The sequence below is a fragment of the Rhinopithecus roxellana genome, chromosome 12, assembly GCF_007565055.1.
Source record: "Rhinopithecus roxellana isolate Shanxi Qingling chromosome 12, ASM756505v1, whole genome shotgun sequence".
Lineage (NCBI taxonomy): Eukaryota > Metazoa > Chordata > Mammalia > Primates > Cercopithecidae > Rhinopithecus > Rhinopithecus roxellana.
The window spans coordinates 5,727,447-5,799,173 of record NC_044560.1 but is presented as its reverse complement, the minus strand read 5'-3'; the positions used below and the strand labels follow the sequence as shown (position 1 = coordinate 5,799,173).

Sequence of the window (71,727 nt, the reverse complement as noted above, 5' to 3'; positions counted from 1 at the left end):
CAAAGTGCTGGGATTACAGGCATGAGCCACTGCGCCCGGCCAGGGCTGACTCCATTTCTAGTGAGGGAAGGACCATCGCTGACTAGTTCATCCCTGCACCTATCATAGTACCTGCAAATTACAGGTGCTCTGAATATTTGTTGAATGAGTGAATTAATAATTTCTGGGAACTCTTCGTCTTTTCTGAGAAGCCAAAAATAGCCCTGAGTTGGTTCATCTTCTCTTTGGGCCTGGTAACCACCTGGAATCTTCTCTTCTCCGTAGACAGGAAGACATATATTAGCACACTGGACATGGCTGGTCCCTGGAACTATTGTCTTGGTGTCCTGGATAGAGGTGGTGTCCCAAGAGGGATACTGATCCCCTGTGGCTGCGAGATGAAGCATATGAAGTACCTGCTTTGGTGCTGGGCCATGGTGAACACAAGCAGGTATCACAGTGATGACGAGGAGGAGGAGGACAAAGGCATGCTGACGACTCCCTGGCTTAATGTTTCGGTTCCTCCCCAACCTCTTTTTGAGAAAGCATTAAGCCACTTCCTTCTCACACTTTCACATTTTCTCCTCCCCAGGATCAGGAATAAGGGCTTGGTTACTATCAGCAAGTGATGACCAATTAGCACAGACAGTTACAGAAGCCAGGCGGTGAATCACCTGGCAGATGGGAAGAAAATTCCCCGAGGAAGAACAGCATTCATGTTGCTTTTGTTTGTTTGTTTTAAACTTGCAAGTCTCTGCAGTTAGAAAATATCTCTTATCTGTTTGTCTCTAGAGGCAGGAAACTAATATTCTTCTTTTTTTTTTTTTTTTTTTTTTTTTTTGAGATGGAGTCTCGTCCTGTCACCCATGCTTGAGTGCAATGGAGCGATCTTGGCTCACTGCAACCTCTGCCTCCTGGGTTCAAGACCTCCTGGGTTCAAGAGATTCTCCTGCCTCAGCTTCCCGCGTAGCTGGGATTACAGGCATACCCCACCGAGCCCGGCTAATTTTTTATATTTTTAGTAGAGACGAGGTTTCACTATGTTGGCCAGGCTGGTCTTGAACCCCTGACCTCATGATCTGCCTGCCTCAGCCTCCCAACATGCTGGGATTACAGGCATGAGCCACTGTGCCTGGCCAGGAAACGAATATTCTTGAGGTGCTGGGTGACTACAACCAAGTCTAGGAAGAATCTTCCAAGTTGGATCCATGCTATGGTGATAATCGGATGTTTCTTTCCCAAAATCATTTATTGTGTCATAAAATCTTCCAGATCTGATTAAATTATAGAAACATCAATCTTTCATCTAATTAGAGAAAATTGTAAGAAAGGAAAAAACCTTCCTCTACATTCTTATATTATGTTCCTGGGTCACGTGAATTAGATTGACAAAAGACAGATGAACAGGAGAAAAAGCATCCAAATTTTATTTATGTTTATTTTTTGAGACAGGGTCTCACTCTATCACCCAGGCTGGAGTGCAGTGACATAATCTCAACTCACTACAACCTCCACTTGCCGGGTTCAAGTGATTCTCCGGCCTCAGCCTCCTGAGTAGCTGGGATAACAGGTATGTGCCACCACACCTGGCTAATTTTTTATATTTTTAGTAGAGATGGGGTTTCACCATGTTGGCCAGGCTGGTCTCAAACTCCCAACCTCAAGTGATCCACCTGCCTCAGCCTCCCAAAGTCCTGGGATTACAGGTGTGAGCCACCACACCTGGCCTGCTGAATTTCATTTGATGTTAATATTTTCATTTTTTTCATGCCCAGAGGCCTTCATGGAAAAGAAATGAAGACTCAAAGAGGTGGTTAAATGTGGGGAGCTTCTGTAGCATTTTAGCAAAGAGTGATAAGATGAGGAGAAGTGACAGGACAGGAAAAGAAGTATGGGCCTGGAGGGGCTGTAAACTGTGGGAATATGGGGGAAGCGATGAAAGGTAAGGGGTATTTAGTAAGGTCTGTTTATGTCGACTCATCTCAGTGCCATCTCCATGACAAAGGGGGTTCTCCCTTCCTGGTACAATAGCGAGGGGGCAGCTTCCCAGGGAACATGTACACTCTGCTTTTAGGCAGATAGGGACGGGCAGGGAGCTCTTCCTGTGTCTGCTTTTCCTCCACGGCCTTCAGCTAAAAATACTCCTTATGTCAAAATGGCACATTTTAGGGTGGACATATTCTTTTTTTTTTTTTTTTTTTTTTTGAGACGAGGTCTTGCTCTGTCGCCCAGGCTGGAGTGCAGTGGCGTGATCTCCACTCACTGCAAGCTCTGCCGCCAGGGTTCAAGCCATTCTCCTGCCTCAGCCTCCCAAGTAACTGGGACTACAGGTGCCCGCCACCACGCCCGGCTAATTTTTTGTATTTGTAGTAGAGATGGAGTTTCACTGTGTTAGCCAGGGTGGTCTCAGTCTCCTGACCTTGTGATCCACCTGCCTCAGCCTCCCAAAGTGCTGGGATTACAGGCGTGAGCCACCACACCTGGGCCTGTTTTGTTTTGTTTTTTGAGACAGAGTCTTGCTCTGTCACCTAGGCTGGAGTGCAATGGTACAATCTTGGCTCACTGCAACCTCTGCCTCCAGGGTTCAAGTGATTCACCTGCCTCAGCCTCCCAAGTAGCTGGGATTATGGCTAATTTCTGTATTTTTGTAGAGATGGGGTTTCACCACGTTTCCAGGCTGATCTTGAACTCCTGACCTCAGGTGGGCCACCCACCTCGGCCTCCCAAACTGCTGGGATTACAGGTGTGAGCCACCGCACCCGGGCCTGTTTTGTTTTGTTTTTTGAGACGGAGTTTTGCTCTGTCACCCAGGCTGGAGTGCAGTGGTACAATCTTGGCTCACTGCAACCTCTGCCTCCAGGGTTCAAGTGATTCTCCTGAGTCAGCCTCCCAAGTAGCTGGGATTACAGGCACCTGCCATCATGCCCGGCTAATTTCTGTATTTTTGTAGAGACGGGGTTTCAACGCATTGGCCAGGCTGGTCTTGAGCTCCTAATCTCAGGTGGGCCACCCACCTCGGCCTCCCAAAGTCCTGGGATTACAGGCATGAGCCACCATGCCCAGCCAGGGTGGCATATGCTGATCCCCTTTGATTTTTAGAAGAAAGTGAGTTATAGCAGAGGTCCCCAACCTTTTTGGCACCCAAGACCAGTTTTGTGGAAGACAATTTTTCCACGACCGGGGGCGGGGGGATTGGTTTCAGGATGAATCTGTTCTGCCTCAGACCATCAGGCATTAGATGCTCATAAGGAGCGTGCAACCTAGATCCCTTGTGCGCACAGTTCATAATAAGGTTCATGCTCCTATGAGAATCTGAAGCCGCCGCTGATCTGACAGAAGGCGGAGCTCAGGCGGTAACGCAAGAGATGGGGAGAAGCTGTAAATACAGATGAAGCTGCACTCAGTCCCCGCCCTGGACCCCCCACCCCCACCCCCGCCACCAGCTCATCTCCTGCTGTGCGGCCTGGTTCCTAACAGGCCACGGACCAGTCTATGGCCCAAGATCTGGGGACCCCTGAGTTTAGGAAACCTAGAAACAGATATTCTTTTTTTTACCTAAACTCCTTAAGTTATAGTACCCTTAAAACTGGATAGAAACCCATAGTAGAAGAAAATAGACTCTTGCACCCTAGAGACTCTGGCAGATTTATTTAGGGAACAAAGAAGGATCATTTAAATCAGTATTAAATTACTGATACACAAATGAGGGCTTCTAAAATTACGAAAAACATGTTTTTCTCTTATATAAATTAAATGTTTTCCCTCTCATTGTTCTTGCTTGGTGAAACTTTTTTTACAACATGAATGTACTAATTATTACATATGTCCAACTAGTGAGGTTGAAATAAATTATAGTTGATGTGATTGTCATTATCCGTAAGTGGGTAAATCATTTAAGAGAAAGACTTTTGACCGGGCACAGTGGCTCAGGCCTGTAACCCCAGCACTTTGGGAGGCTGAGGCGGGTGGAACACCTGAGGTCAGGAGTTTGGGACCAGCCTGACCAACATGGAGAAACCCCATCTCTACTAAAAATACAAAATTAGCCAGGCATGGTGGCGCGTGTCTGTAATCCCAGCTACTCAGGCGGCTGAGGCAGGAGAATAAGACAATCACTTGAACCTGGGAGGCAGAGGTTGTGGTGAGCCGAGATTGTGCCATTGCACTCCAGCCTAGGCAACAAGAGTGAAACTCCGTCTCAAAAAAAAAAAAAAAAAAGAAAAGAAAGAAACACTTTCTTATTTCTAGTAGGGCACCGTGGTTCATGCCTGTAATCCCAGCACTTTGGCAGGGTGAGGCGGGCAGATCACTTGAGGTCAGGAGTTTGAGATCAGGATGGCCAACATGGTGAAATCCCGTCTCTACTAAAAATACGAAAATAAGCCAGGCCCATTGGTGTGCAGCTGTAGTCCCAGCTACTCGGGAGGCTGAGGCACGAGGATCACTTGAACCAGGAGGCAGAGCCTGCAGTGAGCCGAGATTGTGCCACTGCACTCCAGCCTGGGTGACAGAGCCAGACTTTGTCTGAAGAAAAAAAAAAAAAAAAAGATCTGTTTCTAGGTTTCCTAAAAAGCTTGGTCCTAGAATAGCGTGAACGGAGGGGATGGGGCTCCCTGGCCTTCTACGAGCTTTTTCCTCCTCCCACCTCCATGCCTGTGCTCAGCCATCTCCGTCACAGGAACTCAGCCCCAGCTGTCCCCAGATTGTTTTGGTACTAATGCCTGGACCACCACCTCCTCTTGAACTGTCCAAAACACACAAGGCAAAGGAGTGCAGCTTTGGGCAGAGACTGTGAAGTCCAGACCTGGCCAACCTTCTGCCATCCAGGTGTTCATCAATTTTAGCGGATGCTAAGACTGACCCTCATTCATGTCTAGGAACACAATGAGTGACACTTATTGAAAAATGTCTCCTTCAAGGCTGGGCACGGGGCTTATGCTTGTGATCCTAGCACTCTGGGAGGTGGAGGCAGGAGGATAGCTTGAGTCCAGGAGTTCGAGGCTGCAGTTAGCTGAGAATGCACCACTGCGCTGCAGCCTGGGCGACGGAGTGAGACCCTGTCTTTAAATAAATAAACAAACAAATACATAAATAAATAACCTGAAACTCAAATCTGATTTTGGCTGGGTGTTTCTCCTGCCCTATTTAGGGGGGGGTCACTGTCCTAGATAATGACCCAGTGCCCAGTACAGTGGGAAGGGTTTCAGCAAGCATTCAGGAGACTGAAGCCACCACTCTCTTCCCATGGGGTGGAAATTCAGGCAAGAAGATGAAATACCCGAGGTTCGCCACCAGCCAGCAGTGAGTGGACTGCAGGGCAGAAGTTGCATCAGTGGTGTCTAGGCTGAGGGTGATCTTGGCAGGAGCTCTCCTGGCCCCCAGAGTAGGCCAATTTAGGTGGTCAGTATTTTCTGCTACAGCTCTTTTTTTTTGAGACAGGGTCTGGCTCTGTTGCCCAGGCCAGAGTGCAGTAGTGCATTCATGGTTCACTGCAGCCTCAAACTCCTGGGCTCAAGCAATCCTCCTGCCTCAGCGTCCTGAGTGGCTGGGACTACAGACGTGCACTAACATGCCGGCTAATTTTTTTATTTTTCCTAGAGACAGGGTCTCACTATGTTTCCCAAGCTGATCTCAAGCTCCTGGGCTCAAATGATCCTCTCGCCTCAGCCTCCCAAAGTGCTGGGATTTCAGGCGTGAGCCACCACACCGAGCCTCAACTCTCTTGTAATGTTTCTTCTGCCCTTTGCGTCCTCCTGAGGCCGCGTCCACCCATCTACCTGAAAACAAAACAGGCGCAGAACACCCCTAGTTGCTTGTGTGGTTGTGGGGCCCCAACGAGTCACCCAATGCTGCAGAATCTCAGCCTCACACTGTGGGTCTGTGATCCATCCACTTCCACCCACAGACACATTTGCTGGAAAGAGTAAAGCAACATTAAACAAAAGAGCATGATTTTATGTTTCTTTCTTTTAAACTCAACTGCTGGGCAAATGGAGTTTTACAGTCTAGAGCTGAATGAGGGATGGCTTCAACCAAATCCAAGTTTCTTTCTCTTTTTTTCTTCCTTTCTTCCTTCCTTCCCTCCCTTCCTCCCTCCCTTCTTTCTTTCCTTCCTTCCTTCCTTCCTTCCTTCCTTCCTTCCTTCCTTCCTTCCTTCCTTCCTTCCCTCCCTCCCTCCCTCCCTCCCTCCCCTCCCTCCCTCCCTCCTTCCCTTCCTTCCTTCCTTCCTTCCTTCCTTCCTTCCTTCCTTCCTTCTTTCTTGCTTTCTTTCCCTCCCTCCCTCTCTCTCTCTTTCTTTCTTTCTTTTTTTTTTTTTTTTTTTTTTTTTTTTTTTTTTTTTTTGAGGCGGAGTCTCGCTCTGTCGCCCGGACTGGAGTGCAGTGGCCGGATCTCAGCTCACTGCAAGCTCCGCCTCCCGGGTTCACGCCATTCTCCTGCCTCAGCCTCCCGAGTAGCTGGGACTACAGGCGCCCGCCACCTCGCCCGGCTAGTTTTTTGTATTTTTTTTAGTAGAGACGGGGTTTCACTGTGTTAGCCAGGATGGTCTCGATCTCCTGACCTCGTGATCCGCCTGTCTCAGCCTCCCAAAGTGCTGGGATTACAGGCTTGAGCCACCGTGCCTGGCCTCTTTCTTTCTCTTTCTTTCTTTCTTTCTTTCTTTCTTTCTTTCTTTCTTTCTTTCTTTCTTTCTTTCTTTCTTTCTTTCTTTCTTTCCTTCCTTCCTTCCTTCCTTCCTTCCTTCCTTCCTTCCTTCCTTCCTTCCTTCCTTCCTCCCTTCCTTCCTTCCTTCTTTCTTTTTTTCTTTGAGACAAAGTCTTGCTCTGCAGGAGATCAGCAGTGGCACCATCTTGGCTCACTGCAACCTCCGCCTCCCAGTTCAAGCAATCCTTCTGCCTCAGCCTCCCTAGTAGCTGGGATTACAGGTGCGTGCCACCACGTCCAGCAAATTTTTGTAATTTTAGTAGAGACAGGCTTTAGCCATTTTGGCCAGGCTGGTCTTGAACTCCTGACCTCAGGTGATCACCCTCGTCAGTCTCCCAAAGTGCTGGGATTACAGGTGTGAGCCACCAAGTGGGGCCAAATCCAAGTTTTTTTCAAAATAAATGTAAAATAAATTCAAAAGGCCCTGACTCATCAGAGATCATGGAGAATCCAGCTGTTCCAGGCAAATGTGAAAGAACTGGGATGGGCTTCCTTCAGCACTGTGGAGAACCCCAAAGATTCTCTTTAAAGGCTCCCCAGGCCAAGGCCCGTTCATGTCCAAGTCCAGAGTTTTTGCCAGAATTGTCTACCGGGACTGTAAGTCCACACCCTTGCTGGGCAATGCTGGGAAATTTCTGTAAGTCATCACGATTAATACACGGGAGGTGGCCAGCTTTGGGCAGCTTGGAAACCCATTTCTTTTTAAATTTTATTATATTTATAAAGATAGGATTATATAGCTATACCTATCTATATCTATAGATATATCTGTCTATATCTACATCTATTTATCTGTATATGTATATCTATGTCTCTAGATATATACAACGAGAGGCGGGGTCTCACTATGTCGTTCAGGCTGGTCTGGAACTCCTGGCCTCAAATGGTCTGCTCACCTTGGCCTCCCAAATTGCTGGGATTACAGGCATGAGCCACTGTGTCCAGCCTTGAAGCCCATTTCTTTATGTCCCACTTTGCGTGTGTGTGTGCGTGTGTGTGTGTGTGCGCGTGTGTGTGCATGTGTGTGTGTTTAAACATTCCTAAAGTGGCTTTCCAGCCAGGCATATGGTTCATGCCTGTAGTCCCAGCTACTGGGAAGCTGAGGTGGGAAGACCGCTTGAGCCCAGCAGGTTGAGGCTGCAGTGAGCCAAGATTGTGTCACTGCAGTCTAGCCTATACAACAGAGTGAGACCCTGTCTCAAAAAATAACAATAAAGGGCTTTCCCTTTGCTGAGAGCATATACCATCAGATGTCAGGGTGGAAGGAGAGGAAGCAGGTCCCTCAGGGCATGTGATGAAACTCCTCTGTGGCACCTGCTGTCTCTGCCAAGCAGGGTTCCATGTCACCCTATGGAACTCCGAAAAGACGCACAAGTTTCAGAGGATGTGGGTGTCTGACCTTCAGAGTGATGCAAAAACCAAGTCATCATTTTCCTCAAAAGTCTAATGTGGTATCTCTGACCACAGAGGGAAATGGCCATCTAGGAGCAGATGACAGTGGTCGAGGTGAGGATTCCAAAGTTCCGTTTTCCATAAATCCAGGTGTCTTTCTTGAAAATGACTGTAGGAAACATGGCTAGACAGGGCCCAGGGGACAGGGAGGCTGCAGGAGTGATGTGGACCTTCCTCCTTTGTGGAATTTGGGTGGGCTCCCCCACTGGGGGCTGGGCCACATTTCATGTGAAGCATGGAAATCCTTGTGGGCTAACACCCATGTTTTACATCTCCAGGTCTTGGCAGCCCCAAATGTGGCTTCACCCCAAAGATTGGGCTCTCAGCCTCCGGTCCAGTCCCAGAGGCAAGCTGAGTGGGTCTCCCCACTCCCTCCAAAGACAAGGCAACTGGTGTCCGAGTCATCCTCTGAGTGTAAACCTATTTCCTAAGCAAAAGCCCCTCCGTCATGGAAAACCATCCACGAGCTATGGTCCTCCCCAGGCTGCCTGTGGGACCCAGGAAGGCCTGCATGAAGTCAGGATTGGAGCTTGTTGGGAGCCTGCTACTTATCAACTCCTGTGCTCCAGCCTGGGCGACAGAGCAAGACTCTGTCTTGAAAATAAATAAGTAAATAAATAAATAACCTGCTCCTGTCTTTATCTAGACTTTAAAAAATCTCTTGCTCATGTTGACTTGTCTGCAGTAATTTGTATTTTTAAAAACACTGCACTAAAATATTATTTATGTTGAGTACTGTTTTTTTTTTTTTTTTTTTTTTTTTTTTTTGACACCCCTCCTTAAATTTTGCACACACAGCCTCACCCTAGTCCCTGGCCTGAGCCATATCCGCTTTCCACCGGTCTCCCATTTTATTTTGAGACAAGGGCTCACTGTCACCCAGGCTGGCGTTCAGTGGCATGATCATGGCTCACTGCAGCCTCAACCCACTGGGCTCAAGTGATCCTCCTGCCTCAGCTTCCCAAGTAGCTGGGACTACAGGCATGTACCACCGCGACTAGCTTTGTTTTTTAATTGTAGAGATAGGGTCTCTCTGTGTTGCTCAGGCTGGTTTCCAACTCCTGGTCTCAAGCGATCCTCCTGCCTCGGCCTCCCAAAGTGCTGGGATTACAGGCTCGAGCCACCACTCCCGGTCCTGGATACTTTTAATTTTGCAGCTGGAGAAGGGGACACAAGGGGAAGGAGGATTTGTTGAAATTAAAGTGCACTGCGAGAAAGAATGTGTCACTAGCATCCTCCTTTTGCCTGCGCGGGGGCCTCTGGCAGCACCCCCTCCCTCGCCAAGCCCAGCCTCTGCACAGGCTCCAGGAGACGCTGCTCCGGGTCCTGCGGTGGACCCCGGGCTGCACCCCCGTCGGTCGCCGCACAGATGCGCACTTGGAGCAGGTTCTGGTTCTGGGGCTGGGGAAGCATAAATCGGGGCTCCAAACCCTACTGTAAGGCTCTTTAGGGCGCCAGCTCCGCAGAGGCAGGAGCCGCCGCACACGTGCGCGCCCGAAAATGCTAAAGCTCACTCGCGAGCTTGACTGCCGCGCCCTGGCGGCCGCTCCCCACGAGCTGACCTGGCTGACCCAGTGCCGCCGCTGCGCCTTCAAAGGGCGGCCGCATCCTGTGGCCCCGGGGCGGCCTTCCTCGTCACGGGGCGGACGTCCCCGCCGTCACCTCCTTTGCCCTCGGTCGGGAGGGCGCCCCCCCTCCACTGCACTACCGGGCCGAGCTGGGCAGACCTCCATCCTTCCACCTGGGGGCTCCTCGTTCTGCTCCCTGGTCTCCCTCTGCTCTCCGCCGCTTCCCCTCGCCCTCATCTCTGGGACAATTGTTTCAGCCCTGAAGTGTGCCCGAGCACGAGCACCTTCTCCTCCTCCCTGTTCCCCATATTTGAAAAAAAAAAAAAAAAAAAGTCCCATCCTAGCAGGGTCTGTGGTCTCAGCTACTCCAGAGGCTGCTGCGGGAGGATCGCTGGAGCCTGGGAGGGGAAGGCCGCTGCAGTGAGCCGTGATTGCACCACTGCACTCCAGCCTGGGCGACAGAGCAAGACCCTGTCTCAATCAATCAATCAATCCATCCATCCATCCCATCTTAGCCGGCTCTGTAGTCTCAACTACTCGGGAGGCTGCAACTTACTGGTCACAGGAATGACCCAAGGCACTAGATAAAAATTCAGATTCCTGCGGACTCTGACTCCGAAGGTCTGAGTGGTGGTGTTGGGGGAGAGGTGACGGCGCCCCAGGAGTCTGCATAATTGACAAGCAGAGATTCTAATGGAGAAACTGGGCTAGAATCAGTCACTGACTGTCCTTGCTTGAGCCCCGGAGGTTGAAGTTGCAGGGTGCTGTGATCGTAACACTGCACTCCAGCCTAGGCGGCAGAGCAAGACCCTGTCTCCAAAAAAAAAAAAAAAAAAAAAAAGAGGAAAGTCTGGGCACAGTGACTCATGCCTGTAATCCCAGCACTTTGGGAAGCCGGGGTGGATGGATCACGAGGTCATGTGATGACATGAGGTCCAGACCAGCCTGGCCAACATGGTAAAACCGAGTCTCTACTGAAAACGCAAAAATTAGCCAGGCGTGGTGGTGCACGCCTGTGATCCCAGCTACTCAGGAGGCTGAAACAGGTGAATTGCTTGAACCTGAGAGGCAGAGGTTGCAGTGAGCCAAGATCAGGCCACTGCACTCCAGCCTGGATGACAAAGCAAGACTCCGTCTCAAAACAAAAAGAAAGAAAAAGAAAAAAAGAGGAAAAAAAATCCCTTCCTTTCAAGGATCGCTGCCTCCTTTTCCTTCCCTTCACTGTCAAACTGCTCTCCAAGCTTTGTCCAGGCTGGCTGACCCGCCATCATCAAAACTCTCCAAGTACTCTTTCTAAACCAAGGGAATTTTTGTGTTTCTATAATTTCAAACTTTAAGACATTGCAAGAATATGACCAAGAACTCCTACAAACCCTGTGCCTAGTTTCTCCATGGGGGTGCCTTTTGCCACACTGGCTTTATCACTGTCTCCAAATAGATAAGGATTTTTTTCTAAACCATTTATGCAAGTAAATTGCAGAGGTCATGTCTCCTATCTCTAAATACTTGGTCATGTCTTTACTGAGGACAAGGACATTCATGGCACAGTTAGCGAAAGAAAAAGACTTTTAAGGACCCCCAGTGACTCTGAACTGCCCAACCCAAGGGCCTTTCTGCCCCTTGGTCTCTGGGTCTCTGTCCCCCTGTCTCTGTCTGTGTCTCTGTCTCTCTGTCTCCCCTGATTCTCCCATTCCATGGGCTCCTCTCTGCCTGCCCCTGCAAGGTGGGTTTCTCCAGGTCTTGTTTTCTGTGTTGTTTTACAGTCCCTCCCTGGAGCAGGCCAGGGACCCCCAGGATATCAGCTGTCATCCATGCTCAAGCAGCATCAGATCTTCAGCCTCAGCCTCCTTCCCCTTTCTACCTGAATTTCCATGGCTTTCCAGGAAGCTCTCCTTGAATTCCTCACAGTTCTACCCATTGTAAACTGGAAATGGCCCAGGTACATTGTCCCTGTACCCCCGATTTGTTTTTCTAAGACCACCAGAGCGAGCACAAAAGAACCAGCGAGTAGGCAAGGGTAGGAGCAAAACTGCAAATTTATTCTTTGGTCATCTAGCTCCAGAGAAAAAGGTATGGGAGTGAAGTCTGTCGGCCTCCTGGCAAAGGAGGCCAAGAGAGTCACCCGGTAGAGCTCTGGGGCAAAGTTCCTAATGCAGTCCCGAAAAGAGTGAGGGCTGAGAAAGCCCACCCCAGCGCGCCCGCTGAGAGCGGCTTTTCTAGGAGTGGAAGGGCAATAGGCGGGGCACGGACATGTCGGGGGTGGGGGGGAAGGCTCTGCAGGTGCCACCAGGTAAATCTTGGTCTCTTTGGATTGACATCACCTGGCGCATGCCTGGTTGGTTTGCACCTTCCCGGGCGCCAGCTGCATCTTCGCGCACACGGGCAAAGTTGGTGATGAAGAACCCGGAAATGCGCCATCTTGCCTCCATTCGTCCAAACAGTCCAACCTTTTATTGGTAATAGTGATAAAGAGGTGCCGTAATCTGTCTGGCTACTTCCTGCTGTTAAGGGGCGTCATTAAGGTCGGGGGCCTATGGTTGGTGTTTGGACGTACGGATGAAGAAGCATTTGGTTGAAGGTGACAGAATTCGGTTCCTTGAATCTTGGCTTGAAGAAATTTGATCTAAATGGGGGCGAAACATAAAATAAAGCACAGTATTAGTATAGGAATGAAGAATGGAAACATTTGTTGGAATATAGACAAAACCCAAAAGGATGGTCCTGCCAAGGCTGGGGAGTATGAAATAGTTAAGAAAATTTAGTAAGTTTGAGGCGAGTGGGGGAAAGTTGAACTGATTTCCACTTATTGCTTTCGGTGGGGGCCCTTTCTAGCTGGGAATGAGGAAGGAGTGCGCAAAGTAGTTGTTGACCAGACAGCAATTAAGGAGTGGATTGGATGGAAGGCTAGGTCCAGAGAAGGACGCAAAATAGAATAGGTAGCCCCGCTGTCGATTAATTGTCTTACCCGCTACCAGGAGAGTTACCCGCGGCTCGGCGAGGGTGTTGGGGGTCCCCGAGTCTTGGCACCCTCAGCTGTTGTCGTCCAAATGTAGGAGCTGGAAGGAGCTCCCAGGATCCTGGGAAAGGGGGTCACGTTGGGACGTGGCACCCGTTCCCAGGGTGGGGCAATCAGACTTCCAGTGTCCTTCCTGTTGGCAAGCAGGGCAGGGGGTTGCTGGTGGACGAGGGTTAGGATGAACATGCTATTGATACCTGTTACTTTCATCTGTTCCCTATGAAGAACCCGGAAATGCGCCATCTTGCCTCCGTTCGTCCAAACACCCCCAACATCCCCAGCCCTGCCCAGGAGCTCTCCAAGAGGGGAGCCTCCCTCACCTTTCAATCCTGCGCCCCCACATGGCCCCCATGCGCACTCTCCTTCTTCCTGACCTCACCCACCTCCTCCATTTCCTCAAAGGCCCCCTGCTTCAGTTCCCAACCTCACTTGCTTCTAAGGCCCCGTAGCCGGTCCCACACCTGCGTGGTCTCTGCACCGCCGCGGGATTAGTTGGCTTTCTGATACGATCAGCCCCTCTCCGTTGAAATCACTGTCCTGAGGTCCTTCCACTGGGTTCCGGAGAGCTGACTCTTGGGTCTCTGAAAATGTGTTCAAATGTCGGGGGAGGGGGAGTCTTTCTGGGCAAAGGGTTATCCCTTCATCAAAATTTTATTATTTTATTTTATTTATTATTATTATTATTTTTTTTGAGACGCAGTCTCGCTCTGTCGCCCAGGCTGGAGTGCAGTGGCACGATCTCGGCTCACTGCAACCTCCGCCTCCCGGGTTCACACCATTCTCCTGCCTCAGCCTCCCCAGTAGCTGGCACTACAGGTGCCCGCGGCCTCACCGGGTTTTTGTATTTTTAGTCCAGACGGGGTTTCACCGTGTTAGCCAGGATGGTCTTGATCTCCTGTCGTCGTGATCTGCCTGCCTCGGCCTCCCAAAGTGCTGAGATTACAGGCGTGAGCCACTGCGCCGGGCCCAAAATTTCGTTTTTTGATTTTTTATTGTTTAATTTTTTTTATTTCCATAGGTTATTGGGGAACAGGTGGTGTTTGGTTACATAAGTTCTTTGTGAATTGTGAGATTCTGGCACAGAATTTGTGACATCTCCCCTAGAAAGAAAGAAAAGAAGCAACAGGCTTGGGTATTAAGTTTAAATTCCATATGCGATCCGAGACCATTTGCTTTCAGCTCCATCCGGCTTTCCCAGAGCGGTTCCCGATGCTTCCTGCAGCAGCTAGTATTTCCCAAACTTACTGGTCATGGGAATAACCCAAGGCACTGGATGGATAAAATAAAAATTCAGATGCCTTGACCCCACCTCTGTGGACTCTGATTCCGGAGGTCTGAGTGGTGGTGTGGGGTAGGGGTGAGAGTGCCCCAGTTATCTGTATAATTGACAAGCGCAAGAGTCTGCAAAGAAACTGGGCTGGAATCAGTCACGGACTGTCCTGCCATCAGGCTTTTGCAGACAATGAGGTTCCCTTTTTCTGGAATTTGCACTCACCCTACCCACTCTATGGATAAATTCCTCCTTGTCCTTCAGGGTCCTATTCAGCACCCAGGCCAAATTTCTGTGTCAAAGAATTTCTGTGTCAAGGAATAGGCCAAAATTTAAACTTTTGATGGATGTTGGCAAATTGTCTTCCAAAATGTCTACCATGTCTACTGGTTTACACTTCCACCTTTTTGCTTTATTAAAACTTTTTTTCTCTATTACAAAAATGTTGCATATTAAATATAGACAGTTTAGAGAACACAGATATGCAAACAAAGGGAATGTGGCCAGGTGCGGTGGCTCACGCCTGTAATCCCAGCACTTTGGGAGACCAAGGTGGGCAGATCACCTGAGGTCAGGAGTTCAAGACTAGCCTGACCAACATGGTGAAACCCCCGTCTCTACTAAAAATATAAAAATTAGCCTGGCGTGGTGGCGTGTGGCTGTAGTCCCAGCTCCTTGGGAGGCTGAGGCAGGAGAATCGCTTGAACCCGGGAGGTGGAGGTAGCAGTGAGCTGAGATTGCACCACTGCACTTCAGCCTGGGCAACAGAGTGAGATTCCATCTCAAGAAATAGAAGAAAATAAAATAAAGGGAATGTGAGGAGCCTACAGTCCCAGCAGACAGTTTTGTAACCCTCAGTTAGGTGAATTATTCCCATATTTTGTCTCTGCAGATGCACTTGGAAGTGTGACTTCAACTTGAGTCCCAGATTCACCTCTTACTAACTCCGTGGCCTTGGACAAGTTGCTGAATGTTTCTGAGTGTCTGTTTTCTCATCTATAAACTGAAGATGACAGTAGTATTGCATCAAAGGCTGTCACGGGATGCGTGGCATTTAGCCAGTGCCTGGCATGTGACAAACTCTCAGGGCACTCTCCTATGACGTTGTTTGCGCCTTGCTTTCTTACTCCAGCAATACATACAAACATCTTCTTTTTGTAGCAAGGGGACACTTCTAACCCCAGTCTTTTATAGGAACCTTGTGTCTATAGCTCCAATCCTAGACCATCAATACCACCAGTGGTGTTTTGTTGGTGTCAAATTTTCACCTGGTCCCACTCAGCCTAGCTACAACTTCCTCCTCCCCCACCTGCCTGCCCCCATCTTAGTCACCTCATCTGTTCTCTGAGGCCCCCAGATAGAAGCCACCAGAACACCTCCCTCTCCCTCCACAGTTAACTGGGTTTCAAGCAATTCTGTTATTTCACTCTAAAGGGACAGAATGGAGTCAGACAGACCTCCCTTTTTGTCCTGAACCTGTTACTTACACAGTGTGTGACAGTGAGCAGCTATCTTTCTTCCCTGAGCCTCAGTTTCTTCATCTGTAAGACGGAGTGATAGCAGACCTGTCACATGGGGCTGCGGCTCTGATGGCGAAATGAGACGGCTCTTGTGAGTGTGCAGCACCGTGCGATCACAGGGTCAGTGCTACACGTACACAACTGCAATTGCACCACTGCTGTGTGACCCCCATCTCGCTCGCTGCAGCCCTGGCTGTCATTCCAGCCCTGTTTGCAGCACTGACATGACCTCCTAACGTGTCCCCACCTTCAATCTTTCCCGGGACAAATTTCAGTGTATCACCAGGATGACTTTCCCAAGGCATATCTGGAGCAGGTCACTCTGCTCAAGACTTAAAGGGCTCACAGTCCCTTACCATTGAACACCTGGAGGTGTACCAGCCCCAGTACGGCTTCCACAGGCCCCGTGGCTCTGGATACAGAGTCCGTTTCCAGCCTGGGACAGAGCTGTGCTCAGATCTTCCCACCCCTCTCTGTGAGTGCCCGCCACCTGCACGGAGACTGTTTCTCATTATCCCAGCAGCCCCCGCCGGGCTCAGACGTGCCTCCTGGAGTTTGCATTTCCGGGTCCCCTCCGGGTCCGGCTCCCCTGAGCAAATACTTGGTGCACTGTCCACTGCCCACACATCCTGCTCCACAGGGCTCTGTCTTCACCACGGCCCTGCAGCTTCTTGAGCGCAGATGCCCGTTCTGTTCACTTTTGCATCCTCTCTGCACCCCCAGCTTCCCTCTGCAAGCTTGAAATGCTTGTTCACTCTCCTGCTAATAAATGACATTTTTCTCAAATTTAGATGTATAAAAGTTGATCCACGGGCCAAAGGGTTTACATAGATCATTTACCTTTCCTGTGACTTATTCCAAGATGCCGAGGACAAAGAATTTTAAAAACCACAATGCCCATCACTAGAACGGATGTAGCCACAGATGCCTCTGACACGTGTTAGGAAACACACCTGTATTGAATGTCACAGGCCTCTTTTGTGATGATGAGATGCGCATCGAACACATATACACGGTTCTTATCTATGGAAAGGCAGGAGAGTAACCACAACAGTGTGTGCCCTCTCTCCCTTGGGGGCAGGAGAATCGTGCCCTAGCACACGCAGAGGGTGGGGCTCAAACATGCACGCTTGCCTTTCTTTCCTAAAACCATGCATCAAAGCCTATTTGTTTAGTCCTGTTCTGAAAGATGATGCAACATGACTCGAAAGGAAGTGGGCAGTTGCCTTGCTGCCGCGAGATAAGGAATGTCACGTCGCTCAAATGTGCTTCGCATTCCCAGAAACATGCCGCAGCTGAAAGGGAGGAGGATGACTCAGCGTTCTCCTAACTTTCGACATATCCACCACAGAGCCTGACCAGCACTAAAGAGGGCAAGCCGGCAGGAAAGTCCAGCGAGGGCGTGTTGCCAACACCGCGCTCCCCTCCTCCCTGGGAGGCTGCTATGGCATTTGCGGTGCAGAGCCTAACCGAGTCAACCTGGTGTGCTTTTTTTTTTTCAAGCTGGAATAACAGGGACGGAGGTCCACGTTGTGTTCACGTGTTCTTAGGGAACAGATGTCTGTGGAGGGGTACTTAGGGGAGGAAACGAGGGTGGAGGTGGCCTGTCCAAACTCTGCGAGTTTTCCAGCTGTGGTTCTGATAATTTGCTTTGCACAAGTGGGGGTCTTTGTCCTTAGAACAGGATCTTTTAATAACACTCCTCCCTTCTTTTTTTGTTTTTGAGACCGAGTTTCTTGCTGCCCAGGCTGAAGTGCAGTGGCATGATCTCGGCTCACCGCAACCTCCACCTCCTGGGTTCAAGTGATTCTCCTGCTTCAGCCTTCCAGAGTAACTGGGATGTTCCAGAGAGTAGCCACCTGTTCCTCCCCAGGCAGAGGAGCCTGGTACCTCCACACCCCGCCAAGAGTCGATCTCAGCATTTCCCAAACTCACTATCACTGAAACTATCTCTGCTCCAGGACTCAATGCTTTTTGGGGATGTGGCAACTAAATTGGTAAAGAGGCCTGCTCCCTGCACCGCCTGCCTGGGTGCTGGTGCTGGGTGCTGGGTGCATAAAGCCCTTGCAGGTGGTCGCGAGGCAGTGGAGTGGAGCACCTGAGGCGCCGGGCTCAGGAGCTGCACAGCCCTGGGCTGGCTCCAGCTCCCCATTTTCTGGGAGTGAGAGTCGGAGCCTGGGATGCAGTGTCTCCCTCCAGGCTTCACTCTCTGCATCTGAAGACCAGGAATGATAACAGCACCTGCCTCAGGGGTGTCAGAACAAAATAACTGTATGGTTTTGTGAAGAACCTAGAAGGGTGCTGGATGCCATGGTTCTTTTTTTTTTTTTTTTTTTTTTGAGACGGAGTCTCGCTCTGTTGGCCCAGCTGGAGTGCAGTAGTGTGATCTCGGCTCACTGCCTCCACCTCCCAGGCTCACGCCATTCTCCTGCCTCAGCCTTCCGAGTAGCTGGGACTACAGGCTCTCGCCACCACGCCCGGCTAATTTTTGTATTTTTAGTAGAGACGGGGGTTTCACCATGTTGGCCAGGCTGGTCTGGAACTCCTGACCTTGTGATCCACCCGCTTCAGCCTCCCAGAGTGCTGGGATTCCAGGCGTGAGCCGCCGCGCCTGGCCTCATGATTCTCAATAAACAAATTAACACCAAGGTCGCCTCCCTGGGGAATGTTCACTACTAGGTGGTGCCTTCACATGTGGGGTTTGCCATCTCATGGCTTCATGGGCTTGAGTCTTGCCACACGGTGTCTCTAAGGGTTAAATCCGTGACCTCCACCAAAACTGAGCGTGAGATACTCACTGAGTCCAGCAAAGGGCAGAGACCAGAGTCAAATTAAGAGAAAGAGACTCAGAAGGCACGGGAAGGAATGTCGATGTTATCAGAAAAACCATATTCCACATAAATCCTCCTACTTACCAAATGAAAGATTCAGATGACAGGGGAGGGGCCACTTGCAGACCCTTTCCCACATCTCCCAGCAGAGTGTCCATCCTAAGGGGGAAATCAACGTTAAGAAATGACATTGGCCGGGCGCGGTGGCTCACACTTGTAATCCCAGCACTTTGGGAGGCGGAGGCGAGCAGATTCTTGAGCCTGGGGGGTTTGAGACCAGTCTGAGCAGTAAAGTTAAATCCCATCTGTACAAAAAATATAAAAATTAGCTGGGTGTGGTGGTGTGCACCTGTAGTCCTGGTTACCGAGGAGGCTGAGGTCGGGGAACCACTCGAGACCAGGAGGTCAAGGCTGCGTTGAGCCGTGATGGCACCTGCACTCCAGCCTGGGTGACAGACCCAGGTGAAGAACTTGTCTCAAATAAAAAATAAAAAAAAAAAAAAGAGAGAAAGGATAAAAAAGATATTTTTCACCCTCTAACCTGAGAATTCTTCCAGACACAACTGAGATAGAGTCCACCCCCAAATTCCTCCGCCACCCAGGGCACGTGGCAGTCAGGACTGGAGAAGCTCCTCTCAGCAGAGTCTGTAGCCAAACATGAAACTTGCATTCTTTTTTCTTTCTTCTTTCTTTTCTTTTCTTTTTCCTTCCCCCCCCCTCCCCCCCCCCGATAGAGACAGGGATTCACCATGTTGCTCAGGCTGGTTGCCAACTTCTGGACTCAAGGGAACCACCCACCTTGGCCTCCCAAAGTGTTAGAATTACAGGCGTGGGCTACTGTGCCCAGCCCCGAAGCTTGCATTCTCCTGGGCCTTCGAGTATCTTTCACCTCTGGAGCCGTTGCAGGCATCTAAGCGGCTGCTCACCTCTGGCCAGGCGTCCGCGGCCTATGGCCAATGTGGATGCACAGACCCTTGCCCTCAGAGGGGCCCGCCCAGGGGGTTTAATTCTCTGCAATTGCCCTCTTGGACTGCTTTTTTTCTGAGACGGACTGTTGCTCTGTCACCCAGGCTGGAGGGCAGTGGTGCGATCTCGGCTCACTGCAACCTCTGCCTCCTGGGTTCAAACGATTATCCTGCCTCAGCCTCCCGAGTAGCTGGGATCACAGGTGTGTGCCACCATGCCTGGCTAATTTCTGTATTTTAGTAGAGATAGGGTTTCACCATGTTGTCTAGGCTGGTCTCGAACTCCTGATCTCAGGTGATTTGCCCACCTCGGCCTCCCCAAGTGCTGTAATTACAGGTGCGAGCCACGCGCCTGGCCCCTCTTGGACTTCTTAATACTTTTCTTTCTGACTTTGTGGTTTGTAAATGAAGTCCAGTGGGATGAGGGATCTGGTGGCAGTGGGGCAGGGGATGAGGGGATCAAGAACATTTAGGGTTTCAGGGTTGGGACTCAAGCACCCTGCCCCAGGGCACCTGAGTCTGTGAGACTCCCAGAGACGTCTTTGAGAACCTGTCCCTCCCGCCCCCCACCTCGTTCCAGGGAGCACACCATTCAATCGCAAATAAAAACCACCATGACAGGTGAAGGGAGGACAGGAAAAAGCTTTTCTCCAGCTTTTGGAACCAGGAGTCCCATATTGTCCGGTTGCATGGGGCCTGGCAGTGACGTCACTGGCTCTGCCTTTGGCCCCAACACATCCTTCAGTGTGTGTCTCTCACCTGCATGGGCTCTCCAGGCCGATGCGTTGGGATCCTGACTTTTAGAGTTTTGTGTGTGACAAAGCAGAGGACAAGCTTCCCCATCACCCAGAGGCCACTTGGTGGAAGGAGCCGGGGGACTCGCTGGCTTCTTGGGCTTTTGTAGTCATGGGCTGGCCACCGAAGCCCAAGGCCAACTGTCATGTACTCCAAGTCTTGACATCCTCACCTGCAAAAAGCAATGAGGCAACATGATTTTTAAGATGTTTTCTGGCTCTACAAATATCTGACAATTCCGAGTACACGATAAGGCTCATTTTCTGCTCAGGAAAACCCAGTGCTGGAGAGAACACAGGATCCCCCAGTTTCCTAACACCAGCCTGGGGAAACGATGTTCATTAGGCAATGAAAATTTCTAGGGCCAGGGGTGGTGACTCACACTAGAATCCCAACACCTCGAGAGGCCGAGGTGGGAGGATTGCTTGAGGCCAGGAGTTCAAGACCAGCCTGGGCAACATAGTGGGACTCCATCTCTACAAAAAATAAAAATAAGCCAGGCATGATGGTGTGTGCTTGTAGTCCCAGTTACGCAGGAGGCTGAGGTGGGAGCATTGCTTGAGCCCAGGAGATTGAGGCCACAGTGAGTAGTGCCTGGTGACAGAGTAAGACCCTATCTCAAAAAAAAAAGAGAAAATTTTAGAATTGATGGCAGTGGAAAGCAATGCACAGGTCCCTATGTTTTGAGGTGCATCCTATAATCCAGATTTATCTGAGGAGAAATTTCATAGCATCTCAGATCCTAGGCTTGGTGGACAATGAGAGGGGAGGTTAATAAACATTCTGTCTGCCATTGGGAGGGTAGATTAAAGAAGCTGATATATAAATCAGAAATATTTGTAACTAATAAATCCTACCAAAACCCTCACTGTGACAATGGGCCATCATTTTTGCTCTCTTTTTAAACTGCTATTATCAATCGGGCACGGTGGCTCATGCCTGTAATCCCAGCACTTTGGGAGGTTGGGGCGGGTGGATCACCTGAGGTCAGGAGTTGGAGACCAGCCTGGCCAACATGGCGAAACCCCCTCTCTACTAAAAATACAAAAATTAGCCGGACGTGGAGGTGAGCGCCTGTAATCCCAGCTCCTCGGGAGGCTGAGGCAGGAGAATCGTTTGAACCCGGGAGGCGGAGGTTGCAGTGAGCTGAGGTCACACCACTGTACTCCAGCCTGGGTGACAAGAGTGACATTCCGTCTCAAAAACAGCAAAAAAACAAAAAAACAAAAACTGCTATCATTGGGGGATAAATGGAAAACATGAGATGTAATTCATTGTTGTGTCCTGCATTAGCTAACATCGTGTTGACGCAGGGCCCACCTCATGCTGACAGCCGCACGAGGTTCACGCACACTGGCTTTTTTATTTTATTTTATTTTGAGACGGAGTCTGGTTCTTATTGCCCAGGTTGGAGTGCAGTGGCACAATCTCGGCTCACTGCAACCTTCACCTCCCGGGTTCAAGTGATTCAGCCTGTCTCAGCCTCTTGAGCAGCTGGGATTACAGGCACAAAATACCAAGCCCAACTAATTTTTGTATTTTTAGTAGAGATGGGGTTTCACCATGTGGGTCAGGCTTGTCTCGAACTCCTAGGTTCAAGTGGTCCACCTGCCTCGGCCTCCCAAAGTGTCGGGATTACAGGCATGAGCCACCATGTCCAGCCTCACGCACACTGGCTCTTACATTAACATTCTCCCAGAGACCACGGAAACATGTTTAGAAAAGAAAGTTACAGATTGGCAGCAGAAGTCTCTGCTTCTGGATCATTATGTTAAGTCTAAAGACAATCAGAAAAGAAACCCTGATATGTGTCCGGGTCATTGTAGAAGTCCCCAGCATGGAGCTCTTCAGATGACACTGCAATCCTATGGCCTCCAGGCAAATCCTTTTCTGAACTGAAAATGTGGTCTCTGGCCACTCCAAACCAACTCACCAAGCCTGGGGAATACGACCCACTTATAATGTCCAAGACCTTCCTCTCATCCCAAGTTTATGCCAATTTCCACCCATAATCAAAATGTCCTAAACTTACTTTCCTTTTTTTTTCTTTTCAGTTGGTAGAGACAGGGTCTCCTTCTGTTGCCTAGGCTGATATCAAACTCCTGAGCTCAAGGGATCCTCCCACCTCAGCTTTCCAAAGTGCTGGCATTTCAGGCATGAGTTACCGGGCCTAGCCTTACTTTACTTTTCTAAGAAACAGTATTATGACCTCATTAGTCAATAATACTTACCCACAGGGGAGGTACCACGATCACGAAGGTGGTTTCCCAGGGCGAGGCTCACGCCCTGCACTTCAGATGGGCTGACCCCGGCCATTTCTCCAAATGTGGGAAACGCAACTGCATTATTTGTGGTAGTTAGGGACTGCAATTCACTCTCTCCCCTGGTTCTAAGTAAATCTATTTTTTTTTTTTTTTAAAAAAAGAATTGATTGGCTGGCCATGGTGGCTCACGCCTGCAATCCCAGCACTTTGGGAAGCCAAGGCAGGTGGAGGCTTGGCTACAAAAAATAAAAATAAGCCAGGCATGATGGTGTGTGCTTGTAGTCCCAGTTACGCAGGAGGCTGAGGTGGGAGCATTGCTTGAGCCCGGGAGATTGAGGTCACAGTGAGTAGTGATCGTGCCGCTACACTGCAGCCTGGGTGACAGAGTAAGACCCTATCTCAAAAAAAGAGAAAATTTTAGAATTGATGGCAGTGGAAAGCAATGCAAAGGTCCCTATGTTTTGAGGTGCATCCTATGATCCAGATTTATTTATCTTATGATCCAGATTTATCTTGGTCAGGAACTCCTGACCAACGCTGGTCAGGAGTTCCAGACTAGCCTGGCCAATATGGTGAAACCCCAACTCTACTAAAAATACAAAAATTTGCCAGGCGTGGTGGTGGGCGCCTGTAATCCCAGCTACTCAGGAGGCTGAGGCGGAAAAATCGGCTTGAACCCGGGAGTCGGAAGTTGCAGTGAGCCGAGATCACCACACGACAGAGCAAGACTCCGTCTCAAAAAAAAAAATTGATTGATAGTTTTAAAATTATGAATATAAACTTAGTAAACACAGAGGACCGGCAATGATGTTTAGTTGTGAGATTTCAACATCGTGATGCATATTTTCCATATTTCAGACGTCTTATTTGTGTTTTGGAAAAAGGATTCTGATGAAATTGAGGATGTCAACATTTGCCTCTGGTGCCCTCCAATCGGATGAACGATCCTTCATGGTAAGGGTGTGACAGAGGCTGCTTTGTCTTGTTGCATACCAGGGCCTAATGCTCTGAGATAACTCACTGGTCCCCACGGGGCAGAACTGTCTTTTAGCGTAGAGAAGAGTTGGGATTTCAGAAATTCTCTTGCTTCAGAATGTCGGCTGGGTGTGTAATCCCAGCACTTTGGGAGGCTGAGGTGGGCGGATTGCCTAAGCTCAGGAATTCGCGACCAACCTGGGCAACACGATAAAATGCCCCCGCAATTCTACTAAAATACAAAAAAATTAGCTGGGCTTGGTGGTGTGGGCCTGAAATCCCAGCTACTCGGGAGGCCGAGGCAGGAGAATCACTTGAACCTCAGAGGCAGAGGTTGCAGTGAGCCGAGATTGCTTCACTGCACTCCAGCCTGGGCAACAAGAGGGAGACTCTGTCTCAAACAAACAAACAAACAAACAAACAAAAACAGTGTCAGGCGCAGTGGTTCACGCCTGTAATCCCAGCACTTTGGGAGGCCGAGGCGGGCGGATCATGAGGTCAGGAGATGGAGACCATCTTGGCTAACAGGTGAAACCCCATCTCTACTAAAAATACACAAAATTAGCCGGGCGTTGTGGCGAGCGCCTGTAATCCCAGCTACTTGAACGACTGAGGCAGGAGAATAGCTTGAACCTGGGATGCGAAGGTTGCAGTGAGCTGAGATCGCGCCACTGCACTCCAGCCTGGGTGACAGAGCGAGACTCCATTTCAAAAAAAAAAAAAAAAAAATAGCCATGAAGATATTTCCTCTTTTAATCTGAGGGTTTGGTCAGAGGTCCAAGATACCTTGACAGGAAGACAGAAGACAGAAGCTTAGACTTCAACCCTCAGGAACTTTCTCTAATTGTACAGTAGGCGCAGGAATCTGGAGGCAAATGTTTGTTGGAGAGCAAGAAGCCACTTTCTTCTCATCAAAGACGTGATTGGAAAAGATCCCAGGGTTTGCTTGGTTGAGAAGGAGCTAGCCAATTCCGGGATCAAAACTTCTCCCACTTTTCCCATATTCTCACATTGTGGAAAAATAACTAAACCTTTGTGTCTATTGGTTTTCCCAAGTGCAAGATCATAAAAATTATTTTAACTCATTTTATAGAACTGTTGCAAGGAAAACGTCACCATGAGAACCACGTGAGAAGCTCTTTACTCTTAGCTAAAAGTCTCAGGAATGCTTAAGATTGCCAAGCCCTAGGGGAAATGGTTGTGCAAAGTTTCAGCCCCCAGGCCAATCACCTGATTAGGATCTACTATCAGGGCATTCATAAGTGTCATATTTGGGGGCTCTTGTGAAATAAAAGCAAGAGGAAACCAGCCTAGTGTGTCTTCATGCCAGAGCCAGAACTTTCTATAGGGTGGGGCTGAATGAGGAAGCCAAATCCTTCTCTCCCCTTCCTTGGCTCACATCAGAAAGTATTTCTATTTGGTTCCATATACATTTTCTTTCTTCCCTTGGTCATGAATCAGAACATTTTATAGCTAAGAGGAGTTTTAGGGATATTCTAGTTGCTTCTCATTTTATAGACAGAGCAGGTCCTGGAGCCAAGTGGTATCTGGGTTTCCTGATTGAGACACTGGTTCAAAGAGTCACTGAGGCTAGGCAAGGCAGCTCATGCCTGTAATCCCAGCACTTTGGGAGGCCAAAGTGGGCAGATCACCTGAGGTCAGGAGTTCGAGACCAGCCTGGTCAATATGGCGAAACCCCATCTCTACTAAAAATACAAAAATTAGCCAAGTGTTGTAGTGCACACCTATAATCCCAGCTACGCAGGAGACCGAGACAGGAGAATGGCTTGAATCTGGGAGGTGGAGCTTGTAGTGAGCTGAGACCGCACCACTACACTGTAGCCTGGGCAACAGAGCGAGACCCTGTCTCAAAAAAAACAAAACAAAAACAAAGAACAAAAAGTTGCTGAGCTCAACCGAAGCGCAGTCCTGAACCTCTCTGATAGTCCTTGCACATCAGTCAGTTGACTAATGTTCCCTTGACTAGAGTCTAAAAGCCCTCTGGACTTCTAACTCCACGTTTCAGGCTGAGTCAGCTGCCTTCTAAACTGCTTTTAGCACAGAACAGCTGGTCACTGTGCCCGGTCATGTGGCCCCTGATTCCTGATGATGAGAGGATCAACTTCACCGGTGGTCAAGGTAGGAGCAGGGCCACCAGGCTGCCTGTCCTGCCTCCGTAGAATACCAGCCCTGAGACCTGGGCGGGTTACTAAACTTCTTGATGCCTCAGTTTCCTCATCTGTAAGTTGAGGGTAATAATAGGCGATAATAGCTCCTGTCTCATAGGATTGTTTGGAGGTTAAATGTGTTAGTTCACGTAAAAGTACCTAAAACTGTCTGGCACAGAGGACACGCTCAAGAATGGCTATTTATCTTTCATCTCTGCACACATCTGTCAAAGCACGGGGCAGAGCACCCTTGACAGGACCTCACCAGGACCTTATGCAGGCAGAGGACACGCTGTCTTCTGAGTCAGGTCTTTCCATTTTTGGATGGCTCTGACTAAGAGAATTCCTCCTGTGTTCTGCCAAAATCCACCTCCCACTCATTGATCCCAGCTCTGCCAGAAGGCAAATGTCAAAAAAATAATCTTGAAAGAGAAGACATAGAATGTAAATAATAATGATAGAATCGGGTTGAGGAACGAGAGCCACCCCTGCAGCAGCTCCTCTGACAATTCTCAGCCCAGAGTCGAGCCCAGGCTGCAAAGGACCTTTGAGTTCCATTTGAAAAATACCAAGCTCTTACTTCTCTGCTTCCTTTAGAAATGCATAAAACAGCTTCTCTCACCGTTCTTTTCATACGTGCTGCCAGACTGGTATGAGATTGGGGGAAAAGTCACTCCGTTTATGCAAAGGTGACAGTCACAAGGGTTGTGGAGTGGTGACCTCGCCTGGCTCACTACGTGCCGTCCAGCCTGACTCACTGCGCATGGGAGTGGGGGGTGCTGGCCAGGCGCACGTCCTACCTCCTGTTTACAGAGCCTTTCTGACGTCACATGTAAAATCACAACCCGTGAGTCCCTTTCCTGCCATCCCCGGCATGGTTATTTGACACTGGGGCATGTTCTTGTTATAAGAAAAATGCAGAGAACAAGGAGCATTTGATAGCTTAGCTCTGAATATTTCAAGTCTGTATCAATTAAAACTTAGGCCTCCTGCGTCAGCTGCTTGGGGCCAGGAAGGAGTGAACGGGTCCCACGGCACTCAGATGCAAGAATTGTCGCATGATGATGTTTCTAAATCAAAGGTCACCTGGCTTTGGTGTCCTGCAGAACAAGGTGGTGGCAATGTCAGCCACGATAAGGTAGCTTTGTCCCTCCAACTCTGCATCCAAGAGACTGGAACAGAGGAAGGGGCCTCATTTCCAGGGCATGGCGGCCGCCTCCATTTCCCTGGCTTCTCGGCTGAGCACCATGTCGTCGTGGGCCCTGGGGAATCCCAGAGCATCTCCAGAGTTCTCCAAGGACCTGGCCCCAGAAGACCCAGATGTCCCCCTCAAAGTCGAGCAGCCTTACCGGTATCTGCAGCCCCCACCCTTCCCAGCAAGGGTGCTGTGTGCAGTGGGGCCTTTATTCCCTTCTCAGTGTCCGCTCCCCAAACCCCTGCACACAAGCTCTCAGCCAGACCTGCCCTCTGCCACCTTCGCCAGGGGACAGTCCCATTAATCTTCCACGAGAGGCCTAAAATAAAAAAGCTTCTTACCTCCCTGACCCCAAGGAGTATTTATAAGAAGCTGAGACCTTCTGAAATCACCCCTGAGGGAGATGAAGGGATGGGGAAAGGAAAGGATCCGCATTTCTCAGAGGCCGGGGCAGGGTAGGGCCACAGCAAAGAAACAAAACGCCCAGGATTCTGCTCAGGGATTCTCTGTACCCTCATCTTGTGACTGCGTTCCATTCAAATTAGCAAAGACTGTCAAGACACTCACAAGTCCATGTTATTATTCCACTTTTGGGTTCCGGTGACAATCAAGATTACCCTGGTCCGGGCATGGTGGCTCACGCCTGTAGTCTCGACACTTTAGGAGACTGAGGTAGGAGGATTGCTTGAACTCAGGAGTTCAAGACCAGCCTGGGTAACATGGCAAAACTCCCATCTCTACTAAAGATGCAAAAAATGAGTCGGGTCAGGTGGTGCATGCCTGTGGTCCAAGCTACTCAGGAGGCTGAGATGGGAGGATCACTCGAGTCTGGGAGGTGGAGGTTACAGTGAGCAGGGGTGGTGCCACAGTACTCCATTTGGGGCAACACAGCGAGACCCCGACTCAGGAAAAAAAAAAAATTTACCCTGAGCATAACTTCCAGGCAGGCCAGTTCCACGGGATCAAGGGACATCCCATGAAGTCAGCACTCCTGACCCCCAGGCACAGCCTGGCCCATCACCCTGGACACTCCGTCCTCTCTAATACTGGGCTGAGGCAGGTCAGCCTCGGATCTTCACAGCTCAGAAAGAAAAAACTGATTTGATTGAGACACATTTTGTGTTTCTTGCATTTTCAATGGTAGCTAGTGCCTATGGGAAGTCCTCCTCCCTGTCCTTCATTCCCTGACCTCAGGTAACTGAAAAAACTGGAGTCCCCCACAGGCTCTTGATCACCAGGAGGGCCTGTCCGGTCTCCCAGGAACTCCTGTTCTCTGACTCTGCAAACCCCTACCTCTCAGGGCCTCTGGGCGCAGCAGGGTCGGGCTCACCTTCCCGCTCCTCTGGCCCCTTCTCCTCCCCCCTCTCCGCACACACACATCCAAAGGTTTTGACCTTGGCCCTCCTTCCCTAGCTCGCCACTGCTCTTAGTTTACTGAGGGCCTGAACTCCTTCCTGAATCAACAAGGGATGCTGACTCACCGTGTGGAAGGCCGTCCTGAGCACCCGACCCTCTCTCCACCGCAGAGCCCTTTCCGACCTGTCCCAGCTGCATGTCCACCAAGCTCCTTCCAGGGGCCCCTCCAGATACCCTCTCCATTCCCAAGTCACAGAAGGCTCCTGGGAGACACAGGGTCTGGCCCTCCCACCATCATAGACTCAAGCTGCTGGTGTTGGCCAATCCTTTCATTCACCTTCCATTTTCCACCTGGCAAAATCCCCCAGCTCCTATTATGGGTGGTTTTCCGCGTGGCTTCCGAGGCCGCTGTCCACTGTCCTCCTCAGAAAACTACGCGCAGGACCCAGCAACGGAGTCCTCAGACAGCATGGGCCCTGAGCCTGCTCCATTCAGCTCAACATATTGCGGCTTCTCCATCGTCTTTTTTTACTTCCAGTCTGGGGAAGGCCTAAGATCACTTCCTCTCCTACAGGCTCTGCCCTCCACCTTCTCAGACCCTTTGCTTTTTTTTTTTTTTTTTTTTTCTGAGACCGAGTTTCACTCTTGTTGCCAAGGCTGGAATGCGATGGCACGATCTCAGCTCGCTGCAACCTCTGCCTCCTGGGTTCAATTGATTCTCCTGCCTCAGCCTCCCAAGTAGCTGGGATTTCAGACATGCACCACCCACCCCCAGCTAATTTTGTATTTTTAGTAGAGACAGAGTTTCACCATGTTGGTCAGGCTGGTCTCACACTCCTGACCTCAGGTGATCTACCCGCCTCAGCCTCCCAAAGTACTGCGATTATAGGCGTGAGCCACCGCGCCCGGCCAGACCCTTTGCTTAATCTCAGCTGGACCACTGATGACCTGTGTGGCCTCAGTCTCTTTGAGCCTGAGATTCTGCACCTGCAAAGGGGGAACATCCCACAATAAGAACCCAGAAATCATCATGCAAAGTGTGCAGCACTGAGCCTTGTGCAGAGAAGTGTTTAATCCATGGGAGCTGTAATGATGATTGTGATGGTGACGAACTTGCCCTGATAACCTATAGATCAATCCAGAAGGTCTCTCCTTTCCCTCTGTGACATGGACACTTGCAGGCAGCCAGAGTGCGGCCACACCAGTTGTGGCACTGCCCGCACTCCAACACTGTTATACACGAGATTAAATTGAGGTGTTTCCACCTGCTGCGGTTGAAAACGCATTCTTCCCTCCTTGGTGTCCACAAACTCCCTATTACTTGACTCTTCCAATTGTTCGTGGTGTGCAGAATGGCAGAGCTTGGTAAGATGATGGCCCTAGCTCTAAATGCTCTGCCCGTCTTCCCCACGCCTGTTTCTGTGCGCTCCCACTGCTGGAGAGACTGCTGGGATTTCCTTGAGTATCTACTGTGTGCCAGGCACTATGCTAGATGGTGATGATGAAGATGAAGGAGGAGGAAGAGGAAGAAGGAGGAGAAGGGAAGGAGGAGAAGGGAAGGAGGAGAAGGGGAGGAGGAAAGTGGGGGAGAGGGCTCTGAGCACTTTCTTTTTTTTTGAGATGGAGTCTCACCCTTGTCGCCCAGGCTGGAGTGCAGTGGTAATCTCGGCTCACTGCAACTTCTGCCTCCTGAGTTCAAGCGATTCTCCTGCCTCACCCTCCCGAGTAGCTGGGACTACAGGTGCATGCCACCATGCCTGGCTAATATTTATATTTTTTGTAGAGACAGGGTTTTGCCATGTTGGCCAGGCTGTTCTCAAACTCCTGACTTCAAGTGATCTGCCCTCGTCGGCCTCCCAAAGTGCTAGGATTACAGGCATCAGCCACCGTGCCCGGTCTACTGAGCACTTTCTATGTGCCCGGCACTGTCCTGAGCGCTTTACATATAAGGACTCATTGGATTCTCATAGCAGACCCATTTGCCTCTCAGAAAACTCCAGATGGGGTACAGCCACCATCCTTGTTTTACAGCTGCACCGACAGGCTAAGCTGCCCAAGGTCATGCAGCTTGTGAGCGGAGAGGCCGGTGCTGATCCCAGTGTGCCCCTGCACGGTCTGGACACCCAGTCCCTGCAGTGGCAACGAGGCTCACCCTGACCCTGGGGATCACTTTTCATGGAGAGGACAGGAGAGACCAGGATGTGGACACTTGCTTTGAAGTCACAGAGCCAGGCACTGTGAGACCGCATCTCCGCCCCCGTGGGAACAAGCAGGTGGGGAGCTGTGGTTAGACTCGGACCTGAGAGAGAAGAAGGTGCCTCTACAAGGTGTGGGCAGAGGAGCTTCGGGTGAAGAGGGGTGCATGACTCAGCACTCGACCATCCTGGATCAGGGCTCAGGCCCGCCAGGAAAGCTGCAGGAATGGGTGATGAAATTCAAGTGTGGATTGTGGGCTGGATAAGGGCATTCTCTTTATGTTGAATTTCCTGATTTTGATCATTATACTGCTTGTATAAGAGAATATCTTTTTTTTTTTTTTTTTTTTTTTTGAGGCAGTGTCTCACTCTGTAGCTCAGACTGGAGTGATCCTCCCACTTCAGCCTCCCGAGTCCTGGGACCACAGGCACGTGCTGCCACGCCCAGCTCATTTTTCTGTATTTTTGTAGAGATGGGGGTCTCACCATGTTGCCCAGCCTGGTCTTGAACTCCTGGCCTCAAGCAATTCTCCTGCCTCAGTATTGGGAATTACAAGCATGAGCCACAACACCCAGCTGAGAATATATATATACACACACACATACACACACACACTCGTATATATTTTTTAATAAAAAATATTTTCTTTCTTTAGAAAGCAAAAAATCATCAGCTGAGAATATCTTAATTCTTAGGAAATATGCACCGAAGTCTTGAGGGCCACAGAGCCTTCGAATCCCTCTCAAATGATACAGAAAAGATATGAAAAGAGAAAGAAAAAGAGAATGGCCAGATGCAGTGGCTCATGCCTATAATGCCAGTCGGGCGTGGTGGTGTGCACCTGTAGTCTCAGCTACTTGGGAGGCTGAGGTAGGAGGATTGCTTTAGCTCAGGAGGCAGAGTTTGCAGTCAGCCATAATCTGCCACAGCACTCCAGCCTGGGGGAAGGAGCCAGACCTTGTCTCAAAAACAAAAACAAAAACAAAAGGAAAGAAAGAGTGAAAGAACTCCTTCCTCCCCCTCCTGCTCTCCTTCTCTTTCCTTTTTTCTTCCTCTCTCTCATCTTCATGTTACTCCTCCTCCTCCTCCTCCTTCATCTCTCTCATCTTCATGTTACTCCTCCTCCTCCTCCTTCTTCATCTCTCTCATCTTCATGTTACTCCTCCTCCTCCTCCTTCTTCATCTCTCTCATCTTCATGTTGCTCCTCCTCCTCCTTCTTCCTCTCTCTCATCTTCATGTTACTCCTCCTCCTCCTCCTTCTTCATCTCTCTCATCTTCATGTTACTCCTCCTCCTCCTCCTTCTTCCTCTCTCATCTTCATGTTACTCCTCCTCCTCCTCCTTCTTCATCTCTCTCATCTTCATGTTACTCCTCCTCCTCCTCCTTCTTCCTCTCTCTCATCTTCATGTTACTCCTCCTCCTCCTTCATCTCTCTCATCTTCATGTTACTCCTCCTCCTCCTCCTTCTTCATCTCTCTCATCTTCATGTTACTCCTCCTCCTCCTTCTTCATCTTTTTTTTTTTTTTGAGACAGGATCTTGCTCTATCGCCCAGGTTGGAGTGCTGTGGCGGGTCATGGCTCGCTGCAGCCTTGACCTCCCAGACCCAAGTGATCCTCCCACCTCAGCCTCCAGAGTACTTGGGACCCCAGGTGTGCACCACTATGCTGGACTAATTTCTTTATTATTTGTAGAGACCGAGTCTTCCTATGTTGCCCAGGCTGGTCTTGAACTCTTTTGCTCAAGCGATCCTCTGGTTCTGGCCTCCCAAAAGTGCTGGGATTACAAGCATGAACCACTGTACCCTGTCTCCTTCTTCATTTTTGTCTAACACCATGCCTGGCATATAGTAGAAACTCAATAAAATCTCTGTTGGATGACTGAGTTTAGGCTGAGGGAGAGGGAGAAGAGGGAGGCAGGGAAGGAGGGAGCAGGAATGTCTGGGTCCTTCTTAGGCTCTCATTTGAGTGTCCTCATCCATTCTCCTGATGGTAGCTTTTCACTGCCAGAATGGTGACTCCTAAATCCACACCTGCAGGTTGGACACGCCAAACCTATATTTAGAATTATTTGGCAGAGGGCACATCCTTCATACCCCACCATTATCAGTGGGTTCAGTGACCCAAACTTACCCTTCCTCTTTCTTCCCAGCCAGCCCTATTTTGCCCAGGTCCCTCACCATTCCTGCAGGCTCCCAGAAACCTCTAGAAACGAGGATTCCTGCAGTGGACTCCTGTGGGGGCAATATGAACCCCCATCCACGGTCCTTAGATTCACAGACATTTACAGCCAGTCTCATTTTCCTGCTATGTGCTGCTCTCCTGCTACTTAATAATATATTCCCATTCATCGCTCTCTCCTTTCTGATTTTTTCTCACAAGTCCATTTATTTGTTTATTTATTTATTTATTTTTTTGAGACAGAGTCTCGCTCTGGAGTGCAGTGGTGAGATCTCAACTCACCGCAACCTCCATCTCTCCTGCCTCAGTCTCCCGAGTAGCTGGGATTATAGGTGTGCGCCTCCATGCCCGGCTAATTTTTGCATTTTTAGTAGAGACGGATTTCAGCATGTTGGCCAAGCTGGTCTTGAATTTTCAACCTCTGATGCTCCACCCGCCTTGGCCTCCCAAAGTGCTGGGATTACAGGTGTGAGCCACCACGCCCAGCCTTGATTTTTGTATTTTCAGTAGAGACGGGGTTTCACCATATTGGCCAGGCTGGTCTCGAACTCCTGACCTCTAGTGATCTGCCCGTCTCACCCTACCAAAGTGCTGGGATTACAGGCAGAGCCACTGAGCCCAGCTCACAAGTCTTTTCTTCTCTTCCAGCTGTATCAAAGTCCTTGGAGGCAGGCACGAATCCTGTCCTGGGTCCCTCTTGATCCCCCATGGTGCCTTGCGCATGGTTGCATGCAGATATGTAGCAGCAGGAGTTCAATTGATACCTAATCGATTCACTGGTTTTTCCTGATTTCTGAGTAATTCAGTTACACCAAAAGAAATTCTCATGCTTACCTTACGTTGACATTAGATGGGAAGGAAAGGACAGGATTGGGACCCTAGGCTATTTAGGGTTCCTCCTTGGGAGTGCCTTCAGGGCAGAGGCAACAGCCTTCATGATCACCCAGGAGGCTCTCTGAACCCGAGGAACTCAAGGCTCATTCTGGGTGGCTCCTATATTTTAATGTTTCCCAAAGAAAAGGTTCTAAAAAGGATGACATTGCTTTTGGAATATACATTTATTTCTGCAAATGTTCCAAAACCCCAGCTTGGTTTAAAGCATACTCCCTCGTTGTATTCCTAGTTCCCAACCCAAGACACGCATTTTTGATATCATAGCAAACAGCGATAGATTCTATTTCTAGTTGCTTTAAAAACAAGTGTCATGGCCGAGTCACTGTTCAAACAAGGAAGGGCTGGGTGAATAAGCCTCCTTATGTCATCTTGAGTAACGTCATCATTGCTAAATGTCTCACAGCCCCCAATCCCATATATTTAATTCCCTCTCTTGCTATTTCATCATTTAAATCCCTAAAGGAGAGAATGATGTAACACCCAACACGCACCAGAGTCACCTTTTGGAGAAGCGGCACCAAGCAGGGGCAGAATACTGTGGCCAAGTTTGCTTAGGCAAATATTCAGATATCTGTTGTCGTTCAAGTTTCCATCTGAGATGCAGGTTCCTAAACGGGTTTCATAGAGGTTTGGATCTCTCTCTTCCATCTATTTGAAGTCTTGAACTTCAAAGCCCTCTTCGAGCCCACACAAGATATATGTGCTAGAGTCTCTGTATCATCAGGGGATAGGTACCAAAGCATTTATATCCTCCCAGAACCACAATAATATTATCCAGGACCACTCACTGGGAGCAGACTTGAAAAAAAACTATAATGTAAACTTCCTGTTGCAATTTTAACCAGTTTCCTCTTGTCTGGTTCTCAGGGGAGATGGTAAACAGTTCATCTGAGCTTTCTGAACAATGGTTTGGCCTCTCTATAGGAACGTAACACGGCCGACCCTTCTCCAGGCCATCTGTGTGGGGCTGTTTGTCCAGGTGCAATGCATTTCTTCTCGTTAATTCACAAGCTCTTCTCTGGTCCCTTTCGAAATCAGGACATCCACTGGCAACTCACGGATCCAGGGGAGGGAAAAGCGTCTTGGTCCTAGAGGGGCTTCAAACTGTGATTTATGATCAGCTTTGCCTTTCCCATCAATCACTGTGCAAACTTGGGACTGTGCGCAAGGAGGGAAACACATGACTACAAACAGCTTTCCAGTGCGGTGAGATTTCTGAGTTCTAAAATATCAACTAACAACAGTGACATCATGTTACGTATCGTAGATCGTCAACATTAACTTTATTTTTCAGATATTTATTTATTTATTTATTTATTTATTTATTTATTTATTTATTTTTTCGAGACAGGGTCTCACTCTGTCACCCAGGCTGGAGTGCAGTGGCACGGTCTCAGCTCACTGCAACCTCCACCTTCCAGGTTCAAGTGATTCTTCTGCCTCAGCCTCCCAAGTAGCTGGGACCACAGGCACGCACAACCATGCCCAGCTAATTTTTGTATTTTTAGTAGAGATGGAGTTTCACCGTGTTGGCCAGGATGGTCTCAAACTCCTGACCTCAGGTGATCCGCCCACCTCAGCCCTCCCAAAGTGTTGCGATTACAGGGGTGAGCCACCTTGCTCAGCCTCCAGAATTTTTTTTTTTAAATAAGAAGAAAAACTTTATTTCAAACAGGCTCACTGGTGTTTATGCTACAGCAAAGGCTGGTTGTAACACGCAGTTTCACTACAAACCTGCACTGATTGACAAAACTGAAACTATTTAGCAACGATCAGTTTCTGCTAAAGTGTAGATTAAATCTACCAATATGTCAACTTTGACATTTATTATGGACCTTACTATTTACTAGGAGAGGTTAATTTTTTTTCTTTTTTTTTTTTTTGAGACAGAGTCTTACTCTGTTGCCCAGGCTGGAATGCAGTGGCGCGATCTCAGCTCATTGCAACCTCTGCCTCCTAGGTTCAAGTGATTCTCCTGCCTCAGCCTCCCTGGTAGCTGGGATTACAGGCGCCACCATGCCTGGCTAAATTTTGTATTTTTAATAAAGACGGGGTTTCACCATGTTGTCCAGGCTGATCTCGACCTCCTGACCTCAGGTGATCCACTTGCCTCAGCCTCCCAAAGTGCTGGGATTACAGGCGTAAGCCACCACACATAGCACAGGTTAAATTTTTATCACACACACAAAAATGAGAATAATCTAACAGTTTCTACTAAGGTAATGAGCTGGGACATGTATTCCCCATTATTGATTTGAAAATATACCCCTAGGTTGCTAAGAAAAATTCTGACGTCATCCCAATACGTTATTTAACTGACCATCAGCTTGACGGTCAGTCCTCTTCTGGCTGACTTGAACCAGTGAAACGCCCGTGTTTCTCAACGCTTTGACTAAAGCAATATTTTCTTCTATTTCTGTGTACACAGAATTAGTGAGAACTATTTCACCCACATCAGCCTTGACTGCACTAACACTTTCTCCTGTGGATAGAGACCCTGTGTTCCGCGTGAGCACATCGTTCTCAGACAGCTGCTGACTTTTTGTCTCTCCTTTTTTTAATTTTTCTTTTTTTGAGACAGAGTCTTGCTCTTGCCGCCCAGACTGGAGTGCAGGGGCACAGTCTCGGCTCACTGCTGCCGCCTTCCGGGTTCAAGCGATTCTCCTGCCTCAGCGTCCTGAGTAGCTGGGATTACAGGTGCCCGCCACCACACCCAGCTAATTTTTGCATTGAGATAGGAGTTTCACTATCTTGGCCAGGCTCGTCTCTAACTCCTGATCTTGTGATCCACCCGCCTCGGCCTCTGAAAGTGCTGGGATTACAGGCGTGAGCCACTGCACCCGGCCTTGTCTCTGCTGTGTGTACACCTAGAAGCCATCCAAGTAGGAAACAGGTAATTTCCAGTTCTATAAATGTATTAGTCCGTTCTTGCACCGCTATAAGGAAATACCTGGCCTGGCGCAGTGGCTCATGCCTGTAATCCCAGCACTTTGGGAGGCTGAGGCTGGCGGATCACCTGAGGTCAGGGGTTCGAGACCAGCCTGGCCAAAATGTGAAACCCTGTCTCTACTAAAAACACACATATTAGCCAGGCATGGTGGCGCACGCCTGTAGTCCCAGCTACTTGGGAGACTGAGGCATGAGAATCGCTTGAACCCAGACGGCAAATGTTGCAGTGAGCCAAGATCACGCTACTGCACTCCTGGGGGATAGAGCGAAACTCTGTCTAAAAAAAAAAAAAAGAAAGAAAGAAAAGAAAAGAGAAATATCTGAGACTGGGTAATTTATAGAGAAAAGGGGTTTAATTGGCTCATGGTTCTGCAGCCTCAAGAAACTTACCATCATGGTGGAAGGCGAAGAGGGAACAGGCATGTCACATGGCTGGAGCAAGGGCAAGAAGGAGAGTGGGAAGGTGCCACACACTTTTAAACAACCAGATCTCATGAGAACTCCATCACAAGAACAGCAACAAACAGGGACATCAGCAGGAAATCCGCCCCCAGGATCCAATCACCTCCCATCAGGCCCCGCCTCCAACATCTGTGATTGCAATGGAACCTGAGATTTCATGGGGACAGAGACCCAAACCATATCAGTGAAGATCTCAGGTAAAACTCCAGCTGCACCAAGCACCTGCCCCACCATTATGTCAGGTTAGCACAACGTTGGGTCAATTTTTGTTCCAACTACGATAAGACTCCCTGAAGGTGCGTGCTGAAGGTCACTGTGTTCTGCAAAAAATGAAACAATTTTGGAAAAGATTGGTTCACACATGAGTTTTCCTTCACTACCTTTGGAACAGTACCAGGTCTGACTTTAATCTCCTCTCCATTTTAATACCCATTTTCAAATACTATCACCAGCTACACCCTCTTTTTAAAAATATATATATATTTATTTATTTTTGAGATAAGATCTTGCTCTGTCATCCAGGCTGGAGTGCAGTGGGGTCATCACGGCTCACTGTAGCCTCAGCCTCCTGGGCTGAGGTAATCCTCCCACCTCAGCCTCCCAGGTAGCTGGGACTACAGGGGCACGCCACCATACCCAGCTAATTTTTGTACTTTTTTGTAGAAACAGGATTCTGCCATCTTGCCCAGATTGGTCTCGAACTCCTGGACTCAAGCAATCTGCTAGCCTTGGCCTCCCAAAGTGCTGGGATTACAGATGTGGGCCACCGTGCCTGGCTGGCTACACCCATCTTAGGATCGTCAACCTCATAGCAGGTTTGCTGACATCGAAGAACCCAATGATAATAAATTGGGGTTCCAAAGCATTATCTTGGAGGGATTGAATTTTTTTTTTTTTTTTTTTTTTTTTTTTTTTACTACATATGCACGGACAACTTCAATCTTGTATTTTGGCTGAGCAGAAATTGAAATAGTTTCAATAGGAAGTCTTTCTGCTACTGTACTTTGTGCAAAAATGCAAGGACCTATTCATACTGTTCTTTAGCCTGGCTGACTCTTACTGAATCTATTTTATTTTGTATCCTAGCATTAAAAAAGATAAACATTTAATGTGATGGAGATCTCAGTTACTCTGATTTTATTATATGAATGTATCAAATTATCACATATGCCACAAAACTATGTACAGCTGTTATATATCAATAAAAAATAAAATAAGAGCCACGCATAGTGGCTCACACGTGTAATCCCAGCACTTTGGGAGGCTGAGGCGGGAGGATGGCTTGAGCCCAGGAGTTTGAGACCAGCCTGGGCAACATGGTAAAACTGCGTCTCTACCGAAAAAGATACAAAAAGTAGCCGGGCATGGTGGCCTGCACCTGTAGCCCTCGCAACCCCAGAGGCTGAGGTGGGAGGATTGTTTTAGCCCAGGGAGGTCGAGGCAGCAGTGAGTGATCACCCCACTGTGCTCCAGCCTGGGCAATAGAGCAACACCCTGTCTCAAATAAATAAATAAATAAGATTAAAAAATAAAAGGCAAATCTTTTAATTTATTTTTATTTTTTTTGGGACAGAGTCCTGTGAGACTCTGTGTCGCCCAGGCTGGAGTGCAGCAGTGTGATCTCGGCTCACTGCAATCTCCACCTCCCAGGTTCAAGTAATTCTCCTGCCTCAGCCTCCCAAGTAGCTGGGATTACAGGCGCACACCACCATGCCCGGCTAGTTTTTGTATTTTTAGTAGAAATGGCATTTCACCATGTTGGCCAGGCTGGTCTTGAACTCCTGACTTCAAGTGATCCTCCTGCCTCAGCTTCCCAAAATACTGGGATTACAGATGTCAGCCATCACGCCCAGCCGCAAATCTTTTTAAAAATCTGATTTTTGTCGAATAAAAATATGTTTAAGCTTTTTGTCTATGGCAACTAGATGTTCAGATGAAGTCTGAGGCTGAGTGCAAAGTTCATTACCAGCTGTCAACAAAGAGCAGCGTCTGTCAGTGCTGCCCTGTTCAGCACAGTAGCTCAAAACATCACAGCCAGGACAGTCAACAAACGCAACACCTCTGATTCTTTTGAAGTTCCCTTAGGTCCCTGGAATGCGTGTAGGAAAGACATCAGGTGTACTACTTCCACGAGGTGTAGCACATTCTGGCCAAGGATAACTTGAGTCATCAGATTTATAAATGTTGGCCTCAGCCTACCCAAGGTGGATTCTGTGGTTCTTTCCAGTTCCTTTTTGAACTTGACAGTGTGAACTCTGGAAATAGCTTTCACAGCTGTGGATTTTCCACGAGCATGCCCAGTTCATCTTGGCTTTGTCTGCTGATAACTTCGTATAAAAGTGGAGGCAACTTGGTGGACTTCAATAGCCAACATGGTGAGGTCCTGGTGAGACAGGTGCTCCCAAGTCACTCCAGCCTTGCCTCTTCACCGTCTTGCTGGGAGAGCTGCGATGTTTCTTGTTGTTGTTGTTGTTGTTGTTTTTCTATTAAGTAGCCAATACAATTTTTCAGGTCTCTGATATTTTGTTACGGCTGTGCCCAAGGCCTGTGGGGTGCCCATGGCTGGCGCAGGGGCTCTGACGAGGGGTAGCTCCTACTTGCTCATTGGTTCCTACTGCCTAACACAGTGCCTGGAAAATAACCTAAGCTCACTGCGTGTCTTTAGATTGATCAATACATGTGAGCCCCAAATCTTCCCTATGCAGTGTGATTTCTTTTTCTTTCTTTCTTTTCTTTCACTGCAACCTCCGCCTCCCAGATTCAAGCAATTCTCCTGCCTCAGCCTCCCTAGTAGCTGGGATTACAGGTGCACGCCACCATGACTGACTAATTTTTGTAGTTTTAATAGAGATGGGGTTTCACCATGTTGTCCAGGTTGGTCTCGAACTCCTAACTTCAGATGATCCGCCCACCTGGGCCTCCCAAAATGCTGGGATTACAGGTGTGAGCCACCACGCCCAGCCAGAAGTGTGATTTCATTTAAAAGCTTTTTTTTTTAGGGTGAGTGCTATGGCTCATGCCTGTAAGTGCAGCACTTTGGGAGGCTGAGGCAGAAGAATCACTTGAGGCCAGGAATTCAAGACCAGCCTGGGCAACATAGGGAGAGCCCTCAACAGCCTCTACAGAAATTTAAAAAATTAGTCAAGAGTGGTGGCGCATACCTGTAGCCCCAACTACTCAGTCGGGCTGAGAAGGGAGGATCACTTGAGCCCAGAGGTTAAGATTCAGCTAGCCATGATCACAGTACTACACTCCAGCCTGGGTGACAGAGTGAGACCCTGTCTCTTAATTTTATTATCTTATTTTTTCTTTTTTAGAGACAGGGTCTTGCCACATTGCCCAGGCTGGTCTCGAGCTCCTGGGCTCAGTTGATCCTCCTGTCTCGGTCTCCCAAAGTACTGGGATTATAGGGGTGAGCCACCATGCCCCGTCCAGACCCTTTCTCTAAATAAATAAATAAAAATATTTTTCAGACCTCCATAGACATGTAGAATATATGTTTTGCTTATAAAAAACCCTTCTATTAAAAACCTTTCACATTCCTGAAAAAGTAATCATGACATCTTTTAGTCAACTCTTTTATTGATGAAACTATTCTGGTTCATTTAACTATTCACTAGAAAAATCCTTCATTTTTATAATTAGTTCTCCACTGTGTGCAGTATCTACATGTCCTTGGCAGCCACTACTGTTATAACATTTCTTGAATGTTTGATTGATACAAAACACAGAGGAAGATTTACCTTCCCAAGATAGTTCAAAGTATTGGATTTTTGGATTTTTTGTGTTTTATGCCAACTGTCACTTGGCTTGTGGTCATCCTCATCCCATGTTCTTTACTTTCTGACCTTAGATCTATCTCATATTGATTACTTTTTTATTTTTATTTTTATTGATTTATTATTATGATGATTATTTTGAGATAGGCTCTCACTCTGTTGCCCAGGCTGGAGTTCAGTGGTGCGATCTTGGCCCACTGCAGCCTCTGCCTCCTGGATTCAAGTGATCCTCCCGCCTCAGCCTCCCTAGTAACTGGGATTGTAGGTGCACGCCACCACGCCCAGCTAATTTTTGTATTTTTTAGTAAAGAGGTTTCACCTTGTTGGCCAGGCTGGTCTCGAACTCCTGACCTTGTGGTCTGCCTGCCTCAGCCTCCCAAAGTGCTGGAATTACAGGCATGAGCCACCGCACCCAGTCAAATTTTATAATTTTTAAGATAAGATTTTTTCTTTTTTTTTTTTGAGGCAGAGTCTTACTCTGTCACCCAGGCTGGAGTGTGGTGGTGCCATCTCAGTTCACTGCAACCTCCGCCTCCCAGGTTCAAGCAATTCTTCTGCCTCAGCCTCCTGATTAGCTGGGATTGCAGGCATGAGCCACCACACCCGGCTAATTTTTGTATTTTTAGTAGAGACGAGGTTTCGCCATGTTGGCCAGGCTGGTCTTGAATTCCTGACCTCAGGTGATCCACCCGCCTCAGCATCCCAAAGCGCTGGGATTACTGGCATGAGCCACCACACCAGTCCATATCAATCTTATGGGCACAGTTACAACATTAAATGAATGTTTATGGGTTGGGCTCAGTGGCTCCTTCCTGTAATCCCAGCACTTTGGGAGGCCAAGGTGAGCGGATCACTTGAGGTCAGGAGTAATGACCTGTAATTCCAGCACGTAATTCACGCCTGTAATTCCAGCACTTTGGAAGTCCAAGGTGGGTGGATCATGAGATCAACCATTCAGGACCAGCCTGGCCAACATAGTGAAACCCCATCTCTACTAAAAATACAAAAAATTAGCCAGGCGTGGTGCTGGGCGCCTGTAATCCCAGCTACTTGGGAGGTTAAGGCAGGAGAATCACTTGAACCCGGGAGGCGGAGGTTGCAGTGAGCTGAGATCGTGCCACTGCACTCCAGCCTGGGCGACAGAGCAAGACTCCGTCTCAAAAAAAATAAATTAATTAATTAAAATAAATAAATAAATAAAATACAAATAATACAAAAATTAGCCAGGTGTGGTGGTACACGCCTATAATCCCAGCTACTCGGGAGACTGAGACAGGAGAATCACTTGAACCCGGGAGACGGAGGTTGCAGTGAGCTGAGATCTGGAATTGACAGTTAAATCCATTTAGGTTATCTGTCTTTCAAGTAAATGCCCTGTTTGAGAAGTCTTCATGTCTTCTAGGATGAATTAAAAGCAGAACATCAACATTTCACAAAGAGGACCAGCCTCAGTAGCTCACACCTGTAATCGCAGCACTTAGGGAGGCTGAGGCGGGGAGATCACTTGAGCTCAGGAATTCGAGACAAGCCTGGGCGACATGGCAAAACTCCATGTGTACAAAAAATAAAAATTAGCCCGGAGTGATGGCGTGCACCTGTAGGTGGTCCCAGCTATTCAGGAGGTTTGAGCAGAGAAGATCACCTGAGCCAGGGGAGGTCAAGGCTACAGTGAGCTGAGATCGTGCCGCTGCACTCCAGCCTGGGTGACAGAGCGAGATCCGTCTCAAAAAGAAAGAAAGAAAAAAAAATGTTAACTTTCAATTGATTACAAAAGAGCAAAATGGTTTTAGTATTTCTCACTTTTCTCTAACATGGCCTTCGTTTCTTCACACGTTTTATATTCTTTACTATGTCTAGATAGAAGATAACTTGCCATTGATGTTTTGTACACGAATTTGGGGATTTTTTTCTCTTTTTGAACAAAATTTGTTTTGAAACAGGGTCTTACTCTTTTGGCCAGGCTGGAGTGCAAGTGGCATGATCACAGCTCACTGTAGCCTTGACCTCCCCTGGCTCAGGTGATCTTCTCTGCTCAAACCTCCTGAATAGCTGGGACCACCTACAGGTGCACGCCACCACTCCGGGCTAATTTTTATTTTTTGTACACATGGAGTTTTGCCATGTCGCCCAGGCTTGTCTCGAATTCCTGAGCTCAAGTGATCTCCCCGCCTCAGCCTCCCTAAGTGCTGCGATTACAGGTGTGAGCTACTGGGGCTGGTCCTCTTTGTGAAATGTTGATGTTCTGCTCTTAATTCATCCTAGAAGACATGAAGACTTCTCAAACAGGGCATTTACTTGAAAGACGGATAACCTAAATGGATTTAACTGTCTCAATATAGTTCTTAAAGGTTTTGTTTAATGTTATAAATATAAATCACTTAAACGATTCCACAAGGAGAATTATGATACAATCTGATTTCTCTTATCCTGCCTTATCAATTATTTACATTTTTATGAACATTTGTTGGCACAGTGTCCTTACAGTTATTTAGCTAATACATTCTTGCTATTTATATTCTCTATTTATTTACCTTTTGAATGTTTTAATAATTGTTTTTGCACGTAAAATTAACATATCTTACCATCACGTTACAGCAGTGTTTTTTTCTCACAATTATAATTACCTATTTATTCTTCAGCTGACTGACAGAATTTGTATGTTTTATGTTTTATTTTTTCAGAGACAAGGTCTCACTTTGTCACCCAGGTTGGAGTGCAGTGGCATGATCATGGCTCACCGCAGCCTGAACCTCCTGGGCCCAGGCAATCCTCCAGCTCAGTCTCTCAAGTGGCTGGGACTACGGGCACACACCACCATGTCTGGCTATAAAACATTGTTTTAGTAGAGATGGAGTCTCACAATGTTGCCCAGGCTGGCACCAGCCACCGTGCCTAGCCCTGACTGGCAGAATTTTAAGATAAGAGCACACAGGGCCGGGCGCGGTGGCTCAAGCCTGTAATCCCAGCACTTTGGGAGGCCGAGACGGGTGGATCACGAGGTCGGGAGATCGAGACCATCCTGGCTAACATGGTGAAACCCCGTCTCTACTAAAAAATACAAAAAACTAGCCGGGCGAGGTGGCGGGCGCCTGTAGTCCCAGCTACTCGGGAGGCTGAGGCAGGAGAATGGCGTGAACCCGGGAGGTGGAGCTTGCAGTGAGCTGAGATCCGGCCACTGCACTCCAGCCCCGGCGACAGAGCGAGACTCCGTCTCAAAAAAAAAAAAAAAAAAAAAAAAGCACACAGAAGGTATCTTCTTCAAGGAGAGTCTAAAATACTTACCTATATTTTGAAAGAGAATATACCTATATTAACACAATATCCTAATTATATTCTGATTTATGATCCTGACATTAAGCTGACTATGACGGTGGCTTCTGCAAATCGCACACACAAGTTCAAAGAAGCCAGAAACGGTGCTGAGGCCGGCACCTGGCTCCCTCCCCAACGCCAAAACCATAGAGCAAGTTTTGGCCAAATACTGGGGGCAAAGCTAAACTGTGGTACAACCCTATCTAGTCTAAGAGCATGGACTATGGGGGCGGGTTGGCCTGGGTTTGAATCTTGGGTCTGTCACTTATTGGCTCTGTGGCCTTGGATGGGTTACCCTTTGTTCCTCAGTCTCCTCATCTGTAAAGTAGGGGTGATAAAGCACCTATATCATTGGGTTGTGGTGAGAATTCCATGAGATGATATTTGCTGTGTACCTCTCTTATGTACGTACAAGTGTGTAAATGTCCAGTGCTGCTATTTTTAATTATTATTAATTAGTTACCCATGAAACTTAACTCAGGACTTACTGCTTTTTTTTTTTTTTTTTTTTTTTTGAGACAGGGTCTCGCTCTGTTGCTCAGGCTAACGTGCAGTGAGTGATCATAGCTCACTGCAGCCTTGACCTCCTGTGCTCAAGCAATCCTCCTGCCTCAGCCTCTCAAGCAGCTGGGACTACAGGCATGGACTACTGCCCCTGGTGAATTTCCTATTTTTGTTCTATAGAAATGAGGTCTGATACGGTTTGGCTGTGTCCCCACCCAAATCTCATCTTGAATTCCAGTTCCCATAATCCCCCAGTGTTGTGGGAGGGACCAGTTGGAGGTAATGTAATCATGGGGGTGGTTACCCCGACGCTGCTGTTCTCATGATAGTGAGTGAGTTCTCACGAGAGCTGATGGTTTTATAAGGGGCTTTTCCCTTTTTGCTCGCACTTCTCCTTGCTGCCGCCATGTGAGGAAGGACAGGTTTACTTCCCCTTCCACCATGATTGTGAGTTTCCTGAGGCCTTCTCAGCCATGCTGAACTGTGAGTCAATTAAACCCATTTCCTTTATAAATTACCCAGTCTCAGGTATCTCTTTATTAGTAGCGTGAGAATGGACGAAGGCAGGGTCTCACTATATTGCCCAGGCTGGTCTCGAACTCTTGGCCTTCAGTGGTCCTCCCGTCTTGGCCTCCTACAGTGCTGGGATTTCATTTGTGAGCCACTGTGTCTGGCCAGAAATTTTCATAAGAATATAAATAACAGAGTTAATCATAATTGGATATCATACTTTATTTTATATATGAGTCTTTTAATTATCCAAGCACATTTAAAAAATACTTTTAATTATGGAAATTGTCAAACATACACAAAAGTACAAAGATCAGCGTCAGGAGCCCTGGTGTGCCCACCTCACCTTCCGTGCTGACCAATAGTCTGCTTACACATTCCACCAAGCACATTCAGTCCAAACCCCTAGAGCCACTGGTCACATGACAGGCAGAGCAGCACAAAGTCAGCCACTCCACAGAATCACACGTTTCAAGGTGTGGCAGCTTTTTACTCTATCTGAGAGACAAGGTGCGTAGGAATTTAGCCCCTAGTACAAATGTTGACACAGAAGAATTTTTCACATGTTTAATTCAAATTGTATTTTAACCGTTGATATTAGGAGAGGCAGAAATCACTTTGGTTGCTTTTGGTCTTAGCTGTGTTCACAGCGTTGAATACTTGTGCTGCCAACAGATCCAGTAAAAGCTCAAAAACCTCTGAAGTCAAAAGCCAAAATTCAAACTCTTAACAAGGACCTTGTCTTGAACCACATCAATACATTCAACTACCGAGACACCCGCACCCTCAGGCCCAGAGAATCAGGCCTGGCAGTGCCCTCCAAGCTCTGTCATATCATGGCCTTCATAGAAAATGCAGTGTTTGGCCGGGCGCGATGGCTCACACCTGTAATCCCAGCACTTTGAGAGGCTGAGGCGGGTGGATCACCTGAGGTCAGGAGTTTGAGAACAGCCTGGACAACATGGTGAAACCCTGTCTCTACTAAAAATACAAAAAATGAGCCGGGCATGGTAGTAGACGCCTGTAATCCCTGCTACGTGGGAGGCTGAGGCAGAGAATCGCTTGAACCTGGGAGACAGAGGTTGTAGTGAGCCAAGATTGCACCACTGTACTCCAGCCTGGGTGACAAGAGGGAAACTGTCTCAAAAAAAAAAAAAGAAAGAAAATGCAATGTTTTGGGGGAGACACTCCTCACAGCCAGGTCCCTGGGATCAGCACCTTTTTCATCCATTTGAAGCCCATATGCCCTGCATGCTGGCTGAGAAGCCCTAGACTGAAGCAGGTACTTAATATATACCAACTCCTTTCATCCTTACAACTACCCTGCCAAGAAAGCACCCTATATTCTCTCTTCATGATGGAGGACATTGAGGCACAAAGAAGTGAAGCAGTTTGCCCAAGATCACACAGCCAGAAAGGGTCAGTCATCACTAGCCCAAGGTTCTGGGTACCTACCTCCCCACCATTAGCCTTTCTAATAAACCATTCCAGATTATCCCATGGTTTCCAACTCAGCCAAACCATACCATGCATTTATTTATTTATTTATTTATCTATTTATTTATTTTTGAGATGAAGTCTCGCTCTTGTCCCCCAAGCTGGAGTGCAATGGTGTGATCTCAGCTCACTGCAATCTCTGCCTCCCAGGTTCAAGCGATTCTCCTGCCTCAGCCTCATGAGTAGCTGGGATTACAGGTGCCTGCCACCACGCCCGGCTAATGTTTGTATTTTTAGTAGAGACGGGGTTTCACCATTTTGGACAGGCTGGTCTCAAACTCCTGACCTCAGGTGATCTGCCCACCTTGGCCTCCCAAAGTGTTGGGATTACAGGCGTGAGCCACCGAGCCCGGCCTCGTACTATGCATTTAAAAACTCAAGTTCGTGGCCTGGTTTCCCACATTGTGTATGCATTTTCACACTTCCTTTATCTAATCTTTCCTTTTTAGATTCCAAATGGCTAGAGAGCATGAACAAAACAAAATGCTGAGCACAGAGTAAAATACCTTTGGCCAAATGACCAGTCACATCAAACCTGTTTGCTTCTATTCCTGTAGGCTCTCAGAATGTTTGAAGATGATAAAAATGAGGGGAAAGTAGCAAGACCCTGTTTTATCAGCGTATGATTGGTCCAAAGAGTCCAGAAAAGAGGATACTGCTAAGTTTCTCATCTATATAGGATGCAGACATTGAATGTTTTCGCTTTCTTGTGCTTTTTTAACTCTCACACATTGGGAATGCCTTATTCTTTCTGGCCGTATTCATATCTGTGTTTCGATCTCTGCGAATTCTCAAGAACGCAATGCTACTACGGGAGTCACACTTGAATGACCCTAAGACAAATAAGGGAAGTCACACTTGAATGACCCTGAAACATATAAGTAAACAAAAAGCTTCAGAAAGCTCACACGCTTGTTGTTACCTGAAATTGATGTGGTTATAGACTGACATCCCACCAACGTAGAATAGGCTGATGAAAAGAAGTATTTGTTGTTTTGCAAAGTTTTTGCCCGCCAGAACACAACACGAAACTTTCTTTGGATGAATCACCTGAGTCAGGAAACAAAGTGATTTTAACGAGTAATAATCACAATGCCTTATCTTACTTGTAATATTTACAAAATGTTCTTGACATCACCAAGGCCACAGCCCTAGAAAGAGGAGGGAGAGCGGACATGGGCGCATTCATTCAGTCCTTGCTATGTGCCACGTGCTTCCATTCACATAGTAAAAAATCTCAGGCCGGCATGATTATTCTCAATTTCCAGATGAAGATACAGAGTCACTGAGATAAGGAATTTACTCCAAATTATGCAGCGAGAGAATGGGGCACTGGAGCCCGTGCTTTTTCTCCACCATGCTGCCTCTTGGAATTACCCGAGAAAAACTTTGAGAAATCATGAGAATTCACTAATTTACCAAAGATTTCATTTTACCCCTATACTTAACCAGAAAATAACATTTTCTCAAGATCCAAAACTGTTAATTCTATTGAAGAAGAGTCAAGACAACCAAAATATCTGAATTGTCACATCACGTGCTTTGATTACTGGAAAAGATACATGATCTTGATACTCAAACTTTCTAGTATCCCCCACAGTGAGATGTTGGAAACTTACATATCACAATATTCACTGTCCCCCAAAATATAAGTGGGTCAAACTCATTGAGTTAAAAAGCAGACATTACCATCCTTGGATAAACCCTGTTAGGGAGACGTCTAAAGCAAAAGGACATGGAAAAGCTGAAAGCAAAATGTGGGGAAAAGACACCCAAAAAAATTAAACAAAAGAGAACTGGCATAACTACATCAGTATGACACACACACTAGGACTCTAAGACAGAAAAGGTTTCTATATAAAAATGAAATTTTCATGTCACCAAGAAGACAATAATTCTAAATGTACGTGCACCTAATAAAATTGTCTCACACCATATACATAAAAAAGTAATAGAGGTCGGGCACAGTGGCTCACACCTGTAATACTAGCACTTTAGGAGGCCGAGGCAGGTGAGTCACCTGAGGTCAGGAGTTTGAGACCAGCCTGGCCAACATGGTGAAACCCCGTCTCTACTAAAAATATAAAAATTAGCCAGGCATAGTGGTGCATGCCTGTAATCTCAGCTACCTGGGAGGCTGAGGCAGGAGAATCGCTGCAAGGTTCCAGCCGGGAACCTTCCACCTAACTGGGAGGTGGAGGCTGCAGTAAGCCGAGATCATGCCACTGCAGTCCAGCCTGGGCGCCAGAGTGAGACTCTGTCTTAAAAAAAAAAAAAAAAAAAAAAAAAGTAATAGAAATTGACAAATCCACCAATGCTTTTTTCTCAATAATTGGTAGGTCAAGCAGCAAAAAAGAATCAATAAATAGGCTGGCCACAGTGGCTCACGCCTGTAATCCCAGCACTTTGGGAGGCTGACATGGGCAGATCACCAGAGGTCAGGAGTTCAAGACCAGCCTGGCCAATATAGTGAAACACCATCTCTACTAAACATACAAAAAAATTAGCCAAGTGTGGTGGTAGGTACCTATAATCCAGGCTACTCAGGAGGCTGAAGCAGGAGAATCACTTGAACCCAAGAGGCAGAGGTTGCAGTGAGCTTAGATTGTGCCATTGCACTCCAGCCTGGACGACAAGAGCAAGACTCCATCTCAAAAAAAGAAAAGAAAGGAAAAGAATAAATAAATATATTTGAACAATTTGATTAACAACTTTGATGTAATGAACATACATAAAACCCTAAAAGCAATCATTAGAGAATATCCATTCTTCTTCTTATTATTATTTTTTTTTTGAGATGGAGTCTCGCTCTGTCACCCAGGCTGGATTGCCGTGGTGCAATCTCGGCTCACTGCAACCTCTGCCTCCCAGGTTCCAGTGATTCTCCTGCCTCAGCCTTCCAAGTAGCTAGGATTACAGGCGACCGCCACCATGCTCGGCTAATTTTTGTATTTTTAGTAGAGACAGCATTTCGCCGTGCTAGCCAGGATGGTCTCGATCTCCTGACCTTGTGATCTGTCTGTCTCAGCCTCCCAAAGTCCTGGGATTATAGTCATGAGCCACTGCGCCCGGGCCATTCTTCTTAAGGACCCATGGAATGGTTACAAAAATTAATCAGATCTGAGGTCATAAAGCATATCTCAACAAATTTCAAAAAATTAGTATCACATCCATCACATTCTTTAAACAAAATGTGATTAAGTAGAAGTCAATAGCAAAAAGATAAATTATGAAGTTCTTGTGTATCGACATTTAAAAACAGAATTCTAAATAATTCATGGCTCAAATAATACAAATTTGGAAATACTCAGAACAATAATTTTAAAAATATTATTTAGAACTAGCATATTATAGTGAAAGCTGTACTCGGAGGGAAATGCATAGTTTTAAATACATATATTTGCAAAGAATACAGTCTGAAAAGTAATAAGTTAACTTCAACTAACACAGTTATGGGGGAAAAACATAAATCCAAAGAAAGAAAAGGGAGAAGGTAATAAAAAAAAGAGCAGGTAATTAATAGGGAGAATAATACCATACAGTAGATAGAATCAACAAAGCCATATGCTGGCCCTTTGAAAATACTAATAAAATAGACCTATCTCTGGTGCTATATTGATCAATAAAAAAAAAAGGCACAGATATTTAACTACAAACTCAGCAGAAGGTTTTTAACTACAAATACAGCAGAGATTTACAAATAAAGGAATAAGCAGTTTTGTGCTGATATATTTGAAAATTAAATGAAATAGACAAATTTCTAGAAAAATATAATCATGCTGACCTGAGAAGAAATAGAAAGCTTGAATAGTCCTACAATTATTAAAGAAATTGAAATAATATTAAAAATCTTGCCACAACAAAACACGCAGGGTCTGAGGGTTTTACAGGTTAATTCCTCAAAACTTCCATGAGACAAATATTCCAATCTAACAAAAATTCTTCCAGCACACAGAAAGAAAGAGAACACCCTCCAACTCATTCTATGAGCTCAGTATAATTTTAATTTAAAAACCAGGCAAGTTCAATAGAGAAAAATCATAAGCCAAGCTCATTCACAAACATAGGTGCAAAGTCCTTTTAACTATTAGCAAAATAGATCTAGCCATGTTTTAAAAAGATAATGTCATATGATTCCTGGAATGCAAGTATGGATCGATATCATAAAATCTGTATATGTCATGAAGAATTAACTATACTGAAAGTTAGGTCTGGTCTTTGTCTCACCACCTGGGAGTTAACCTCTAAACCCTTGAAATTTCCTGAGTAGTAGGAGTGTCTTTGTTACTCATGGTGGGCTTCTTGGGCCACACCTGCTAGTTTATGCTAATGAGGTGACTCATAGTGGACCCTTTGGACAGCACCATATAGTTCATGCTAATGAAATGATTCAGGATGGAGGCTGAACACGCCAGAAAGGCCAATCATGTGATTAGAGCGCTAGGGCTTTGGGCCACTGAAATCAGCCAGATCTTGGCAGGGAGAGGGAGAGGGGGTGTACATTGTCGAAGACTGAGATCAACCACGTGAGCAGTAACTCAATCACTCATGCCTATATGATGAAGCCTCAATCAAAATGCTGGACACCGAAGTTTAGGTGGGTGTCCTGGGTTGGCAATGTCCTGCGTGTTGTCCCACATTGATGCAAAAAGGGGATTGCGTTTCTGAGGACACAGAAGCTTTCTGTTTGAAAACCTCCCAATTCCAGATTCTTCCCTTTGCATCTCTTCTGTGGGCGGGTTCTGTTTCTATCCTTTAGCTATAATAAAATTGTAATAGTAAGTACAACACTTTCCTGAGTTCTATGCATTGTTCTAGTGAACCTGAGGGAGTTCAGACCCCAGAATTTGCAGGTGGTTGGTCTGAGAATGGCCCTGGGACCCCTGAACTGATGATGTCAGAAGTCTTGGGCTGACATGGTAGTCTGGAGGACTGTGCTGCCCTTAATCTCGAATTTAAGTAACTCTGGGCAGTCGTTCATGGAAGCAATAGATTGAGAAGTTAATAAATTCAATGACTCAACAGATTTAATAAACTCAATGGATGCAGAAAAAGTGTTGATAAAATTTCCTATTCATTTTAATTAAAAAACCCACAAAAAAAACTTCAGTAGACTAAAAGAAAACTTTAACCTGATAAAGAGAATACACACAAACAACATAAATTTTAATTAATTAATTAATTAATTATTTTTTGAGACAGAGTTTCACTCTTTTTGCCCAGGCTGAAGTGCAGCAGCGCGATCTTGGCTCACTGCAACCTCCGCTTACCAGATTCAAGAGATTCTCCTGTGTCAGCCTCCTCAGTAGCTGGGATTACAGGTGTGAGCCACCAAGCCCAGCTGATTTTGTATTTTTAGTAGAGACAGGGTTTCACCATGTTGGCCAGGCTGATCTCAAACTCCTGACCCTCATGTGATTTGCTTGCCTCAGCCTCCCAAAGTGCTTATAGGTGTAAGCCACTGCGCCCGGTCAACAATATAAATATTTAAAACATCTGAAGTTTCCCTTTAAGATTAGGATGCAAGACAAGAGTACTACTATATAGCTGCTGTCCCCAAAATGTACTGGCATTCGAGATAATAACAAGAAAAATACATCCAAAACATAAAAAGATTAGAAAGGAAGAAGCAAGACAGTTGTTATTTGTAGATGATATGATTTTTTTAAATAAAACCAAAAGAATATGTAGATATATTACTTAAAATGTAAAGACAGTTTAGAAAGATGCTGCCTATAAGGGCCACATTAGAACATCAACTGCCATTTAATAACGTAGATTAAACCTGGAAACAAAATGCAAAGTAGGGGGGAAAGTCCTAGAAGAATAGGCCAACATGATGCCATTTCCGCAGGGTTCAAAACCAAGCAAAACTAAGTAATAAACAAGCAGGCATTTGAGATAACACTCTTTCTATACACTTTTTTTTTTTTTTTTGAGACCGAGTCCCACTCTGTCCGCCAGGCTGGAGTGCAGTGGTGTGATCTGGGCTCACTGCAACCTCCACCTCCAGGGTTCAAGCAATTCTCCTGCGTCAACCTCCTGAGTAGCTGGAATTACAGGTGCCCACCACCATGCCCGGCTAATTTTCGTTATTTTTAGTAGAGACGGGGTTTCACCATCTTGGCCAGACTGGTCTCGAACTCCTGACCTCATGATCCACCCACCTCGGCCTCCTGAAGTGCTAGGATTACAGGCATGAGCCACTGGGTGGCCACTTTTTTTGTTTGTTTGTTTGTTTGAGAGAGAGTCTCTGTGTCAAACACTGTTGCCTGGGCTGGAGCACAATGGCTCCATCTTGGCTCACCACAACCTCTGCTTCCCAGGTTCAAGCGATTCTCCTGCCTCAGCCTCCCAAGTAGCTGGGATTACAGGCACCTGCCACCTCGCCTGGCTAATTTTTTGTATTTTTAGTAGAGATGGGGTTTCACTATGTGTTGAACTCCTGACCTTGTGATCTGCCCGCCTCGGCCTCCCAAAAGTGCTGGGATTACAGGCGTGAGCCACCAAGCCCGGCCTACACTTATTTTTAAAATGATCTTCACAAAAAGGATATTCACCGTAATACGGTTCTTAAAAGCCTGTGGCCAGGCGTGGTGGTGCACACCTGTAATCCTAGCATTTTGGGAGGCTAAGGTGGGAGGATTGCTTGAGCCAGAGAGGTCAGGGCTGTAGTATGCAGTGAACCATGATCACACCACTGCACTCCAGCCAACAGAGCAAGACCTTGTCTCAAAAAAAAAAAAAAAGTCTCAAACTGAAAACAACCTACATACTCATCAGCAAATAAACAAGTAAATGAATTGTACAATAAAATACTACTCCCCAGTAGAAAGAAATAACTGTTGGTATTCCCAATAACATGGATGAATCTCGAAAACATTATGGTGAAAAACAACAAAAACTAGACACAAAACAGTAAATATTGTGTGATTCCATTTATATGAAATTCTAAAACAGGCAAAACGAATTCATGGAGACAGAAAACAGAATGGTGGTTGCCTCTGGCAGAGGAGAGGGTGTTGATTGACAGGGATACGGAGGACTTCCTGGGGTGATGGAAATTTTATTTTATTATTTTTTTTGAGATGGGGTTTGCTTTGTCACCTAGACTGGAGTGCAGAGGCATGGTCATGGCTCACTGCAGTCTCCAACTCCCAGGCTCAAGTGCTTCTTCCACTTCAGCCTTCCTGGTAGCTGGGGCCACAGGTGTGCGCCACATGGCCTCGCTAATTTTTTTTTTTTTTATTTTTAGTAGCGATGAAGTTTCACTATGTTGCCCAGCCTGGTCTTGAACTCCTGGGTTCAAGTGATCCTCCCACCTTGGCTCCCCAAAGTGCTGGGATTACAGGTGTGAGTCACTATACCCAGCCAGAAATTACACATATATATATTTTTTTCTTTTTTTTTTTTTTTTGAGACAGAGTCTCGCTCTGTTGCCCAGGCTGGAGTGCAGTGGTGCCATCTTGGCTCACTGCAACCTCTGCCTCCTGGGTTTGAGCAATTCTCCTGCCTCAGCCTCCCGAGTAGTTGGGACTACAGGTGCGTGCCACCACATCCTGCTAATGTTTGTATTTTTAGGAGAGACAGGGTTTTACTATGTTGGCCAGGCTGGTCTTGAACTCCTGACCTCGTGGTCTGCCTGCCTGGGAAAAGTGCTGGGATTACAGGCGTGAACCACCACACCCCGCTGCTATATATTTTTAATGGAGTAGTGGTTCCATAGGTGTAAACATTTTTCCAAACTCATCAAACTACATGCTTAAAGTCTGTGCGTTTTTTTGTATTTAAATGATGCTTAATAAAAAAGCATTTGGAAAGAAATTATGTAACATGATAAAAGCAACAACACGATAACACAAAGGTTTTTTGTTCGTTTGTTTGGGTTGTTTTGAGGTAAGGTCTTGCTCTATTGTCCAGGCTGAAGTGCAGTGGTCCCATCATGCCTCGACTTTCTGGGCTCAGGTGATCCTCCTACCTCAGCCTCCTGAGTTAGCTGGGACTACAGGCACGTGCCACCAAACTCAGACAAGTTTTTTGTATTTTTTTCTAGAGACAAAGTCACCCTATGTTACCCAGACTGGTCTCAAACTCCTGGACTCAAGAAATCCACCTGCCTCAGCCTCCCAAAGTGCTGGGATTATAGGCAGGAGCCACAACACCCAGGCTTTAAAATTTTTTTTTTGTTTTTTGAGACAGAGTCTCGCTCTGTCACCCAGGCTGGAGTGTGGCGGCACGATCTTGGCTCACTGCAACCTCCACCTCCTGGTTTCAAGCAATTATCCTGCCTCAACCTCCCAAGTAGCTGGGATTACAGGTGCACACCACCACACTTGGCTAATTTTTGTATTTTTCGCAGAGAAGGTGATCTGCCTGCCTCAGCCTCCCAAAGTGCTGGGATTACAGGTATGAGCCACTGCACCCAGTACCATTTTTTTTTTCTTTGAACCAGGGTCCTCACTCTATCACCCAAAATGGAATGCAACTGGTGCAATCTCGGCCTACTGCAGCCACGCTTTTCTGGGCTCAAATGATCCTCCCACCTCAGCATCCTGAGTATCTGGGACTACAGGCATAGGAACAGGTGTTGCCATCTTGCCCTTAGAGGACAAGTAGCTAGGGAGAAGGAGGGGTGCCATAGGTAGATAAAGTTATTAGTGATGTTCTAGCTATTGGTTTGATTGCTGGATTTAAGGATTTATTATTATTATACTTTTATTAACATGTTAGTTAATTATTGACTAACTATATATTCAATATTTTGTAAATACCAGAAAATATATTTTTAAAAACTTAGAAAGCAAATGGTCATCTAAGGACAAGGAAAATTTAGATTCATGCAAGAAGTGGTACTTGAAAGAGAGAGAAGAGTTTTACAGACAAACTGGCAGCAGACATCCCGGATAGAACAGCAGTCCTGGCGTCGGCAAGCACACAGAGGCTCGGCAGGGCCAGGCCCTTGGGAAGCACTTGCTACTAGCCTCCCTGGCATCATTCTTGTTTCTGGTATTGAGGCCTAATGTCGCCAACAAGATTAACTTTGTTGAGCACATGAATCAGGCAAAATACTATTTTTTGGCATCTCTCAGACAGCCAGGTATTTGTATATTTGTATAGTAGTTGGTTGATACTTGTATGCTACTCTGGCTGAATTCTTTTTTTTCTTTTTCTTTTTTTTGAGATGGAGTGTCGCTCTGTCACCCAGGCTGGAGTGTAGTGGCACGATCTCGGTTCACAGCAACCCTGCCTCCCAGGTTCAAGGGATTCTCCTGTCTCACCCTCCCGAGTAGCTGGTATTACAGGCATGCACCACCACGCCTGGCTAATTTTTATATTTTTAGTAGAGACAGGGTTTCAGCATGTTGGCCAGGCTGGTCTCAAACTCCTGGGCTCAAGTGGTCTGCTTGCATCAGCCTCCCAAAGTGCTGGGATTACAGGCGTGAGCCACCAAGCCAGGCCACTCTGACTGAATTCTGTGATTGGTTAAGCAGAGTATCTAAAAATCAGACTTGTTTTCTTCGTTTTTTTTTTTTCCTCTGGTTGTACTTGAACTAAATTTATATGCCAAGTTTATGGGGCTGAATTTTCAGTTATGTTTGTGTGTATGAGGATGTGCATGTATGTGTGCAGGATGAGGACATTTGCATGGAACTGGCTCAAAAACTACTACCAGTTTTGAGAAGCGTGTGGAATGAGTGAATGCTGTGATTTGCACCAAAATATTTAAGAACAGTAGAGTCCTACAATCCAATACAGGTTGGGCGTGGTGGCTCACGCCTGTAATCCCAGCACTTTGGGAGGCTGAGGTGGGCGGATCACGAGGTCAGGAGATCAAGACCATCCTGGCTAACACGGTGAAACCCTGTCTCCACTAAAAACACAAAAAAATTAGCCAGGCGTGGTGGTGGGCACCTGTAGTCCCAGTTACTTGGGAGGCTGAGGCAGGAGAATGGCGTGAACCGGGGAGGTGGAGCTTGCAGTGAACCAAGATCGTGCCACTGCACTCCAGCCTGGGCAACACAGTGAGGCTCTGTCTCAAAAAAAAAAAAAAAAAAAAAGATTAGCCAGGCGTGGTGTCATGTGCCTGTAATCCGAGCTGCTCAGGAGGCTAAGGCAGGAGAATCGCCTGAACCTGGGAGGCGGAGTTTGCAGTGAGCCAAGATCACGCCATTGTACTCCAGCCTAGGCAACAGACCCAGACTCCGTCTCAAAAAAAAAAAAAAAAGATTCAATACAATTAGGATTTGCAGTTGGTTGATTAATTAAAATTTTTGGTTAAAGTAAGCAGTCATAAAAACTAAAAGACTGGTCGGGCACAGTGGCTCATGCCTGTAATCCTAGCACTATGGGAGGCCAAGGTGAGCAGATTGCCTAAGCTCAGGAGTTTGAAACCAGCCTGGGCAATATGGGAAAACCCCACCTCTACAAAAAAAAAAAAAAAAAAAAAAAAAAAAAAAAAAAAAATTTGCTGGGCATGGTGGTGCATGCCTGTAGTCCCAGCTACTTTCGGGGGCTGATTCAGGAGAATCTCTTGAGCCCAGGAGGTGGCGGTTGCACTGATCTGCGATTGTGCCACTGCACTACTGCCTGAGTGACAAAGTGAAATCTGTCTCAAAAAAAAAAAAAAAAAAAAAGTAAAAGACCAGGAGTGGTGGCACTCGCCCGTAATCCCAGCATTTAGGAAGGCTGAGGTGGGAGGATCGCTTGAGCCCAGGAGTTCAAGCCTGCGGTGAGCTGTGATTGTGCCATTGTACTCCAGCCTGAGCAATAGAGCTGGACCCTGTCTCAAAACAAGTAAGTAAGTAAATAAGTAAATAAATAAATAAATAAATAATAAAATTTTAAAAATAAAAAGTGAAACATACAGCCCTGGACATTTGATCGTAACTTCAAGTGTATGAATGTATTCATCCAGCATTTGCCTGGATACACAGCCAAGCAAGGCTTTCTCTCCGCACCTGGGTCTGCTCACCCGGAGGCGAGTACTTTCTGCATAGATCCCTAATGCTGCATCGTCTGTGCGGTCCACAATGATTCTACACTAGATCTTCGACAGGCCTTTTCTTGTTTTCTGGCTCCTGCAGACCTCCCGACACCCGCCTCTTGCTACCCCTACTCCAGCAACATTGACTTTCCCTCCGGAAACATGCCAGGCTCATTTCATTTCCGCCTCAGGCCCTTTGCACAAGCTGTTGCCTCTGCCTAGAAGGCTCTATCTTACATCTTTGTGTGGCTGGATTCTTTTGTCATTCAGATCATACTTTGAGCAATGGAGAGATACCTCTGCCTTTCATCTAAAGTAACTGTACACGACAAGATCTAGCTATTTGCCGGTCTGCCTTTCCTCTCTAGAATGCAGTGGAGCAGGAACTGAAAGGGTCTTGTTTGCTGGTCCGGCATCCAGAGCAGAGCATGTATTGGGTGCTCAACAAATATCAGCAAGTGATGAACAAATGTTGAGAGAAGAGAGGGATAAAGATGTTTGAGAACGGTTCACTGCCTGTGATCTGCTGTGTGATCTGCCTGTATTTCTCTTCAAAGCCTTTGAGGTCAGAGTTATGCTTCTTTTAGGTGTATCACTGTGCAAAAATCAAGTTTTATCCAAGTTACATTTTATTTAGAATTTTTGTAATCTAGAAAGCTACTGATCTCCATAGATGGAGTGCAAACAGTTTCTCCAAATTCTCATGATCTGCATTTGAGATTAATTAGGATTCTTTTGTTTACCTGCTGGGAAGCCCAAGATTATATGAATTTCTTTTAAATTTTAAAAATTATTTTTTACAGAGACTGGGTCAACCTGTGTTGCCCAGGCTGGTCTGAAACTCCTGGCTCAAGGGATCCCCCTGCTTCAGCCTCCCAAAGAGCTGGGATTATAGGTGTGCGCCACCATGCCTGGCCTTTTGTAAATTCTAAAAACCTAAATATCCTTCTTTACAGATTCCTAAGCCATCGATCCCCAGGTGTCCCACCTCTCTAGGGTTTCTCCTGCAGCTCTCTTGCCCTCTTCACCTTCCATGTCCAGGAGCCTCAAGTTTGCCACCGTTTTGTGAGTCTTTAAAAACATAGATATTGGCCAGGCACAGTGACTCACACCCGTAATCCCAGCACTTTGGGAAGCCGAGGCGGGTGGATCACCTGAGGTCAAGAGTTTGAGACCAGCCTGGCCAACACGGTGAAACCCCGTCTCTACTAAAAATCCAAAAATTAGCTAGGCATGGTGTTGGGCACCTGTAATCCCAGCTACTCGGGAGGCTGAGGCAGGAGAATCGCATGAACCTGGGAGGCAGAGGTTGCAGTGAACCAAGATTGCACTGCTGCACTCCAGCCTGGGCTACAGAGCAAGACTCCAACTCAAAAAAAAAAAAAAAAAAGCTCAATTCTAGACAGCCCCACGCCCACCTGCACGACAGAGCACTCTCAATGGCCAGGCACTGTCCTGGGGCCTTCACCTGCCCTTGCCATGTTGTCACAATTCTGCAGGTGAGCATGCGGAGGCTAACTTCAGCACAGTGTCCGTCACTGGCGGACTGTGGGGCAGGGATTTGGAAATAAGCTTCTTGAATCCCAACCCGACATCCCTTGACCATCACTTTATGCTGCCATTTCTAGGCAGGTTCAAGCAAAGACAGTGCTGAGTGTCTGAGCTCCTGCTCCACTCCTGCAATGGGAGAAGCCCTGGTTGGGCCCCAGCTGTCTCCTGACAGCTACTCTCTGGGCCTCCTGGCCTGCCTGGATCCCGCTTCTTAGAACAAAGGTGAGACTGGCCACCTGCTTGTTTGTACCCAGGACAAACTGTGTACACAGCCTGGTCCGTAAACTCCCCTGAGCTCCCTGCAGCTTGCCTGTCCTGTCTCCCCAGGAGGCCGATTGGAGGGGAGCTGGTCTGTGTCCTGGAGCTACCCCTGCCCTGGCCATGCCCTGGCTGCATTTCTGGATCAATGCCCACTGACCAGAGGCCTGACTGTGTCACTGACCTACACGTTGGCGTCACTTCCCTGAGGGGCTCCTATGTGGACCTTTCATGGAAGGGACGGCCCCTCTACTTTTTTGATGAGGTTGAATTTAAACAGGATGAAACTTTGGCCCCTGTCACTTTTTTTTTTAATGTTTTTAATTAAATTGCCTGGGTCACTGACACCCTGGAGAGACTAGGAAATGCAGCGTTGCAGTTTGTTAATGATACACCATCTGTTTGTTCGCACTGTGTAGTCACATGATCTTTGCTCTGCAGAACATCCTGTCTCACTGGCCTAAACCAGTTTGCGGCTGAAATGCTTAGGATGAATGCCAAAAAATCTCTCTCTTTTTCTTTGTCCCTCTCTCTCTCTCCTCTCCTCTCCTTTCTCCCTCCCTCCCCCTTTCTTTCTCTTACCCATTTTAAGATTGGCTGTTAACCCCAAACTCGTTGGCAGAATTTGTATTAACTATTTATGACACTTCATCACCCGGTTCCATTGCAGTATTGTAGCTTGACTTCTGAGCCAGTAAGGTGGCCATAGCTCAGACAAATGGGGGAAATTTCAGAGTTGGGGTGGGGAAAGCCCATGACAGCTGGCCTTTGAGGGCAGCACCGCCCAGCCACAGCTCCTGGGGAATCGCGGACCCCCCAGGGCAGCGGAGGGTGTAACCAGGGAGCCCCTTCTGACCTATCACCAATGTTCTCGTTGTGACTCATTTTCTTTACCCCTACAATTCATGATCATTGACTCACCTCACACGATAATTAGATTAAGTCCATGGCTAGTGCTGCATCCTAGGTATTTTGCTGTTGCCGTTGTTGCGGTCCAGGCTGGAGTGCAGTGGCGCGATCTCAGCTCGCTGCATCCTTCACCTCCCTGCACCCTTCACCTCCCAGGTTCGAGTGATTCTCCTGCTCCAGCCTCTTGAGTAGCTAGGATTACAGACACCTGCTACCATGTCCTGCTAGTGTTTGTATTTTTAGTAGAGGTGGGGTTTTACCATGTTGGTCAGGCTGGTGTCAAACTCTTGACCTCAAGTGATCCCCTGCCTTGGCCTCTCAAAGTGCTGGGATTACAGGCATGAGCCACCACGCCTGGCCCATCCTAGGTTTTTCTTGATTTTCATTTTTTTGAAATGGAGTGAGAGGTGAAGCCGGCTAGGCTTTTGGGTCAGGTGGGGACTTGGACTTTTCTGTCTATCTAGAGGATTGTAAACACACCAATCAGTGTCTGTGCCTAGCTAAAGGTTTGTAAATGCACCAATCAGCACTCTGTAAAAATGTGCCAATCAGCACTCTGTGTCTAGCTAAATGTTTGTAAATGCACCAATCAGCACTCTGTAAAACGGACCAATCAGCACTCTGTAAAATGGACCAATCAGCACTCTGTAAAGTGGACCAATCAGCAGGATGTGGGCGGGGCCAAATAAGGAAATAAAAGCTGGCCACCCAGGCGGGCAGCAGCAACCCACTGAAATTGCCTACTATGGTGGGCAAGAGTTGTTTTTTTGTTTTTCACAGTAAAACTTGCTGGTGCTCACTGTTTGGGTCTGCAGTACCTTTATGAGCTGTAACGTCGCGAGAGGCAGCTTCATTCCTGAAGTCAGCGAGAGCATGAACCCACTGGGAGGAACAAACAACTCCAGACGCGCCACCTTTAAGAGCTGTGACACTCACTGTGAAGGTATGTCGCTTCACTCCTGAAGTCAGTGAGACCACGAACGCACCAGAAAGAAGAAAGTCTAGACGCTTCTGAACATCTGAAGGAACAATCTCCGGACACACCATCTTTAAGAACTCTTAACACTCACCGCCAGGGTCCGCAGTTTTATTCTTGAAGTCAGTGAGACCAAGAACCCACTAGAAGGAACCAATTCCAGACACAAGAGTTTCACTCTTATTGCAGGGGCTGGAGTACAGTGGTGTGATCTTGGCTCACCACAACCTCTGTCTCCCGGGTTCAAGTGATTCTCCCCTCACAGCCTCCCGAGTAGCTGGGATTACAGGCATGTGCCACCACAGGCGGCTAATTTTTGTTTTTGTTTTTTGAGATGGAGTCTCCTTCTGTCGCCCAGGATGGAGTGCAGTGGGACGATCTCGGCTCACTGCAACCTCCATCTCCTTGATTGAAGTGATTCTCCTGCCTCAGCCTCCTGAGTAGCTGGGATTACAGGCGTGTGCACACCATACCCAGCTAATTTTTGTATTTTTAGTAGAAACGGGGTTTCTCCATTTTGGTCTGGCTGGTCTTGAACTCCTGACCTTGTGATCTGCCCACCTCGGCCTCCCAAAGTGCTGGGATTACAGGTGTGAGCCACTGTGCCCAGCCCATCTTAGATTTAAGAGCTGTAAGTTTTATTCGTTTTCATGAAAACTGGACCTCAAAAGGAAATAGAGGCCCAGATGCTGACGCTCTGGTGAAAAATGCTGTGGCTCATTGAACCCCTCTCTCTCACCACTGAACCTGGATTCCACGTGGCAGAAAATGGACGGCTGTGAAACATGATTTAGAAAACGTTTACGAGTCCAGCAACTGCAAAGTATTGCCGTGCCTACAGACACTCGTGGTGTAGCTTGACTCTGCTACACCTCAGTCATGGCCTCAGTCATTCCTTCATCAATAAGGTGACTAGTCACCACAGGAAGGGCGTGTGTCCTATGAGTGGCCTTCTGAAGGGACAGGAGGTGACTGGAGCCACAGAGGAGGTTGTGGTTGGGTTACAAGGAGATGGCTCAGTCACCAAGCTGGGGATGCTCACAATGCTCACACACAAGAACTCAGCATGGCAGGCAGGGGCTGCTGTCAACGGTGACCCCATGTGCATGTAGGCTCCGGTCTCTTCCAATGACCGGAAGCCTCCAGGGCTGCTGTGTTCTTCCTCCTGTGAAGGGGTTGTCCACACATCTGATTCCGTCCCTCTTTTTTTTTTTTTAGACAGAGTCTCACTGTGTCACCCAGGCTGGAGTGCAGTTGCACCATCGGGGCTCACTGCAGCCTCCACCCCTGAGGTTCAAGTGATTCCCCCGCCTCAGCCTCCTGACTATCTGAGACTACAGGTGTGTGCCACCATGCCCAGCTACTTTTTGTATTTTTAGTAGAGAAAGGGTTTCACCGTGTTGGCCAGGCTGGTCTTGAACACCTGACCTGAGGGAATCCACCGACCTCGGTCCCCCAAAGTGCTGAGATTACAGGTGTGAGCCACCGCTCACGTCCGATTCCATCAGTTACTTGAGACCCTGATAAAGTTTAAGGGGTGTGTGTGTGTCTGTTTACAACAGTAGAGACTTTTTTTTTTTTTAGGGGAACTGGCCCATATGGATGATTCATCTCTAGGTGTTTCACACTCTAAGCTTATGAAATACTTCTCCAATCAGCTAAGAACCAATGGCCCAGAACTTTATCAACTTCTGATAGGAGTTTGCAGCCCATAAAACCCAGCTCAGCACACTCCCTGCAGGGAAAACATCTGCACCTGGGCTTCTTGGCCCAGAAAAAGGTGATGTAGCCACTTCAGAGTAAAGTGTAGCCATTGTTCCTCCTCTCCCTCTGTCATCGTGGGGATGGACCGCCTGCTGGGGGCCCTTACTGGGATATTGTTTCTCTGATTTTATCTTTTAGCTTCAAGTAAAATAGCAATAAGCGATACTAATCACAAGTATTTTCCTGAAATTCAGTTCACGCCTCAATGGTGAAAGCATTTGGGTAAATTAACTCACACTGGCACTAAAATAATTCATGTCATTACCTCTGAAGAGTGAGACAATGAAAATTACCGAAAACAGTGTGATCTCCAGCAATAAAGGGATGTGGAGTGCTTTTTTATTTTATATATACAAATAATGATTTAAATGGAGACGGAGTTTTGCTATTTTCCCAGGCTTGTCTCAAACTCCTGGACTCAAGTAATCCACCCGCCTCAGGCTCCAAAAGTGTTGGAATTACAGTCATGAGCTGCCATGCCCAGGTGTGGAGTGCTTTTCAGTCTCTAGTCTGGCTTCACGGGTGAGCACCTGGACATGCATAAGATAGGGTGACACTGTTCCCCCCATCTCAAAGGTGGCTCTTTGGACAAGAACATAATTCCCTCTGAGAGGCCTTGGCCATTATTGCTACGCTGGAGTTGTGCCGAAAACACACCAGCTGTCTTTTCCTTTTCTGTCACTTGCGCACCAGAATTGGATCATTGTGTGATCCAAAAAGAGCAGGGATATGTTACTACTGGATTCACTTCAAAGAAACATAAGACACAGAATGATAAATCCAAATTCACCCAAGAACTATAATGAAATGCTCAATCATGTAATATCTCCCTGGAGAGGTAGATTGAGTAATGGTTACTTTTGAAGCAGTTTTACCCCTGGAAGAAATGCTGAGTGGGATTGTAATCTTTGCAAGTAGCCATCTCAGTTATAAGTTTTCCAGGGGGCGGCAGGTACCCGACTCTAATTGTTTCTGGCCCCCACCCTCCCTCCACCCTCTGCCTACCCCGTCCTCTCATCCTCAGGTCCTGGGTCAACCCCACCCCCTGCAGCAGCCACTCCAGATCCTGTCCTGAGTGAACTCCCATAGAACTGTTGGTTGAGACAAGCTAGATCAGGCATGGGCCCACACAACCTTGAAGTTCTACATGGTCTGTCCAATATGATCCAGAAGGTTCTCATGGGCAGAGTCATCCAGCCAGAGGGAGGCTCTATCTGTCATACACTCCCACGGCCACTGCAGCATGGGGAAGACAACAGGACAAAATGCACGCTGGTTCTTAGAGCTTTGTATTCATCTGTTCTCACATTGCTATTATAAAATGCCCGAGACTGGGTCATTTATAAAGGACAGAGGTTTAATTGACTCACACTTCTGCCTGGCTGGAGAGGCCTCAGGAAACTTAACGCTCATGGTGGAAGCTGAAGGGGAAGCAGGCACGTTCTTCACAAGGTGGCAGGAGGGAGGAAAGAGTGGGGAAAACTGCCGTCATAAAACCGTCAGATCTCATGAGAACTCCCTCACTACCATGAGAACAGCATGGGGGACACCACCCCCATGATCCAATCACCTCCCACCAGGTCCCTCCCTTGACACCTGGGGATTACAATGAGATTTGGATGGGAACACAGAGCCAAATCACAACAAGCTTCCACCCAAGCGACAGACATCACTTGCACTCAGATTGCTTTGGTCAAAGTAAGTCAAACGGCCACCCCAACCATAAAGGGGGTGGGGGAGTGCAATTCTATGAAAACTTAGAGAAGAGCCCAGCTGGGCACGGTGGCTCATGCCTTAATCCCCAGCAGGCTTTGAGAGGCCGAGGCAGAAGGATGGCTTGAGGAGGGGAGTTCAACACCAGCCTGGGCAACAAAGTGAGACCTCATCTCTACAAAATAAAAAAATTAGCTGTGAGGCTGAGGCAGGCAGATCACACAGTCAGGAGATCGAGACCATCCTGGCTAACATGGTGAAATCCCGTCTGTACTAAAAATACAAAAAGTTAGCCAGGTGTGGTGGTGGGCGCCTGTAGTCCCAGCTACTCAGGAGGCTGAGGCAGGAGAATCGCTTGAACCCGGGAGGTGGAGGTTGCAGTGAGCCAAGATCGGGCCACCGCACCCCAGCCTGGGTGACATAGCAAGATTCCATCTCAAAAAAAAAAAAAAAGAAAAGAGCTGCATGGGGTGGCACATGCCTGTAGTCTTACCTTTCTGCTCAGTAGGCTGAAGTGAGAGCATTACTTGAGCCAAGGAGTTTGGGGCTGCACTGAGCCATGATCGTGCCACTGCACTTGAGCCAGGGTGACAGAGCAAGACACTGCCAAAAAAAAAAAAAAAAAAAATTGTTAAAGAACTCTAGTGACTACCACAGTGTCCATGCCATCACACGCAGTGCTGTCAGTTTAGGAACGACAGCATCCAAACGTCATCACCAGGGAGGGTGTTCTCCAGGCTGGAGGAACGGGGCCTGCTTGGCCAGCCAGGTGGTTGAATGGACACTGGCATTCAAAGGGATGGATGGCTGAGAAAAAGTAGAAAACCCAAATGTCTATGAGCTGACGAATACACAGAAAAAGTGTAGCGTATCTATACAATGGAATATCACTCAACAAGAAAACGCAGTGCTGACACGTGCCGTTACATAGATGAACATTGAAACATTATGCTGAGTGAAATTAGTCACGAAAGACTACATATTGCCCGGCATGGTGGCTCACGCCTGTAATTCCAGCACTTTGGGAGGCTGAGGCAGGCAGATCACGAGGTCAGGAGATCGAGACCATCCTGGCTAACATGGTGAAACCCTGTCTCTACTAAAAAAATACAAAAAAATTAGTCAGGCGTGGTGGCGGGTGCCTGTAGTCCCAGCTACTTGGGAGGCTGAGGCAGGAGAAGGTGTGAACCCAGGAGGCGGACCTTGCAGTGAGCCGAGATCGCACCACTGCATTCCAGCCCGGGTAACAGAGTGAGACTCTGTCTCAAAAAAAAAGAAAAAAAGACTACATATTATATAATTCCATTTACACCACATGTCCAGAATATGCAAATCTAGAGGCAGAAAATAGGTTAGTGGTTGCATAAAGCTAGTGTGGTGGGTAGGGGTGAGGTTATAGAGAGTCACTGCTAAGGGACACCAGGGGTTCTCTTGGGGATGATGAAAATCTAAACTTTTTGTTATAACAGTTGCATAACTCTGTGAATATGCTAAAGACCATCGAGTTTTATGCTTTAAATGGTGAATTTTATGGTATGTGAATTATATCTCAAAGATGTGTAGAAGTCAATCAACTTAATAAGTTATCACTGATCATAAAAGGTGAAATTGTGGTGACTCGTGCCTGTAATCCCAGCACTTTGGGAGGCCGAGGTGGGTGGATCACGAGGTCAGGAGATCGAGACCATCCTGGCTGACACGGTGAGACTCCGTCTCTACTAAAAATACAAAAATTTAGCCAGGCATGCTGGCAGGCACCTGTAGTCCCAGCCACTCGGGAGGCTGAGGTAGGAGAATGGGGAGAACCCGGGAGGCAGAGCTTGCAGTAAGTGGAGATTGTGGCACTGTACTCCAGCCTGGGCAACAGAGTGAGACTCCGTCTCCAAAAAAAAAAAAAAAAAAAAAAAGGTGAAACTGTTTGTGATCTTCTTCTCTAATTACCAATTTTCATGTTATCTATAATATATAGGAACCAGGAATTGTAAAATTATTTCAACTTTTTCTTGAAAAACCAAAGAAAATGCCAGAGTTTGTGCAGAGGTAATATGTCGATAAGAAGATAGATTAGCATCAGCTCAGTGGAAAGCAATTACGTATATATATCAATAATCCAAAGTGTTAATGCAACTTTGTGTCTATTATATTTGAAATTCCCTACAACGTACATATGTTGTTTCTTATGATGACAAAAGTAAACATTTTCAAATGGGAAAAAATCAAAGGGACGGTTAAGCCTGCAGCAGCTTGTTTAGTTCCACACAATGACTTCTTTCTCACTCACAATTGTGCCTCTGGTGCCCGGCACAGTGTTGGGCACAAGTACGTGCTCGAATAATGATTGATAATAATGATAATAAAACATGATAATAAATGCTACTCGAATAATGACTCTGCAGCTCCCCACAGTCTTGTGATGTAAGTTGTGTGCCTCTAGCTTACAGCAGCCTCCACCTCCTGGGTTCAAGCATTTCTCCTGCCTCAGCCTCCCAAGTAGCTGGGATTACAGGCACCCACCACCATGTCCAGCTAATTTTTTTGTATTTTTAGTAGAGACGGGGTTTCCCCATGTTGGCCAGGCTGGTCTCGAACTCTTGACCTCAGGTGATCCTCCTGCCTCGGCCTCCCAAAGTGCTGGGATTACAGGCATGAGCCACTGTGCCCAGCCCCTCTAACTATATCTTAAGCTTCCCGAAAAGACAGACTATCTTCCAGTCTGTCTTATCCTTCTGTGTCCTCCTTAATTTAACAAGCACGTCCTGTGCTCAGCACAAGACTTAGCACAGAGAGATGAAAAAAAACCAAAACCTAATTGCTGCTGTTCCCAGTAGACTGTAGGGGTAAAAACAGAATGTTTTGTCTCAGATGAACTCTAGGGGTAAAAACATGAACATGAATGCTATGATCTGATATAAGAGAACATTCACAAAACAACGGAAATGCAATTGGGAATGTGAAGGGAACCAAGAAACTTTTCCCCAAGGAAATGAGATTTCATCTGGGCCTTAGGGAGAAGGCAGCAAATGGCAGAAAAGGGAAAGCCAGGCATTCACAGTAGAGGAACCAGGTGAGAAAAGAGTAAAGTGGAAAGTGATTTTCTTCTCCTCTGGATTAGAGGAGAGCTGGGATGGTCTCACTTAAAGCGTCAGATAGCAAATACTTTAGACTTTGTGGCCCACATATGAACTCTAACACATATTCTTGGTGTGTGTGTGTGTGTGTTTTACAACCCTTTTAAAAAGTAAAAACATTCTTAGCTCAAAGGCCATACAAAAATAAAAACAAGCAAAGACATACTTTCTAGGATGAGTATAATTAAAAAGTCCAATAATAATAAGTGTTGGTGAGGATGTGGAGAAATTGGAACCCTCATACATTGCTGGTAGGAATAGCAAATGGAGCAGCCACTGTGTAAAACAGTCTGGCAGCTCCCCAAAAAGTTAAATCTTGTGTTATCGTAGTACCCAGCAGTCCCACTTTGGGGTATATATATCCAAGAGAATTGAAAACATATGTCCACACAAAAATTTGTACATGAATGTTTATAGCAGAATATTCAGAAGAGCCAAAAAGTGGAAACCTCCCAAAGATCCATCAACTGACGAATGAACGAATGAGTACAATGTGGTCTGTCCATAAAATGGAAGATTATTCAACTGTAAAAAGAGATGAAGTTCTGATACATGCTACAATATAGATGAATCTTGAAAACACTCTACTGAGTGAGAGAAACCAAGCACAAGAGACCACAAATCGTATGATTCCATTTATGAGAAATGTCCAAAACAGGCAAATCCACAGAGTCAGAAAGTGGGTTGCCTTGGGCTCGTGTGGTTGTGGGCATATGGAGGGTGGCTGCTGGTGGGTACAGCATTTCCTTCTGGGGTGATGAAATGTTCTGCAATTAGATAGTGATGATGGTTGCACAGCTCCATGAATATACTAAAAGTCACTAAATTACATACTTCAAAAGCATAACAAAATAGAGTAAAAGTGTGGACCGGGCATGGTGGCTTACACTTAAAATCTCAGCACTTTGGGAAGCCAAGGCAGGAGAATCACTTGACCCAAGAGTTTGAGACCAGCCTGGGCAATATGGCAAAATCCAGTCTCTATAAAAATTTTTTTTAAACCCCCCAAAATTAGCTATGTGTCGTGGCATTTGCCTGTAGTCCCAGCTACCTGGGAGGCTGAGGTGGGAAGATCCCTTGAGGTTGAGGCTGTAGTGAGTTATGATTGCACCACTGCACTCTAGCCTGGGCAGCAGAGCAAGACTCTGTCTTAAAAAAAAAAAAAAAAAAAAGTGTGAATTCTATGACATATGAACTGTATCTCAATTTTTTAACTCTGGGTTTTTCTTTCCTTAAACAGGCTGAGACCCATAGTTGCAAGCCCTGGGTTAATGAAAGGAGCCCCAAGTGGGAAGGTACCACGGGATTCCACGGTCTTGGAGGTCATGCTAAGGGGCTTGGACTTGGTCCTCCCGGCAATGGGGAGGGGACGTCAAAGGTCTAAGCAGGAAGAAAAAATATATATATTTCCAATAAAATTTTACTGTTTATGTTAAAAAGAATTGATAATAAAGAGTACTCCCTCTTTTATGATTAGAAAAAAAAGGTCTCTGCATGGAAGAAACGTCATCACAAATGCTTTTATGGAAGGCTGAAGGCGACAGCCAGGTGGCTGTCATAATATCACAGGAGGGATGGGAAAGCCTGGACTTGGGCACCAGTGGAGGGAGGGATGGGAAGGTCCTGGTGCTGTTCAGGTGGAAGAATCAGTAAACTTGGTGACTCATTAGTCAAGAGTGTAAGGGAAAGAGAGAAGGCCCAGATGATCTTAGATGAGTGACTGGTGCACACTGATGACAGAGTCCAGGAGCCCAAGGGGGAGGCTTCTCCCTAGGACGAGGAAGATAATAACAACACATCTCACTACAGACAGACTATGAGGCTCCCGAGGGAGGTGCAGGTGGAGCTCGGCATCACCAGGCAGCGGGGAGCTATGTAGGAAGAGGAGTCCAGGAGAGGAGAGACACCGGGTCTAGAGACACAGATCTGAAAGCAATCAGTGTGTTGGTCAAATAGAACCATGAGACCGCCCAGAAGAGCAGACAACAGCAGAACTGTAGAGGGCTAAAGGGGATACCTTGAGAACATCTACCTTTAAAGGGTAAGGAAAGGGAAAAGAAGAAATGGAGGCAGGAGAAAGTGGCAATGGTCGCAGAGCCAGGAAAGAACCCAGGGCAGAGAGGGCTCGAGGGCGGGGGGCATCAGATATCACAGGGACGTCAAGCAGGAGGGGTCCAAGAATGAGCCATGGGCTTTAGAGATGAGAGGCCACCCCAAACCTGAGCACCCCCCTGCCACCATGGGGCCTGAGAAGTGAACGGGAGGTGGAGGCAGAGCCCAGCAATGACAGATGCTGCTTTCAAGCCACCAAGCAGCAGGAGGAAGGAGAAGCTGGCAGGTGATGTGAGCCGGAGCAGGTGACATTAACAGGAGCAGGGTGGTGGGATGGAGGATGGGCACCATCCTTGTTAGGATAGAGGATGTCACCAGCTGTTTGTAAGCTGAGGCAGAAACACTGATAAGGATGATCAAATAGAAGCAACCCCATTTTTCAAAGGAGGAGAAGGAATCAAAGGCAGGAGGTAGAGGCTGGGCTCGGTGGTTCATGCCTGTAATCTCAGCATTTTGGGAGGCCGAGGTGTGTGGATCACCTGAGGTCAGGGGTTCAAGACCAACCTGGCCAGGATGGTGAAACCCCGTCTCTACTAAAAATATAAAAATTAGCTGGGCATGGTGGCGGGTGCCTGCAGTCCCAGCTACTCAGGAGGCTGAGGCAGGAGAATTGCTTAAACCCAGGAGATGGAGGTTGCAGTGAGCCAAGATTGTGCCACTGCACTCCAACCTGGTGAAAGAGTGAGACTGTAAGAAAAAAAAAAAAAAAAGCAAAAACTGGCTGGGCGCGATGGCTTATGCCGGTAATCCCAGCACTTTGGGAAGCTGAGGCAGGTGGATCACCTAAGGTCAGAGTTTGAGACCAGCCTGACCAACATGGAGAAACCTTATCTCTACTAAAAATACAAAATTAGCCTGATGTGGTGGCGCATCCCTGTAATCCTAGCTACTCAGGAGGCTGAGGCAGGAGAATAGCTTGAACCTGGCAGGTGGAGGCTGCAGTGAGCCAAGATCGTACCACTGCACTCCAGCCTGGGCAACAAGAGTGAAACTCCATCTCAGAAAACAAAAACAAAACTGCCTCTAGACGGCAGCACCAGTGATTACCATGGGCCAGGACAGTGGGAGAAAAGCGGGGAGTTCGTGTTTATTTGGTACAGAGTTCAGCTGGAGAAGTTGAAAAGTTCTGAAAATGGATGGTGGTGATGATTGCACAACAACATGAATGGACTTAATGCCTCCAAACATTCGATTTACAAATGATGAAAATTGTAAAATTTACATTATGTGTATTTTATCACTGCTGTGGTCAGAATGTTTGTGTCCTCTGCAAAATTCATCTGTTGAAATCCTAACCCCCAAGGGGATGGTTTTAGGAGGTGGGGCCTTGGGAGGTGATTACATCATAAGGGTGGAGCCTTCATGAACGGGATCAGCGGTCTTATCAAAGAGACCCACGGGAGCACATTTGGCTCGTCTACCATATGAGGATGCAGCAAGAAGGTGCCACCCATGAGCCAAACGTGGGCCCTCCCCAGACACCAGATCTGCCTTGCCCTTGGACTTCTCAGCCTCCAGAACTGAAAGAAAGAAATTTCCATTGTTGATAAGCCTCCCAGTTTATGGTATTTTATTATAGCAGCCTGGATGGACTAAGACCACAATTAAAAACCCAAAACAAATGGGACAGAAACAGTGGCTCGTGCCTGTAATCCCTGCACTTTGGGAGGCCAAGGAGGGAAGACTGCTTGAGCTTGGAAGTTTTAGACCAGCCTGGGCAATATGGAGAAAGTCTGTCTCTACTAAAAATACAAAAAAAAATAGCCGAGTGTGGTGGCCCATCCCTGTAATCCCAGCTACTCAGGAGACTGAGGTGGGAGGATCACCTGAGTCCAGGAAGTCAAGGCTGTAGTGAGCTGTGATTGCTCCCACTGCACTCTAGCCTGGGCAACAGGAGTAAGACCCAGTCTCCAAAAAATCCCCAAACCAAAACCAAAACTAAACAAACAAAACAAAAACCCGCCAGCATCAACTCCTACCTGAATTTCCAGCC

The 71,727-nt window shown here is 47.2% G+C and overlaps 1 long non-coding RNA gene and 1 other non-coding gene across 2 annotated transcripts; one reads left to right on the top strand and one right to left on the bottom strand.

Moving 5' to 3' along the window:
• Positions 1–11,814: 11,814 nt before the first annotated feature.
• On the bottom strand, positions 11,815–13,587 carry LOC115892349. The gene is made up of 4 exons (XR_004052238.1): positions 13,550–13,587; positions 13,179–13,298; positions 12,667–12,850; positions 11,815–12,324 (listed from the first exon to the last, which is right to left on the bottom strand). It is a non-coding gene; the product is annotated as an uncharacterized LOC115892349 (long non-coding RNA).
• An 8,734-nt stretch (positions 13,588–22,321) lies between these two features.
• LOC115892432 lies at positions 22,322–22,484 on the top strand. Its single transcript, XR_004052322.1, has one exon. It is a non-coding gene; the product is annotated as a U1 spliceosomal RNA (small nuclear RNA).
• Positions 22,485–71,727: the final 49,243 nt, after the last annotated feature.